We start from the raw sequence: 72,089 nt of genomic DNA on the forward strand, positions 1-72,089 counted from the left end.
TAGGAATATTGACTGGGGAATAAAAAGTGAGGGGAGGTCCAAGCTGCATATATGGCATATCCCATTTGTGTGAAAATATATACATAAAAAACTTGCTAGAAGAAAACATACCAGCGTGTTGATGGTGGTTGTCCCTGGGTTGTGAGATTATGGGCAAATTTGAATTTCTTCTTTATATTACTCAGCTTGACTGCTCTTCTTTTTCACTAAACTTGCTTCCAAATGACTTTTTCTGTTTCCAAAATTGCATTCATTCTCAAAGACAGAGATTTGCTTTTAACAATATTTTTAAAATGTACAGCAGGCCTTGAAGGAAATTACAAAAAAAGATTTTCAGCACAGTTTTGAGCACTGGCAATTCTTGGCATAATTGGATGAGGAGACTGATTTGGAGGAACAGCATTCATTTTGTTATATAATTTCTGGCAGCATCAGACATGATGCTTTGATAATTATGTCCATAAATTGAAAGAAAAGATAGCTTTTTCTACTGTTCAATTTTTTTTTTAACTCCAGATCAATGTACCATGTGAATGTAGTAATTCAACCAGTCATCTGGAAAATTCCCGTATATGAAAAGTAAATATGTACCTTAAAAACCCCAGTTCACTGAGTTCTTTAATATAAAGCACGTCTTTCTGCTAACATAAATAAAAAGAGGAACTACGCTGTGTTTGAAACTAAATTGTGAAAAAAAAATGTGATTCTGAAGAATTGTCTCCGCTCTCAAAGACAGAATATGAAAATCAAAGATTACTGGCTCTCATACATAAAAGTATGTTTTATTAAGAAAAATGAGACATTTAGAACTGTAACACTGGAGTGAATATGAACTTTTCACAGGTTTTACTTCGTAGATATTTTAACTAGGTAACTTGTCTGCCTCACTTGTATTTTTATTAACATATTTTGGATGGGAAAGGGAAATTTTTACTTTCAATATCTTGTGGAATTGATAATTGAATATTATCTTTATCAGCAGAAGACAAAACATATGAAATTGAATGTTAATAACTCAAAAATATTTATCTGATTGACAAAAACTCAATCACATTTGCCTTCCCAATGAACATTTCATAAATATTTGAAGGCCTCTTGTGGCCACTGTGTGCAAAGCCTTTTCCTGGCCCCTGTATATGCAATAACAGTGTGCTTCTAAGTAAATATTGGAAGCCCTGTTCTGATAAGAATAGGGGATAGTGGTACAGAATATATGTAATGAAGAGTTTTATTGCCTATACTATATTCATATGGTCCCTGTTCTCAACGACTTCATGGTCTTATTGATAAGGTTTCAAATATGCAATTTTTAAATATCACATCAGGCTGAGTTCTAGAAAGTGTTATACTGAATATGAACAGGTACCAAAATATAGGACACAAAGAAGAAGGGTTCGGAGTAGTCAAGCTGTAGAGGGTCTGAAATAGCCAGGGAAGTTTTCATGAAAGAGGTGGTCTTGAAAGTTATAGCATGCAAGGATCAGGTAGTAATCTGGCTATAGTTTGGATTAGACCTTACAGTTTAGATACGGTTGTATAACAAATAACCCCCCAAATCTCGGTGACTTGCATCAGAGACATTTATTTTCCTTGCTCACAGATCTACAGGGCAGCTGAGATTCAGCTGATCTTGGTTGGACTCAGCTGGGCATGACTCCACTTTGGCCTTCCTGTGTCTCTTCCAGGGACTGGCACTTCCTGGGGCATGGTCCTCTCATGATTATGGCAGAAATGCAAGAGGCCAACTCAAATCAGGCAAGCACATTTAAAGCCTCTGCCGCATTATTTTCCTTAACATTCTGCTGTCCAAAGCAAGTCATGTGACCAAGCCAAATATCAATGGGGTGAAGAAATACTCTGCACTGATTCTTATGAGAGATACTGCAAGGCACATGGCAAAGGTCATGGATATATAATCCTATACAATAGGGAAAGAGCGAAGAATGGGAAACCATAATTCAACCTGCCACAGTCACATATTTGAAAAAAACACTGGAAAAAATGCAAACAGCACAGATAAGACCCCCCCAGTGAAGAACACAGGTATAGATCATTGTGCTTAGTTGACTTGAAATGAAATGACTGATAGACACATTATCTTTAAGATTTTGGAGGTTTGTAATAAGACTAATGCTGACTAGTTCATCTTCCTGGATAAAAAATATAATAGACCAAAGGTAAATAAGAACTTGAGTTGGAAGAAAATTTTCTCTATTTGATAGCTAAAATGCTGGCAGAAATGATTGGAAGAGGTGGAGTATCCATTTCTGGCTCTTCAGGGAGAAAGCTGTGTCTCGTCTCACAGAGGTGCCCGAACAAGGTGAACCCTTCAAGCCTTTTTCGCTTCTATGTTCCTGTGATGTCAGTGTTACTTCCCCTCCCAAAACCCCCAGCAGTGCCCGAGTGTCAAATGCCGCATGACAAGACCCATGACGGTCTTTGCGAGTTCTTCTTTTGGTTTCTCTGGCAGGAAGTGATGGAGGAGGAGTGAAAGCCTGGAGGTCTGCTTTGGGGTCATGGTCCTGGGATGGCTAATTGATGCCAAGATACCACCCCAGGAAGCCTGGTGGCCAACCCCTGGCAGCATCCCTGTGCTGAAGAGCGCTGTGTGGGCAATAACAGATGCCTGATTTGTGTGGACAGGGCTTCAAACAAAAACCAGGGTCTACTTTCAAAGTTTTCATAGAGATCTTGGGCTCCTCAGAAGTAATCTAGGTGGAACTAAATGTTTTTGAACCTCAGTGCACAGCGGGAATGGTACCAGCGGCCTCCCAGGGCTGCAGTGCAGATTAAATGAAAAATACATGTAAAGATCCCAGCACCGTGTCCAGCACATACTAAGTATTAAATAATCGGCAGCTTTTTAAAAATACCACACCAAAAGCATCCCATTAGTTGGAAACAATCAGATGAGATTTTTTTCTTAGTAAAATTCAGTTTGGTGCTACTTAGGCACTGCTCATCTCAGGCAGAATCTCAGACCAGTGGCAGGTCTGAGGCACTGGTAAAACATTTCTGAGAGGCTCCCAGCAAGGGGAGTCTGGTTAAGAAACTCTTACAAAGAAATGTTTATTGAAAGGCAACATTATCTGGCCTTAGGCCCCGCTGCAGAGGTGTAGAGGTAATTTGCACAAGCCTCCCTGACCCGCATTGGTTTCCAGCTGCCAGACACACACTTGACCGACTGGCCTGTAATTTGCTCCAGGGTGAAGGCAGTGTCTTACCCACCATTGTGGGCCCCCTCGTGTTAAGCATAACGGATCGTAAACTCTAGGTACTCAGTAAATGAATGTCTACTGAATGATTGAATGTATCCAGAATCACCCCATATCCTCAGTACATCCACATCAGCTCAGGGCTTCACTGATTTTCAAATCACGGGCTAAAAATGAACAAAGTTTATGATTATACCTTAGGGTATAGGAGGCATTCTATCTTCTAAGAGCTTCACATTAGCTGAGTTTGAGAACCAGGACCCTGTGTTGAATTAGCTCCATAATGAACCACACTGGCTGGCCCTCTGCCAGGGGCCTCTGGTTGACATTTGATTAAGCTTTGACAGACCCCTCCCCAAATTTACTGAGAACTTCTATTTCCTCTGCCAAAGCATAAAACTAGATTCAGGGGAACTTCCCCAGAAGAGGCCAAACCTGCCTCTCATGGGTTCCACATGAGAACCCACCAGAATGTCACCAGCCTTTGTAAAGTTCCGCCTGGTTTCCTGTTCCCCAGCCAGCTGTACCTGTTCACACCACCAGGAGACTAGGCCCTGCTCTGGACTTAGGCCATCAACGTCACTACTTCCTCTGCAGGTACCCAGAGGCTGGACTTCTTGCCTCTGAGCTTGCTTTCCTCTGCCCTTGACCCTGTTCCTACACCGACACCCCCCAAGCTCACCACTAGCCCACATGCCAATCCCATTATCTGGGAGGATATCCTAGATTTTGTATCTCAACCAACAGCACTTGAACTCGAGTCCTAATTCCCCTTCCCTCTCTTTCATCTATGAACTTTATGTAGCCATTTGCATTTACAATTGTGCTTGTGGACTCAGACCCCTGCCAGCACCAAGCAGGTCACATCAGGAGTGGAGCTGGTGGGCGGCATGGGAAGTGGGTGAGAGCGACGTGGGCCTCTCTGCTAATCCTTTTCTTCCTGGCTTTGGAGGACACACAGTGCAGAGCAGTAGATCTCGGCCACGAGACAAAGAGCAGTGTGAGATGCTGAGTGGCCACTGGCATCCACCCCCAGTTCAGCTTCAATGGGAGGTGGAGTGGGTGATGGGAACCGTAGGGCACATTAGCCTCTCATGACTGGACAAAGGGGCACGTATGTCACAGTTCTGGTCAGCATTCTCAAGAGAACACTTTATTTTCAAGAGAAAGCAAAAATCTGGATTTTGATGTGAAATATCCCAATTTTCAACACCGGCTGGCTTATTTTTAAAACTCTGGCTGATGAACACCGCCTGTGGGCTGCTGGTGGGAGGACTGGCTCACCCAGGCCCCTCACGAGAGGCAGCTCCTTGATTCCTTGGGGTGTCATTCTTATCCGCCCTTCCCGTGCTGAAGGCCTACGGGTGAGTGGAAGAGCCAGGGTCTGAACCCGCATCTTTCAACTGCAAGTCCACGGTGAGTGATTTCCCAGCTGCTGACTGTCCTCCACACGCATCCCGACGTGCTGTGCCTGGGACACAGAGCCTTCATCCAGCCCTCATCAACACTGCGTCCGCCAGATCCCAGAGGTCTGTCTGGGCTGACGGGTCTTAACGCTCTGCCACGAAGCTCATCCCAGCACAGCAGGAGCCTTGGGCCCTCCACGGTGGCCCTGGAGCATCTCCTGTGTCCCCTCAGGGGTGGGGTGGGTCTGCCTGGGCGGTCAGAGGCAGCTTGGGGCAACTTAGGCCATTGGAGCGGGATGCCCAGCTCTCCTCCTCCAGTGTCCCTGCTACCTTGGACGTACTCTTCTGTCCTCTTTCTCCCTCAGGTGAGCCTGGGGGGAAGGCCACCTACCACACTGATTCTAACCTGAACTTGGACCCAGACGGTCTGAGTATTAGCGCCGCCTCTGCTCTCATCTCCCAACGTGATCTTGGACTCCGTCTTCAGCTCATCAGGCCTTAGAGTCCACATCTGCAAAATGAGAGGCTTCTACTAGTGTATCTGTAGAGACCCTGAATGCACGTGACAGAAAACCCACCTCAAGCCGGCAAAGGCAAAGGCTTGAAATGATTGTTGATGTCCTTAAGTGAAAACAGTAGGGTTTGGAACACCATTTCTGTAAATGGGTCTCTTAGGTCTCTCAGTTCTGCTCTCCTCCGTTTTGGCTTCCTTTCAAGGTGGCTGCTGGTCACTCCAGGTCTTCAACTTCCTGGACTCAAGCGCAGTGAAAAAGAGGAAGGTGACCTCTCTCTGAACAGGAGCAACTGAAGGCTTATGGCGGGTCACTGGCTCAGTTTGCGTTGGGTGCCCGACCCTGGGCCAGTCCCTATGGCCAGAGAAATACAATATGCAGAACTGTGGTGCATACCCACCCCCCTGAAACACTCATGGGCTGGGCAATCTGGGAGGAAGTCAGGGTATGGCCAGAGGGGCAAAGGGGTCCTGGGTATTCAACTTCATTATTGATTTCATTTTATTTTTTGATATGTAGAACAGCAAAATGCTACCAAAAGTCAGAACAATACAGAAAGGAAGGCTCAGAAAAGCATCCCTCCATGCTATAGCTCACCCCATCCCCCCATGCACCTTGTAGGAAACCAACTACATTACTTTTTGGATTGTTCCTCCTGTGCTTCGTTTTGTAAAGAGAAGCAGATATATGCAAATCTTATTATTTCCCTTATGTCTTATATAAAACATAGCAGATGATATATGCTCTTTTGTACTTAGTCTTTTCACTTCGCGGTATCTCCTGGAAATCATTCTATTTCCACTCACAGAGCTCTTCCTCGTATTTTTAAATATCTCATTACCTCGTTGTTTGTGTGTACCATATTTTATTCAACCAATCTCCTGTGCTTGGGCTTTTAGGGAGTTTCCAATATTTTGAAATTATAAGTAATGCTACAATAAATAATCTTGGGTATCTATATTTTCTTTTTATTGAAGTATAGTTGATTTACAATATATACATATAAATATATGTATATATATATATTCTTTTTCAGATTCTTTTCCATTATAGGTTATTATAAGACATTGAATATAGTTCCCTGTTTTATACAGTAGGTTCTGGGTATCTGTATTTTTATATTGCTACAGGTATATATTTGGAGTAAATTTCCAGAAGAGGAATCGCTGGGTGGAAGGGTAAATGCATGCATAGGTTTGTTAGGTATTGCCAAGTTCCCCTCCATAGAGGTGGTCCCATATCACATTCCCACCAGCAGTGTTCCTGAGTGTCCGTTTCTTTAGTCTCACCAACAGAGGGTATTGTTAAACTTTTTGATTTTTTTTTTTTTTTGCCAACATCATGGGTAAGAATGTTATTCAATGTGGGTTTAATTTGCATATTTTATTATGAGTGAAGTTGATCATATTTTCATATGTTTGAATTTTATATTTCTTTTAATGGATTGTCTGCTCATGTCTTTTGCTCACTTTTCTGTTGGATTTTTGGTCTTTCTTAATTTTTAAAATATTAGATATTGGTTCTTCATGATCTATGCTACAAATATTTTTCTGTCAGTTTTCATTTGTGTTTTGACTATGCTAAAGCTTTTTTTGTAGTCAAATTTATCAGTTTCTCCTTTGTAGCATGTAGATTTTTAGTCATATTAAAAAATATATTTTCCTACCCCGGTTATAGAAAAGTTCATCCATGTTTTCTTTTAGTACTTGTGCAATTTCATTTGGCATCTATATCTTTGATTCATTTGGCAATTATTCTTATATATTGTGCAAGAAATAGAGCTAAATTTATTTTTTAAATGACTATCCAGTTAGCCCAAAACGAGTCAGCCCCAGTGGTTTTGGGATATCTCCTTATCATAACCTAGTTTTCTTCAAGTATTTGGGCCTATTTCTTTTTTTTTTTTTTTTTTTTTTTTTTTTGCTGTACGCGGGCCTCTCACTGCTGTGGCCTCTCCCGTTGCGGAGCACAGGCTCCGGACACACAGGCTCCGCGGCCATGGCTCGCGGGCCCAGCCGCTCCGCGGCACGTGGGATCCTCCGGGATCGGGGCACGAACCCGTGTCCCCTGCATCGGCAGGCGGACTCCCAACCACTGCGCCACCAGGGAAGCCCTGGGCCTATTTCTTGACTTCTCATTTTATTCCATTGATCTGTCTGTCTTTTTAGGTGTTGATACCACACTGTTTGGATTATAGAGGCTTTGTAGTGTGTATTAATACCTTATAGGACCATTCCTCTTTCACAGAAGATTGTTTTCAAAAGACAGGAGTTATTATAGAATATTTGTAGACTGAGGGAAATGACCAAGTAGTGAGATGGGTCAGGAGAGAGAGGGTAAAATTGTGATGTCCTTGAATAAGCACAAGTGGAGAATTCTGGAGGGAGCCAGTGAATATAGATTCAGAAGTTGGTAGACTTGTTGGTGAGAAGAATTCTCTTCTGACTTTGTTTTCCAGTGAAATAAGAACCAAGGTCATCAGCTGAGACCGGGGAAAGGGGAGAAGAAGGGGAATCACTCAGACGGTGCTGAGGGCCCACTTGAGGTTTGTGGTAATAAATAGAAAGCAAGACCCATCTACATAGTTATGTGTTTTCCTCTAGCCTCACACAATGGTTTGAGCTTGGGAGCTGAGTAGGCAAGGAGTTGAGTTTAAACAGAGTTGGGATTTAGCCAAACAAGCATGACAAATGGAAACAGGGATTAAGTAGTGAAGGCAGCATGGATGCAAGTGAGCAGAATGATGGGCTAAGGATCCAAGTTGAGTAAGGAGGGAAATAAGGACAGTGGGCGAGGGGGGTGGATGTGAAGAAGATAGTGACGATGGGTTAAAGATCCTGAAAGCGTTTAAGAAATGTTGGAGTCTTTGGAAGGGGAGATGATGCTCCTGGGGGTGGGTGGATAAAATGGGATAGAAGAAAGATGTCAACAAAGATATAAAAAGACTGAAGGGCCAGAATGTGGGCAGGTTGTCTTTGTGGTTGAGATGGTAGTGACAGAGAAACAGTGAGCCTCATCCTAAAATCTTCATGAGTAAAGGGCAGTGGCTAGGAGGTAGGAGGTGCCTGCAGATGAGAGTGGGGAGCGGGTGGGTTCTCAGTTAATCATTCCTCAAGGACTCACAGAATTTCAGCACAGGAAGTTCAGGTCCCCACCACCCCTAGGAGTCCCCTAATGCTCCTTTTCAGTCTGTTCCCCTGGCAACCTTCCACGGTTGGATTAAGCTGTGAAGGCTAAATCTAAGAGGCTTTACTAAGAGATTTCTCTTTAAGTTTGTAGAGCCTGGCATTCCTTAAAACTCAAAGACAACTTGAGAGCCTTGAGAGAGATCGTAGAGCCCAGAGAGATCGTAGGGACACTTTTTGCAGGGCTGGCTCGAGTGGCACCATAGGAAAGATCCTGGGATTCCTCTGCAGTGCAGGCCAGGTGAATGGAGAGGCTACTTGTTGTCATGCAGGAACACAAGGGGGTGAGCTTAAACCCTCAAAGGGTCAGTTACTCTGGACAGCCCACCCTGGCTACAAAACCAAAGCCATAGCTCTTTCTAAAAGAGCTCCTAAGTGTTGAAAACTATCCTCCTACTTCAAGCATCCTGTTCCATCCAGACTTTCTGAGAATCCCCAAACATCTGAAGTTAGATCCTGGAAAATGATGTGTCCCAGCCAGGTGAACTGGACCTGGGTCACCTTCAGAAGACCAAAGCTGTAATGAGCCCTGGTTGACTGGGTGACCCCAGTGTGGCTTTGGCCATGCACTTGAGGCTGACTGTGCCTGAGGCCTGTTGACAGGAAGGGTGCTAGGTTTTCATGAGGGAAACATAGACAATGTGAGAAGTTAACCCTTGTGGGGGCAGGAATAATTAATGGACTTAGGATGGGTCCATGTGTGAGGTGACAAATGGGACATGTGGAATGTCAGATCTGGGTCTTTGTTGAGAATGAAAGATTATGGTCCAGGACCAGTTAAGATGTTAGAAATAAGATTCAGATGTAGGTTATTTTCAGTCATGCATAGTAATTTGTAAGTTGGCGTAAATGTAGAAGAAAAGTGCATACTGGACTTGGAGCCCACTGGCTTGTGCTCACGAGGACTGGAGAGAACAGGTGAGAAAAACCCCATCTCTGTTTCCTAGCTGTGTCTCGGGAGGTCCTGTGTGGAGGAGGGGCCAGGTCCTATTAGCTCTTACTCTCAGGCTGTAATTTGCCAATGGGATTGGGTTCCAAGATTGACAGATGGGGCCTGAATTGGGGTAGGAGAGGGGGAGGGGGGGAGGGTGGGGAAGTTCCAGACACCTCCACCCTCACCCATTCCTGTGGCTTCCTTTGCTCAGAAAGAAATGGTGCTTGGGGGTTCCCAGCCCTGAACTCCCATCCAAAAGAGGCACCTCAATCCTGTAGAAACACACAGACATGCACACATATACCCACGGCCACTCAGGCATATCCTCAAATCCACAAACCCCAAGTTGTAATTTTTCTCACTCAGTTGCCAGCAGCAGCTGTGGATCCTCTATCCGCTCCGTGACCTGAAGTGAGAGAGAAGAGCCTCATCACCCAGAGAACGTGAACCCCAAATGCCGAAGTTTGTTAAGACACGCAGATCAGTGGAGATGCTCTTTGACAAATAAAGGCCCTCCAAATCCCACAGCTCGCACAGCTTTTAGAGGGTTATGTTTCTGTCTACAACACCCAGCTCCAGGCTCATGACTCAGGAAGCTCAGGGAACAAGTCTGAAGGCCCCGGATGGGAATCTGTGCTCAGCTTGGGGGTCTTGGTCTTGCCTGACTCCCGCCCAGCTGCCCGGAGTCCTCAGGTCAAGAGTCTGGCTTTGTTTCCCAGCCTGACTTTCCTGTCTAAAACCCGGGCAAACATTGTCACATGCCCTGATGCTGATCATCTACCTTCCTGACCCACCAACCCTGAACACACACACACACACACACACACACACACACACACACACACACACACACACACTGGTCCTCTTCCAATGTGGACCAACTTACTATACTGCCATTGAGATGTTGGCTTCTGCTCCCCAAACATCTCACCTCTCTTTTTCCTGGTTGGCAAACTTCCTTTTACAGGTATTCTTTTTGGACTCAAGTCCCCACACAAGCCTGCCTTTGGAATAGTAGACAGTTGACTGTGCTCTCATGTTTAACCCTTTTGGTAAGGTCTATTCTGTTAGCTGGGAGATATGTGAAAGTTAGCCTTTAACTCAGTGATGTCATGGTATTTTGCTGTCGTGTAAGCTACTGTGTATGTGTTTTTAAGGAAGTTCCTTCAGCTTGTTTGCCTCTCTGTTATGTAAGTGACCACATGCAAATTTGAATCCTCTCTTCCCTTTCGGCTTGATGCTTACTTGTGTGGCCTAGAGGGTATTTGTGGAATAAGTTTTGTAGGGTACCAAAGTGCGGGATCACTGGGCTCTTCCTTGCGGAACAACAGAGTGGGCACAGATTCTGAAGCCCCAGCCAGGGACTGTGGAACAGAGCATTCAAAATCTGCAAAGTCCAAGACACATGATTAATTAACACTGGTCTCTTGGGTCAGGCCTATCTGGGCATCAGTTCCCTGAGGTAGAGAAATAGAAATTTGAATATCACCCATCAGAATTATCATAAGGATTAAGCAGTGTGATGTGCGTGTGTGGTGAGTACCCCTCAGTAAATGTTACTTTCTTTTCTCTTTCTGGTCCTAGTGGAATGTGCTTTCCATGGCACTGTTGATATCGGTTCTAGAAAATGAAACCCTTAAAGAAGCTCAGATGCTTTTGTGCATGAAGCACCATTGCCGCGCTTACCATTAGAGACGGACACTCTGCCACCTCGGCTCTTCCTCCGGCAGCTGCTCACAGATCTGTTCGGGTGGCGGAGACTTTTCCTGGCCTTTCTCAAAACCATCATTTGTGCAGCATCCCCAGGGCTACGAACAGCAAGGAAATGAGGGAAAGCGAGCAACATCTGGTGTTAAACAAATACCATCATCTTACAAATGACTCATCTCTGGGATAATGATTCTTGCGTATGTATAGCAGAGGGATGTCAACCCCAGGACCCGATACTAGAGAATAAACACCTGAAAGGCAGACCTAGGACTTCCTGACAGCTCTACTGTGTCTCCAGCTGAATTCCATTTTGGAAAAAAGAGAAGGTGCTCATGTTCATAGCTTTTAGTCACACCAGACAGAAAGCTCACCTCCTGTTCTCTGTTCTGAAGAGCAGAATCCTGCAAACATACAGCATAATAGTAGGTCAGTGTTTGGGGTGGTGCCCGGCGGAGGGTGAGCTTGTGAGCATCTCCTGTCTTTCTCCCTCGCCCAAGGCCAAGACCATGTCTGTTTGTGCTGTTGCTGGTGCATTTGGGAGTTCCTGAGACGTGCTCAAGCATCATCCAGAGAGTTATACACGTAAATCGCTAAGACAGATGTTTTACACCTTGCTTGGTTATTATGGGTGTTATACCCCAAAGAAGAAAAATGTTAATGAATCATTTTGTGACACTTAAATGACTCCTTAATAAGCTGTGATGGGAATGGCCTGCTGCCAAGTGGTGACGGAGAACTTTGTCCTTCGCATCCACTTGTTCAATCTTCTCTCCTCTTAGCATGATTTTTTTCTCTCAACTGAAATCCATCATCTAGCTTCATGTGAGGCAACCAGTCACCTGGCGCTGACCCAGGCCATCAGGGATCCTCTCTGTAAGGTCCCAGACAAGACTGCTACCACCAAATGTTGTATCCTATGACATAAATGACAGCCATGGATGTGTTTGTTTTGTCCTGCATAGTGTTTTGAACAAAAATCAATGGTTTGCAACATTTAAGAGATTTCCTATAAATAGCTAAATTCTCAGCTTCTCTGGAAAAAAATCCCAGAAAGATTTGACAATGCTGGGTTAACATTTTCACATTAGCAACTGTTGGCTGGAGCTGAGTAGTGGCTGCTCCTTTTAGGTGGGCTGTTGCCATTCAGTTTGCCATGGACCCCACTACTCCCTATTGCCTCCATTCTCACATAGGTCAAATTTAGTGTCAGGCAACTGGCTCTTTTTATGCATTCATGTTACCTTCATGGCCCTGTAGGTACCTATTTGCAGTCTCTGCTTTAGACCTTCCAAGCCTCCAGTGATGCCAACCATGTAATCAGAAGATTGGAACTTTCAGCCCCATCTACCTTCCCCACTCCCCCAATTTCCAGGAAGGGGAGAGGGGCTGGAAATCGAGTTCAGTCACCAATGGCCAATGATTTAATTAATCATGCTTATGTGATGAAGCTTCCATAAACAAACAAAAAAAGGAACCCTGAATAGCCAAAGCAATTCTGAGAAAGAAGAACAAAGCTAGAGGCATCACCCTCCATGGTTTCAAACTGTATTAAAAACTATGGTAATCAAAATAGTAAGGGATTGGCATAAAAACAGATACATAATTAGCAGAACTGAGAGCTCAGAAATGCACCATCAATTATGACAAAGGAGTCAAAAATATAGTGAAGAAAGGACAGTCTCCTTAATAAATGGTGTTGGGAAAACTGGATAGCCACATGCAAAAGAATGAAAATGCACCCCTATCTTACACCATACACAAAAATCAATTCAAAATGGATTAAAGACTTGAATGTCAGAACTGAGACCATAAAAACCCTGGAAGAAAGCATACATGCTAAGCTCTTTGGCATTGGTCTCTCTCATGATTTTTTTGTATTTGACACCAAAAGCAGAGGTGACAAAAGCAAAAATAAACAAGTGGGACTACATAAAACTAAAAAGCATCTGCACAGAGAAGGAAACTGTCAAAAAATGAAAAGGCAACTTACTGAATGGGAGAAAATATTTGCAGATCATATATCTGGTAAGGGGTAAATACCCAAAATACATAAAGAACTCTTACGACTCAATAGCAAAATAAAAAGTTAGATTAAAAAATGGGCAGAGGATCTGAATAAATATTTTTCCAAAGAAGACATACAGATGGCCAACTGGTGCATGAAAAGGTGCTCAGTGTCACTAATCATCAGGAAAATGTGAATCAAAACCACAATGAGACATCGCCTCACACCTGTTAAAATGGCTATTATCAAAAAGGCAAGACATAACAAAAGTTGGCAAGGATGTGGAGAAAAGGGAGCCCTTGTGCACTGTTGGTGGGAATGTAAATTGGTGCAGCCACTATGGAAAACAGTGTGGAGTTTCCTCAAAACAAAACAAAACAAAACCTAGAACTACCATATGATTCAACAATTTCACTTCTGGCTATTCATCCAGAGAAAAGGAAAACACTAACTTGAAAAGATATGTGCACCCCCATATTTATTGTGACATTATTTACAATAGCCAAGACATGGAATCAACCTAAGTGACCATCAATGTATGAATGGATTTTAAAAAGTTATATATATATATATATATATATATATATATATATATATATATATATATATATATATATACTGGAATATTATTCAACCATAAAAAAGAAGGAAATCTTGTTAATTATGACAACATGTTTGGACCCTGTTGGTATTATTCTAAGTGAAATAAGTCAGATAGGGAAAGACAAACACCGTATGAGCTCACTCATATGTGGCATCTAAAAAACAAACAAAAAACTCGTGGTTACGGAGAACAGGTTAGTGGTTGCCAGAGGAAGGGAGTGAGGGGTAAACAAAATGGGTAGAGGTGGTCAAAAGGTACCTATTTCCAATTATAATGTAAATAAGTCATGGGGCTATAATGTACAGCATGGGGACTATAGTTAATTACACCGTATTGCATATTTGAAAGTTATTAAGAGATTAGATCTCATAAGGACTCATCACAAGAAAAAAAATTTTGTAACTGTATATGGTGATAGATGTTAACTAGACTCTTTATGGTGATCATTTTGCAGCATATACATTATATAACATTTATACTGCAATTTTTAAAAAAGATACAACCCTAAATTCTAGTGGAGAAAACAAAATATAAAAAGCAAACTAATATGTGAGATAATGTCAGATCATGAGAAGTACTATGGAGAAAAATAAAACGGGGTAAAGGAGGTGGCAGAGGTTGACTCTTTTATATAAAGCAGTTAAAAGAGACTGTTCTGGAAAGGTGATGTCTGAACAGACTTGAATGAAATGAGGGAGGAAGCCGGGCCGTGACTCAGGGCAAGAAGGTTCTAGAAGGACGGAGAGCAAGTCCAAAGACACAGGAAGGTGCATGTGACCAGGTCACTCCAGCGTAGATGTTACTGTAACACAAGGAATTCATTGGATGGCAGGTCTTCTTCACATGGCCTTGGAGGAGTCTGGTGCCTGGAGGAACCCAGTGTGGGAGAAGGCTTTCCTCCAAAGCACCTCAAATCACGTCTGAGGCCAATTTGTCTGTGTTTTGTTTTTCTGCAACTTGTGCCTGTTGTGAACCGTGTCTCTAAATGCTTCTAGTTTCTCAGAGGAAAAAAGCAAGCCAGCCAGAAAAGTACGGAAGCAAGAGGTCTTTCTATTTATTTTGTTCATTAAGTGAACAAATGAGCACATCACTGGAAAGTACAGGGTGACTAAGAAGTAGTCCAAAGGGAAAAACCGAACGGGGGAATTTTATTAAAAAACATAATTTACATATCCACACTTTGGGTTTCCCTCTCAGCCTCTCTTTTGTTCTCAAAGCCCCTGGGAGAAGCTGGAGTGGTGGAGGGGGTATTTGAAGGTCCCATCAGCTTGAGGGCAGGGCTGTGGGAGTGAGGCCCCCCATGACCCCGTGGCCAGCTGATAAGAGCTCTCCACACAGGGCTGTTTGTGGACCAGGAGGTGCTTGGCCACAAACCTTGACTCTTGACAGGGCTCAACTGGGATAGATTCGTTGGAAGGATTAGTTCAAGAGCATTCTTTTCGTTCAAAAACCCTTCTCTTGAAAGGAAGCTCAGAAGGCACCCTTGGGACAAAGGGGAAACCCACCCTTTTCTTTTTATAGGACTTCCTCATCCAGCGGGTCAGTCAACACAAGAGGCGAGAGTCTGGGTAAGAGAGAAGGGTGCCCAGAGCAGTAACCATGGATTTTGCCCCCGTCTACTAGCAGCAGTCACCAGATGAGCTATTCCTAGTCAATCACAAACAACTTTTGCATATTTGTGATGTGCTCAGCATCTGATAAGTGTCTGACGACTTCAAACACCAAAACTGTGTTCACTGTCTCCTCCTGTAGGACTTTCCCTCAAAGGGCATGCTTTACGCTCATTTCCTTTCTCTCCTGATCCAATCTCCACCTTCCCTGATTCCTGTCCTCACTGTCCGTTCCCTCTTTGTAGAACCACCCTCAAGCTCTGTACTCCACACCCCTCACCCCCAGCCTCAGACCTTCAGAGAGAAATTGTGTAGAACTGAGAGAAAAAGCAAGGTCCACTTGAAAAAAGAGTGTCCGCCCATGTAAACTTCTTCAGAACAATCTTTGCACAACGTACCTGCTGCTTAGTAAATGTTTAATAGTGAACATTTACTATTTACTATTTTACTATTATAAAATAGTATAAAATAAAAAATAGTATATATAGTATATATATAGTATAAAATAGTATAAATTTACTATTATATAGTATATATAGTATATATATAGTGTATATATATAGTATAAAATAGTATAATTTACTAGTATATATATAGTATAAAAATAGTATAAATTTACTATTTAACTATTATAAAACTTCCTCCTTTCCATGCCCATCCCCCAGAGCCTCTGCCCTGGGAGGGGGGAGGTGAGGAGAACTAAGATAACGTCATTCTTCAGCTTTCTCCTCTCCTGGCTTCCAAACTCTGCCCAGGTTCTCCAATGTCCGAATTCCAAATGTGAGGATCTGCTCTACTGGCAAGACCTCTGAGAGAAATAGAATAACAAGCCACAGTCCTGGTGTAAGTAGTCGTGTGAAGGGACGGTTTGAGGGTCAGCAGAAGTGGCGAGGGCACTGGCTATTTTTGTTTTTTTGCCCAAGGTGAATGCATGCCTGCCATTGGCAGTGTGAGTGTTTTCTAATGATTTAGGGTTTTTCTTAAAGTAACGGAGCAGAAACACGAGAAGGTGACAGCTACTGGTTTCAGAAAGATCATATGCACTTCTTCGTGTTCATTTTACTTTTCTCTCTCCAGTGAAAGTGAAGATCAAGCCATCTGTAAACTCCATTCTCCTGTTCAAGGAAGACCCCCAAGGTAGGGCTTGGAGCTGTTCCTTCCCACAATCACTGCCACTTCCAGTATACTCTGAGATCCTCTAATTTTTTATTGTAATGTGGCCTGTATAACCCGAGAATGCTTCATAAGGAGTGGACTTCTCAGAAATATATTCATACCTCAGTATGATGGACTTTTTAGAAAGTGAGGAGGAATACATTAAGGGTGAAAAATAACGTGGGAATTCTGGCGGTTAAGCGGGAGTTGCTGTGAAGTCACATTTTTAGGCTGTTAAATAACAGAGTGGGGAGTGCTATTTTCAGCAACATGGTTTTCTGTGTAATACAAAAAAAAAAACACCCACCTTTTGTAAATTTCTAGAAGTAATGAATAAATTCTAACCAATATCTAGCTGTACCTGCAAGAGAGTAAGGGCAATCTGGAGGGTAAAAAATGAAGAAAGAGCTATGAGCCTGCACGAGCTGACGCTGGGACTTCTTGGTAGGGGCAGGGGTGGGGTGGGAGAGCAGAGGGGGTGCAGGTGGGGAAAAGCAGTTGTTTGGGCTTCAGAATTGGATGGGGAATCAAGGGGCTTAGGTTTTAATAACCAGCAGGCATAGAAGAGGAAGCCTGGGCCCCAGGAGAGGAGAAAGTGGGAACTGAAGCCCACCCCACCCCAATGTAAGGATGAACTACAAACAATTGCCTACTCACCCAGTGAGATGACAAAGAAGCTTTTTTTAAAAAAAAACAAAAGCCTACCCTTAATTTATTAATTTATAATCATAGAGGTGCCCTCACAAAGATATGGTATTTAAATTTAAATCACCAGAGTGGTCTAGGATACATCCCACTAAGAGATTAATATAAAATGCTGTCCCAGGCTGCTAATACCTTTGGGGCACCTGGCTGAAACAAACATAAAATCTCTCTAGGAGGCTACACCCTCCTCCCAGGCCCTCTAGGATCCCCCTATGTGAAGCCCCGATTAAAGATTAACTTACAATGAAAAATTACAAAATACATGAAAAAAATCCATAAAAAACAAGAGTTAACAAACAAAGAAAAATCAATAGTAAAATTCCAAGAACTTCAGATAATATAATCATTGGGTAGATTATAAAAGAAACACGTTTAGGGCTTCCCTGGTGGCGCAGTGGTTGAGAGTCCGCCTGCCGATGCAGGGGACACGGGTTCGTGCCCCGATCCCGGAAGATCCCACATGCCGCGGAGCGGCTGGGCCCGCGAGCCATGGCCGCGGAGCCTGTGTGTCCGGAGCCTGTGCTCCGCAACGGGAGAGGCCACAGCAGTGAGAGGCCCGCGTACAGCAAAAAAAAAAAAAAATAATAAATAAAAGAAACACGTTTAAAATGATAAAAAGTCATCAAAGGATTAATGAAGAACACAATAAAAGAATAGGACACTTCTGGTGCAGCCACTATGGAGAACAGTATGGAGGTTCCTTCAAAAACTAAAAATAGAACTACCATATGACCTAGCAATCCCACTTCTGGGCATATATCCAGAAAAGATGAAAACTCGAATTTGAAAAGATACATGCACCCCAGTGTTCACTGCAGCACTATTTACAATAGCCAAGCCATGGAAGCAACCTATGTGTCCATCAACAGATGAACGGATAAAGAAGATGTGGTATATATATATATATATATATATACACACACACACACACACAATGGAGTATTACTCAGCTATAAAAAAAAGAATGAAAAAATGCCATTTGCAGCATCATGGAGGGACCTAGAGATTATCATACTAAGGGAAGTAAGTCAGAGAAAGACAAATATTATATGATATTGCTTATATGTGGAATCTAAAAAAATGATACAAATGAACTTATCTACAAAACAGAAAGAGACTCACAGACATAGAAAACAAACTTATGGTTACCAAAGGGGAAAGGGGTGGGGAGGGATAAATTAGGAGTTTGGGATTAACAGATACACACTACTATATATAAAAGAGATAAAAGACAAGGACTTACAAAAAAAAAAAAAGTATAAGACACCTTCAAAGAAAACCAGACTGAGTTAAATAAGAAATCCAATATAACTTCAGAAATCTTTTAAAAATTATAATTTAGGGCTTCCCTGGTGGCGCAGTGGTTGAGAGTCCGCCTGCCGATGCAGGGGACACGGGTTCGTGCCCCGGTCCGGGAGGATCCCGCATGCCGCGGAGCGGCTGGGCCCGTGAGCCGTGGCCGCTGGGCCTGCGCATCCCGAGCCTGTGCTCCGCAACGGGAGAGCCGCAGCAGTGAGAGGCCCGCATACCACAAAAAGAAAAAAAAATTATAATTTAAAACTTGATATGTTAAACTGAAGATACATATCACTGAATAAATAATAGTGACTGGAAAGACAGGTCTGAGGACTACTTGGAAGCCAGCACAGAGAAATGAAGGGAGACAACACTTGGAAGAAGGGCTTACTGACATGGAGTGTGGATGGGAGGGTCCAACACACATCTATTAGGTGTTCCAGAAGGAAACAGCAGAGAGAATGAAGGTCAGGCAATATTCCAAGACAATAAAAGAGATTTTCCAGAACTAATGAAAGCTACGAACCTCAGCAGGTTAAATAATACGAAATTCTCTACTAGACACAGCACAGTATAACTGAAACAACACCAAGAAGAAATGCAAGATCTTAGAAGCACTTATAGATAAAAGACAGGTTGTCTACAAAAGAACGAGTATCAGTTTGTCCAGAACTTTGCAACGGCAAAAACAGAATAATATAGTCAAAGTGCTAAGATAAAACAGCCATCTATTTATAACTAAATTATTATTTAAGAATATGGGCAAAATAAACATTTTCAGGCAAATAAAAATTAGGAGCATTTACTACTAACAGATCTTTGCTGAAAGAATTACTCAAGAATATACTTCAGAAGAAACTGACCCTATAAAGAAGCAGTGAGATGTCTGATATTAGATAGATTTGAACAGATACTTAATACATAAAAAAGACTAATTGGGGAGTAGAAACGCAGGGTGGGGTGAAGGTATAGGTCGCAATAGTATGTAAGATGGGCAGGGGATGTGCAGAGGTCAGGCATTCAGGCATTTTGGGGAGAAGGCTGGCAACATTGATTTTTTAGACTTTATTAGATCGACTATGCTTATTAAAAGTTATGTAGAGGTAATCACTTAAGATGAGAAATTCTGTGTATAACTTTTCAACCAGTAGAGAACACTATTGAATATAAAAGTGTGGTCAATATAAGACAGAAATAAGAGAGAAAATAAAGAAGCAAGAAAAGTCCAATTAAGTATGAAACAAGATAACTGAAATAAATTCAAATATAGCAGAATCAGGAGAAAAGTAAAATTAAACCCTCAAAAGTCAGTTGTATTGGATTAGAAAAATCTAACTGCATGCTTTAAAAAGACACAGAACTTAAGGACAAAGAAATGTTGAATGTAAAAGTATAGAAAGTTACTAGCAAAATATTAACCCAAAGAAAGTAATGTGGTTATAATAAGAGTAGACAAGACTGTCTTTGAAGCAAAAAAGAAATATTCGGGGGAAAATGGTCACTAAATAAAGATAAAAAGGAACAATTCACTGGGAAGAGATAATTATAACTTGCAGGCACCTAAAACATAGCATCAAGTTATATGAGGCAACAAATTGATAACATTTCAGATACATGGGCAATTTCATAGTCACAGGGGGATTTTGGGACACATCTGTTCCAGTAACTGACAGTTTAAGGTGACAAAAAGTTAGTAGGGCTATAGACTTAAGTAACACAATGAGCAAGGTTGATCAGACACCCCTGTGGCAAACGGACATTCTTTCCAAGAACACATGACACATTTACTAAAAAAAACCACATATTAGGTCACAAAGCATTTCTTGATAAGCAGCAAAGAACCACACAGACCACATTCTTGACCATACTCAACTGCTAGACCAATTCAAACCAAGCCACATATTTGGAATTTTGGAGGAAAAAACCAATTCAAACCAAACCACGTATTTGGAATTTTGGAGGAAAAAAACCCTTTAAATAATTCACAACTATAAAAGTGTCTTAATGGAGAGTCTAAGAACAAATTGTTAACATTATAAGAAAGTTCGGCAAGATTGCTGGCTATACAAAAGTAAATTTTTATTCACTGGAAACAAGCAACTAGAAAAACTTAGTTTAGAAAACTATACATGTGAAAATAGCAACCCCAGATAGAAAGGTACCTAGGAATACATCTACCAAAAGGTGTAGAAAACTTTTATGTATGAAATTTAAAAAATTCCTGAAGACCTAAATAAATGGAAAGATACTCAATATCGATGGATTTGTAGAATCGATTTCTAAAGATGTTAATTTTCTGCAATTTATGAATTGAATGTCTTCTTATTAAAATTCAAGCTAGTTTTTTTTTGAGGTTCACAAGTTGATTCAAATGTGTATAAGGCAGAGCAAAGAACCAAGAACGCCAGGCCAATTTAGAAGAGGTAGGTCAACATATGAGGGCTCACTCACTTCATCACCAGAGTAAGACTTAACTCTAGTGTAACTAAGCAATAAGAAAGCGATATTAGCACAGGAAAAGACAGAGTAGAGTCCAGAAACAGGCCCCCCCACACATGGAAATTTGTATAGAACAGAGATGCTATTTCAAATCAGTGGGGAAATAAGAACTTTAAGCAAGCAGCATTGGAACAACTGCTTATCCACATGGAAGAAATAAGTTAGATCCCTATATCAAACCATATTTAAATGGATTAAAGACCTACATATGAGAAAGCATGACTTTAAAAGTTTTGGAAGAAAATGAAAGAGAATGTTTTTATGATCTCAGGGTAGGAAAAGATTTCTTAACCACAACACCAGAAGCACAAACCATGAATGAAAAAAATCAATAAATTTAGCTACATTAAAATATTTTTTAAAATCCTTTTGTACATTAAAGGGATCATAAAGTGAAAAATACAAAACTGAGACTTGGAGAAGCTCTTTGGCACGCAATGTACCAAGAAAGGATTTGGCCCAGAAGTTATAAACAGCTCCAGTGGAAAAGGCCAAATGATATGAGGACACCCAATGGCCTCAAAACATAAGAAATGATTTTCCACCCTCCTAGTGATCAATGTCATGTAAATTAAAGGGGAACTAACATTTCATATTCATTACATTGGCAAACATGAAAAAGAATCTGATGATGCCAAGCCCTGCCGAGGAGAGTGTAAATGGGCACACATATTTTGGAGAACAAGATGTCAATATTTAATAAAGCGGTGGGATTGCTGGGTCAGAAGATCTGAGCATCCCCAGCTCTGTGCAACATTGTTTATAACACTGAAAAATTGAAAGAAAGCTTAAATGCAGGTATGGGATCTGGCAAGGGACAGATGTTTAATTAAGAATGTATCGCATACAAATATGTTTATTTTCTGTACCTGTTTTTGTATCTTTAAAAATTTCTTAATAAAAACATCACTTTTAGTGGGGGTTATGGGAAAGCGCACTGGCACAGAGCTAGTGTGACTGTCAATTGGTACAGCCACCTCCCAGGGCAAATGAAAATGTCATGTGATGCAATTCTTTTTAACCCCTTGAATGGACAAAGGTGGAAAAGTTCCATGACAGCTAGCGTTGCCAAGAGTGTTGGGAGAGAGGCGTGTTCATGCACTGCAGGTGGGAATGTAGTTTGAGGACAGCTCTGTGGAGGTAATTTTGCCAACAGTTAATAAAATCATAAATTCCCTTTGACCTGGTACAATGTCCTCTAGGTATTTATTCTAAGAAAATACGCCATATTAGAGCAAAGGTTTATCTACACAGAAGTTCATCATAATAATGACAGCGTTGTTTGTAATTTAATAATAGTAAAAGAAATAACTGATGCTAACATTATCTAGACTACTAACCCTAGACTAAACATGTCCAACACTAATAGGTTCTAATTTATGGTACAACTGTAGGCTGGAATATTATGTAGCCATCAAAATGATGCTCTTGAATCTTTTCAATGGTGTGGAAGCTCTTGCAAAATATTAAGCAAATATGAAGTAGATTACAAAACAGCACGTGCCGTATCTATGCACTGAAGCAAAGACACCAGAATGTTACCAGAGGTTACTTCGGGATGGTTAGAGGCAATTTTTATTTTCTTCTGGATTTAAAAAATTCTTTCTCATACATTTTCTGTGTGTGTGTGTGTGTGTGTGTGTGTGTGTGTGTGTGTGTGTTACCTTCGTTTTAATAGGAGGGGTTCTTCTTTGTTGAAATAATTTAAACAGGCTGGATGATATGGACGGACAACGCTAGAAGGCCGGGGGCCAAGTATGACGGATTTGCCGGGTTCCTTGGGAAACCTAGTCTGATGATCACAGAACCTGGAGAAGGGCGAGTCCTTGGGTTCACTGTGATGTCACCACTGGCAGCTGGGCGATCGGGAGAGCTGCTCCACCTCTCGGAACCTTGTTTCGCTTCCGTGCAAAAGACCTAACAGCCTCGGCTGGCCTGGCTCCCGGCTCTGTTTGGAGGGTCAGCGGGAAGGTGTCCGGCGTGCGCGCGCGGTTTGCCAAGCCGCGGGCGCGGTGCTTTCCTCAGGGATTGCTGTCGCCGCGGCTGGGGCGGCGGCAGCACCAGCTGCAGCAGCAGCAGCAGCAGCAGCGACGCGGGCTTGGGGCGCGGGGGCGGGGCCGAGCGCGGGGGCGGGGCCGGGGCAGCGGGGGCGGGGCCGGGCCCCCCCTCGCGGCTGGCGGAGGCGGGGGAGGCACGCCGCCGCTTCCGCCGCCCGCGGGGATCCCCCGGGACTGCCGCCCGGGGCAGTCCCGGTGCGTGCGGGTACAAGAGGTAGTTCCAGGGCCCCACGCCGGCAGTCCCCAGCGATGTCGCGCGGCCTCCAGCTCCTGCTTCTGAGCTGCGGTAGGGCCCGCGGACGCCCGGCGCCCCCCGCCCGCCTCCCCGGGACACCCCCTTTTCTCGCTTGCTCACGCCGCTCTTTCTCCCTCTTGCAGCCTGCAGCCTGGTGCCCGCGGCGCGGGAGGTGAAGGTGGCCTGTTCGGAGGATGTGGACTTGCCCTGCACTGCCCCCTGGGACCCGCAGGTCCCCTATGCGGTCTTCTGGGCCAAGGTAAGCGCGGCGAGACCGGCGAGTTAGGGTTGGGTGGTTTAATTGCAGACCGGGCAACCACCTTCCTTGAGCTGGCGACCCTCTATGGCTCGGGTTCGGGGGCATCTCCCATAGCTGAACTCGGTACCCGGTCTTCCCACACCCCTCTCCCATCCCGGCTCCAAGCCCAGCCGCATCCAGGCACAGGCCGACTTAGATTTAGTTCCACCGGGGACCTCAATCTTCTTGCCTCTAAAGGTGGCCCTGAGATGAATGATCCAAATAAGACGTTGTGGAGGGCAGAGAACCTCTGATTTGGATTAATTCCAGAGGCCACCTGTGGTTATGGACAGCAGGCCAGGGAGAAAGCAGCTAGTGCAGATTTGGCATTGGACGGGAGGAAGGTCTCCAGATTTCTGATTTCTGGTGTTTTGTGACTGTGGTGCTCATACATTTGGGGAGGCGGGGAGGGGGCACCTTGAGAGGAAGGACTGCCAGAAAGAAGCGATAGGCTTGTTTCTTAGGTGGTAGTTATCTGTCATCCCCGTTCTGGGGTACCCGTGGCCTCCTCCCTCTGGCCGTCCTGAGAGGTCCAGCAAGGAGGGCGTCTGTGATGGTGCCCAGAGGCGTCCCCGCATGTAAGAACAGTGTCACTGTCCCTACTGTAAGAGAATTGAGTCAGACTGAGGCTTTTTTAAGGTTTCCTCTGAACTGGAACCTTTGCAGGTTCTAAGATTGTGGTTCTGGTGGCACTGGAAGCCCAAGCAGCCACTGTTTGCTGTCACTGGTTTTTTTTTGTTTTTTTTTTTGCTCCCGGTGCTCCCCGCCTTTAATGAGGTTATTGCCACAGTGGCACCTCTGGCTGAAGCACAATGACTGTGATATCCCAGCCTTACTCTGCGGAGCTCACTGATTTGTCATCTTACCTTGCAGAAAATCTCTGTGTGTTTGTAGCTTTCCACAAAATCCTGGGTTTTCTTCTGCCCACCATAAAAGATGCTGTAAGAACCTGCACAAGTATCTAGCCATTTAACAAGGCAGCACAGGACTGTTAACCTCTTTGTATGTGTGTCTGTGTGTGTGTGTGTGTCTGCTAACCAGATTGTCAGTTCCCTGGGGACAGTGCTGCGCCACTGCTTTTGTGTATCCTGCATGGCACCCAGTGTTTGCCCTGCTAATTTTGAAGGTGCTCAGTGAATTCAGGCTGACCCTTTATGATTATGCACAGTGGAAACGGTGCTGGGGCCTCGGGGCACTGTATTGTGTATGACAGTAGGTTTGTTATTATTCCTACTTCATTTCCGCCTTATTCACTGTGGGATCAGAGAACACAGCAATTCCAAAATTGTTCCCCTGTAAAAACAATAGTATGTAAATAAAAATATTGTAAAACCAATATTATTTGAGTACTCACCATCTGCCAAGCTCTGAGGTAAATATCTATGTACATCAGCTGTTCCAATCCTTCCAATGGACTTAAGAGATCAATACTGTTACTGTTCCTGCTTTACAGATGAGGAAACTGAGCCTTAGGGAGTGAAATAATCTGTTCACTGTTACACAGCGGGCTAATCGCTGGAGGTGGGATTTGAACCAAGCAGTCTGGCTCCACAGCCTGGGTTCTTAGAGGTCTATCTTGTTATTTCTGTTTTCTCTGTTAATTACTTAAATAAAATGAAAGTGTCTTTGGGCTAGCCAGGCAGGGAGTTGGTTATCTAAAAGGAGGGGAAAAACATGAAACCACTATCCCTTTCAGAGAGCAATTAAAAAGGGAAAACAATATTAATATCCCCAGGGGAGTAATTACAAAGTACTCATGAAACAAGTAGATGAAATTTCAGACTGTAAAGTTCAAACAGTTGTCAAGTTAAATCTTGCACGAGGTCATTTGGAATGATGCAGTAAACCAGAGTGATTAACCTTTGACTTTTCCTTGGATGTCAGCTGATGATGTAACTCTATAATGTATGTGCTTATTTGTTGAACACAGTTCTTGCAAGCTTTAAAGACCCTGAAGGTCTCTTAAAGCTCTGTTAAGAGAAAAAGACAATAGTCTCTTGGCATTCTCTTTTTTTCTGTTGGTCCGTGGAATAGGGTCACTGAAAACTCATACCCTAGTTATTTTTTTTTAAGGAGGAAACTGTGATTGAGTCATGGTGGATAGGAGAGCTATGCTATGCCAGTAAACTAATCAGATACCTTGAAAGTGATATGCTTTATTTTTCAAGTACTTTTGAACAGATCTCAGCGTATTCTGTAGATGTTTGTTATTTTCCAGCCCAGTAATTATACTTTTGCATCGATTGTGCTTGTACAACAAAAATGGTTAGAGTGTTCTGGAAATAAGGCCAGGGGTGAAATGCTGAAATCCTGCATTTTACAGAAGATTATCTTGTCATTTCCTCCCACGACTTTCTTGTAAAATGTTTCAGTGATGCGGAGAGGTAGCTATGAAGTGAGGAATTTAAGCCTGGTGACCACAGCCAGCCTAGCTGGATCATCAGTAGGTTGGTTTGTAAAACCACTTTGCACAGTTGTAGGCTGCATGCTGATCAAGTAAGCAGAAAGTCCCTTGGAGTGTGGGGTTTCACCGCCCGCCAGATTGAATTGCATTCTTGCAATTCTGCGTATCACAATTACGGTTATAACGACTCACAATTTAAAAATCCATTTACCACTCAGTTCTCCGGCACCACAGAGCATCCTGCCACTGTCCAGTTGGCACTGATTACTTATGATTAACAAAAGGACCCACGTAAACCATGTGTTTCTTATCATGAGCCTTTTACCAAAAGGCTCGGAGCAGACGGCGTCCATTTAGTGTTTGCATCATTAGGGTGAGTTGGGAAGGAACAGTGTCCGTTTTATTCTCTCTGTTTCAAAGGTACAATGACAGGGGACTGGGCGGGGGGTGTAATATAGACATGCCCAGGGGTCAGAGGTGAAGCCAAGAGTGGGCAGAGATAGCCCAGTTCCTGTTAGCCTAACTCTTCTTTCCTGTGGACTGATGTCTTCCCAACAGGGATCCAAGAACGAGGCCTCCTCTCATCCCTTCCCGTATTGTACCTTTGAAGGCAGAGTGCATGATTGGGAAGAAATAGAAAAGTTAATGCGGTATATCCATTCAGTTTAGCTCTTAGGATTGTGAATAGACTGTGGTTGTTGAGGGAGGTATTTTGAGCTCTCCTGAGGCAAAGAGACGTTGGTGCATCACTCTCCTACCGAAGTAGAAGAACATGGCTGTGACCTTGGGTTAGATTCTAGCACAAGAGGGCCATAGCCCAGTCCCACGTCTGCCAGGAGTAAGGACATCCCTTAAAGAGCTACGTCTGTGCTGCCTGCGGAGCGGGTTCACGCTCCCTCTAATGGGGCTGCACTAGGTCTGGAACGGGAGGATGACACTGGATGAACGGAGTGTCCGGCCTGGTTCAAGTTCGCCACTGCTCGTAACGAGTGGTTACTTACGAGGGCAACGTCGCACCGTCTCGTGTTGTGCTGGGAGCCCCAGCACCCTAGGCTGAGGCATAATGAAAGAGGATATATAGTGTCATCTCTGAGTGACACCACGGGGGTGAGGACAGAGATGCGTCACAAGACCAGTGCCCTTTTTAGATGATTTCCAGAGGAAGGGAGAAAGGGGAAGTGAGACCATGATTTCAGAGAGTAGATCAGACTTGAACTTTACAATATTTAGGAGACATGCAGCTGTGGCAGGTCATGGGCTCTCCTGGGGACTAAAGGAGAGCAGATTCATGGGCTCGCATGAAGCTACTTAGAAAGTTCCAGGACAGTCGCTACACGGATATTGCTTGTCCTTGATTTGTTATGAGCTGTCCTCCATCTACGTTGCTGATCTCCTATTCAGTGGAGTCCTGTTTTTTGTCTCCAGCATCTTGTGTGATAAGGAGCCCCAAAGCGAGGAAGTGCTAAGGAGGAGCCTTCGGAGGGGCCAGGGTTGATGAATGGCCCGGGCAGATGGCATCTGTACAGCCACCAACCCTGATGGACCCACGAAGGAGACAGTGCATGCCGCTCACCGCACTCACCTGATTCTAGAGTGACGTGTGTTTTAAGATAGATTTGAGATGTTTTAGGAGCAAAAGGAAACATTTCTACATTAAATACAGAAGCGCCGAAACATTGAAATGTGAAAACGATGCCTGTGTGAGCATCAAAGAAAAATCATACCATCCCCGTTGGCACCTACACTACTCGACCTGATTGAATAACCTTTAGGTCAGACTATGAAAGGCAAAAAGTGAATTTCCAGATGTCTCCCATATTTACATTTTCCTCAGTTCGTAAATATTTCTATGTCCCAAATGTGTGCCAAGCCCTGCGCCTGGCAGTAGCCATCCTAAGACCGGGGTGGACCTTTTGCCAGAGGACTGTCAAAGGCATGGACACAGGAATCCACACGCATTTTGGGGGACTGAGGGGAAACTAACGATCTGGAAGGGAGAATCATACCACAGAGGACTGAGAGGTAATGCCAGCAAGCAGGCTGGGAACAGACTGTGAACACCCCCGAATGCTGAATTATAAGGGCTTGAACTTGGTCCTTCCGGCAGCAAGGAGCCTTTGAAAGTTTTTAAGCAAAGGGATAACATCGTGAAAACTATGTCAGAGGAAAAGCATATTTCTTGTGGTGGAAGACAGACTGTAATTCATCCCAGAAGATGAATCTCAGAGGGAAGCTTTAGTCTTTCACTGCAGTGAAACTGCCATCAGGTTAACTCAGGCTGCAGCACATCCCTGGGGGTTACCTCCCCTTCTCTCTTGGTCACCAGTCCTGTTGTCTACATGGTCCTAGGGAGGAGAGGGCCAGGCTCTAGAAGAAGTCCCAACCAGAGGAGGAGGATGGAGCACTGAGATTTTGGACAATGATGAGACACAGCAAAGTTGCTAAGAATCTTTCAGCTTGGAAGAGCGTAGGGAGGAAACAGGCAGCTGAGAGTTAAAGAGAAAAAACTGCAAACACTTGTTTTCCATAAATAAAACGGGGAACCCGAGTCCCATGAGGACTGATTATGTTAGTTCTGTACTTGGTTATGTCACTACACAAAGAAGAGGAAGTTAGAAGAAGGTCTTAGTGACATCAGGGAAGGTTTTATGAAGGGCAGGACTAAGAAGAGATACATTACCTAAAAAGAGGCTTCCTCCATCTGAAACTGTTTCCATAAGTCCTTCCTGGCTACTCTTGGGATAACCTCAAATTTTCTACCAACAGTGCTTGCTCCAACCAGAGCTGAACTAAAGTACTTCCCTAAGACTCTTTACACCTGAAGCATGTTTTTAATTTTTGTTTTTGCCCTGGGGTATACTTGGGTAAAATTTCTGTGTGTGTCATGTAGCTCTGGTATAGAAGTAAGAGCCCAAGGCTTGTGAATATCACTTGATATTTTTGTGGAGCACCAGCTAGTCTCTACCGCACGTTCTTGTCCCAATTGTCCAAGAGAAGATAGATTCCAGAAGAACTGGTAGTTGTCTAGGATTATTGGTCCAGATGGGGAAAACCTATGGGAATAGATAGATGCTCATTGCCATAGGCAATTCATGTTCACCTAGGACCTGACTCACTGGGTCAGTTCTGGAGAACAAAGGACCTGAGTCCAGTCAGACCCTGGTGTCTCTTTCACCGAGCAGTGGGAGGCATGTGAGCCTGAGTGACAAAGCAGGACTGGCCTTGAGGTTGGAGCCACGTGGAGATAGCCCCGCATGTGCCACATTTATTTCTGGGGTGGGGCAAGGTGCTGCTATCAATTAGGAGTCTTTCTGTTGTGAAGGCTTGTAATCCAATCAAAACTAGCTTAAAGAAAAGGGAATATATTGGCTCATGTGGTTGAAATAAATAATTTTTAAAAATCAAAATATGGTTCCTACTTCAGTTATGCCTGATGTTGTGGGTTAAATAGTGTCCCACAAAAAAGTTATGTCTCGGTCCTAATCCCTGGTATTTGTGGGTGCAACCTTATTTGGAAATAGGACCTTTGCAGATGTAACCAGTTAAAGTGAGGTCATACTTGATTAGGGTGGCCCTGAATCCAGTGACGGGTGTCCTTATAAGAAAACAGAAACACAGAGACAGATGCACAGGGAGAACACCACGTGAAGGTGAAGGCAGAGAGTGAAGTGATGTGTCTACAGGCCAAGGAATGCCAGCCTCCAGCAACACCAGAAGCCAGGAGCGAGGCGTGAAACAGATTCTCCCCTAGAGCGAGCACGGCCCTGCCAGCACCTTGATATTGGACCTTTGGCCTCCAGAACTGTAAGAGAATACATTTCTGTGGTCTTAAGCCGCTCAGTTTGCGGAAGGCTAAATTTGGAGGTTCGTGAATATCCTCAGGGCTCGGTGACGTTCTATCTCTCAACTTTTCCTTCCTTTGTGTTGGTTTTATTATCAGCCTCCACGTGGCAGTGAGATAGTAGCCGGTAACTGCAGACTTGTCTGTCCTCCCGAGATCCAGTGCAAAGCAAAAGACTGTGTCTCTTGCATCTCAACAATGTCAGATTATACTTAAGTGGCTTTGATTGGGTCATGGATCCATCAGAACCATTCCCTCTGGTCACGGAGGTCAGGCCAGAGTCCAATGTGCCTTTTCTAGAACCAGATGGAGTGTCCTCCGAAGGACGTGAACTCATAGCCCGTAAGGATGCCCCTCCCGGTCCAGCAGGACCCACAAGAAACTAATGGAAGAAGGACGATTGGCATGAACAGTGAGTGGCCTAACGTTGCCTTCAAAGCCCAACTCCAAAGGGTATTTTCCACATTATGATGGTGCCTTAGAAATTCAGAATGTTGTGGCCATTTTGGAGACCTTGTGGGCAGAAAAACTTTCTCCCTAGAGCAGAGATTGGGACTTCTAGAACAGCTTTGCCAGAGGAGATTGGAAGTATCAGCTGGAAGAAATGACTGAATGGGTGGGCAGAGTAGAAAGCTACTGGATACAACAACAATTCCTGTTACCAACATTACGGATTATGAAGCACTATTATGTGTTTTCTCACTTGATTCTTAAAATAACCCCATGAGGGAAGTAAGGTAGTTACAGACGAGGAAATCCAAGTCAGAGGTAAAGTGACCCAGCTACCTGATGCTTGACTTCAGGTCTTCTGATGCCAGAGCTAGTGCCCTTGTGTCTTCCTCATTGTTTCTAAAATTCACTCATTCATTAAATAAATACTTTTTGAATATTTCCTATGTGCAGGGAACTGTTTAGAACTTAGCTGTGAAAAAAAAAAAAGAGTGGTAACATTTTTAGCGCTTTCTGTGTGATTGACACTATGCTACAGTACCCACCTACCTCATCACAGGTATATTCACACCAACTTTGGGAGGTGTAGTTACCCTCCCCCATCTCAGGGGAGCAAACGAAGCCTGAGAGCTCCGGGCCCTTCGCCAAGAGCAGAGCTAGCCATGGTGGGGCTGGGGTTTGTTTCCACGTCTGTCCAACACCAAGGCCTGTGCTCTTAATTATGTTGCCTCTGCCATACTCATAACTCTGTTAACAGCCATAAATCCAACTCTGTCTGTTAGACCCAGTAAATTTCAAAGTGGAAAATCATTTTTCCAATAAAACTACAGTTAGAAAAATACGATGTTAATGCTCATACATTCTACCCCCATTATGACATCAACCTCTGAGCCAAACTATTTTGCATGTTATAAAGAACTGTTTTTATGATGAATGGGTATTATATTGGCACTTTAATTGAGCTGGAAACCAAGGTACATGAATGTTAGTGCATGGGAAATGCAATAAAAAAAAGCTGTTCGATGTGATTGGACTATATCAGATTAATTTAATACCACCTTTAAATACTAACATCCATTCCTTTAAATATGTTTAATTGTTGGATTAAATATTTATATGCATATATATATACACACATTTTTCTCCTCAAAAAAATCTCTTCCCTTTTCTTTTACTTTCCTATCACATTCTTAACAGATCTCATGCATGATAAATTTGGATTTCAAGGCTGTGGAATCAAAATTCTTTGCAATAGGAATGGAGCTGTTGTCCTCCTATATCCAAAGATGGTAATCTAGGAAGTTAGCATATATTTAGATAAAATTATGTAAACTTCTAAAAAAATCCCTTTTCACAATAGGGATTTGACTGAAATATTGGTTCAATTTCAGCCATATTTAGATATTTATTTGATTTCTTTCTAGTTCAAATTTATCCACCATTAAAAAAAACAATTCACATGCGTTTAAAATTACTACTTGTATTTGCTTGGTTTAGTATTCGGCAAATTAAAGAGAATTTATTTTAATTTAGGGCTTGTGGTTTCCTTAAGGTCAGGTCTCCATCTTAGAGAAGGAATATGGTATTTAAATTATTTAGTCAAATTGGAGGCCTTGAGACAAAAGTCCGTAGGCTTTCTGAAAATGAGATGTCGTCTATTTTGCCTTTTCTAATTCAATCAGAAAGATAAAATGTGTCAGCATAAGAGTTAACGCAGGGAATGTGGATTTTAAAAACATAATTTGGATGAGTGTTTTGAGGAATTAATTTGCCCACAGCGTGCTGTGGTGTAGCCCTCTGCAATGTGAGAGTCGCAAAGTGTGCGTTAAAGAGTTCCTGTCAGTTACACTCGGCTGTGAATGAATCTGAGGGTTCCTTTTGTTATAAATGACTATTTCCTAAAACGCTTTTGCAGAGACGCAATGAAACGCTTTTAGAATGTTGAGAGTCGTTCTTGCCCGTGGTTGATTCTGAGCCAGCTCAAATGTTTATAAGGATTCATGAAACCAAACGAAGTTGAGGATGGCCCATTTGCTGTTATTCCATGTTCCTCCCCCTGAAATTCCTTCGGTTCTTGAACAGTGCTGCTCGGGCCACGGCTCACTCACCCGATGCTGCAGGGTGATGGCTGCTTGGCCACGGTGCTGAAGACGATGATTTGAACTTTTGCATAAAGTCTCTTGGTACTGCTAGCGCTCCACTCGCATCTTGAGCATGGGACGTTAACATGGAAACTACAGCTATTTTTGCGGCTGTGGGCAGAAGGAAGGGGGAATAGGCTATGTACATACCTGCAGCTTGAAGCTAGAAGGAAGGTTCTGAACTATTTCCATGGGCACTGTGGGAAGTTACAGAAGGTTCCTTTTGTTACAGGTAGTTATCAGTCCCGGAGAGCTGTTTATCACTTTGGCAAGAGGTCCCAGGTTAAGCCAGGACTTCTCTCAGTTCTCTGGGTCTTTCAGGAAGACCCAGGAAGGGGCCGTTGGAAGATGACCCCGTGAGAGTTGAGATATTTTGCCACGATCCCACTGACGGCTGTGGTGGTTCAGTAAATCAGACTTCTGCAGGCTGCTTTGGGGTTCTTCGTTTCGACTTTCCCCTACCTCTTACTTTCATTCTCATGATTTCACCCTGCCTTGGCTTTGCCATTGTAAAATAACCTCTCTGGAGGTTTTGTCAGAGACCCGTGGGAATCTGACCATCACATAAACTACTTTTTGTTGTTACTGCTGATTTGTAAAATGAATTCTCTCCTGCAAATAGGCAGAAAGCCACTGCCAGTCAGCTCTGATCACCGCCGTGTACTTGCTTCAGCAGTTCCCAGCAGCCAGCGTGAAAAAGGGGCCATCTTTATGTAAATAAAGCACAATAGTTTATATTTCCACCAGCTCCAGAGGGGTTCTCAGTTTTTTGTTTTTGTGTTATTTATTTATTTTTTTTGATCTTGACTTTCAGATAGGTCTTTTTGAGTTGAGGGAGGGGTCACTGGATAGGAGAGAAGACCGCCCTAAGGAGAAAATCTGAGGTAGAAAATCTCAAAATGATTGTTGCAGCCAAGTTTCCATCTTTTCGGATGCAGGGATTTCTACAAAACTCAATTCCAGGGAAATCTATTGGAAAGAAATCTGAGTTGAACACATTTGGAGGTTAATTTAGAAAAGAGAAGCAGATTGAGTGGGGACTGCAGAGATAAGCGGAGTTAATTAGTTCAAACTGGCCTTGGGGGGTGAGGTGGGGGAGGGAGTTTTGGAAGCGGTTGGCCCGGGATGGTCCTGGGCACCTGACCCATCAAAAGCTCTGGTCAGAGGGAGCACTTCTGCCAGGCAGCAGAGGAGGGGAGAGGTGCAGGCACATGATAAGGCTGCAATTTTTGGTTTAATCAGACTTGAAAAGGGGAAAACTGGTCTAACTCAGACGTGTTCTAAAATCAGTTGGATGCCTAAGATTCCTTGACCACACCTCCTTTTTTTGTTTCCTTGTTTTCTCGCTCTGTTTTTGAACACCTAAATGCCCCAGTCTTGATTATTTTGGAAGGAACCTTTCAGCACAAGGACTGTCAGGAGATGGGATTTACGTTCGTAGACCTCGCCTGAGAAAAGCTATTAGTCTCAGCCCAGTGCTAGGAGTGAATGAAGCAGGGTTTCTTGCAGCAGCGATAAATCAGCCACCAGATGTCTCTGCAGGCCACTCCACAGGAATGCCAATAGGAGCCCGAGCCGTGGAAGCTGGAATCTGAGCTTTCCGTGCACCTCAAGGTGCATTCCCTGACTTAAGAAATGAAGCAGAAACCAAGGAGGGTGTGTGTGTGTGTGTGCATGTATGTCTTCTGTCCTGGGCTGCCTCCGCCTCACTGGGTGTTCCCCCCATTCCTTGGTTATTTATTTCCCTGTGCCGATTGCCTTTTGAAAAGTAGGAGAGGAGTTGCAGGGTGCCCCCAGTACAGGAGATTAAACAGCGGCAGGTGCAGGCAAAGACAGCAGCAGTGTCTGACTGCGGTGTCTTTTCCTAAGGGGGCCCTCTGGTGCGGCCACTATGCTGGGGACAGGGAAGGAATGCCACTGAATCCCAGGCTCCCTGTTGTTCCCCAGCCACCCAGCAAAGGGCTCAGGGCTGCCCTTGCACACTGGAAACGGTGATTGGCTTTACTGTTTATGTAAATGAGTTTTAGAAGCTTTAAAACATTTCAGTGGAGGATCAACGAGCAAGTTAACTAGACAAATTAAAAATATATCTGGGGAAAAAAGGAATTGATGGTGAACGTGATGTGTGCTTAATCGTGGAAGTAGGAAATGATGGAAAGACCCCACCAGTTTAATTGCAAGGACTGTTCAGGGAAAGAAAACCAGCCAGGTTAGTTTGGCTAAATTTGGCATCTACCCCAGTTGGGCTGGTCCATCCTGGGTACAGTGATTTAAGCCGTAATTGCCCTTCCATGTATATCTTGATATTACTACCAACCGACCTGACACATAAAATCTCCACGTGGCGCTGTTGTCAGCTGTCTTCCTGCCTTAGCAGAGGCGTGAGCGTGGTACGTCCTGCAGCGTCACAGATGACCCCACAGGTACACAGTCTCTGAAGAACAGGGTGTCCTCATGAGAGGCAGTGCTCATCTGCATCTCTGTGTTTTCTGTTGAGTTGTTTGGCAATGACCTTAACAGATTTAGAAACGTTTCCAAATAAAAGGCTGGGCTACAAAAATAAGAATCAGTCAGTGGGTGAGTTGGTATCTGAAGAAAACAAGAGAACATTGAATGGAGAACAACCAGCAAGAGAGTGTGATTCAGTGTGATTCACACGCTTCATCACATAATCATCAGTGACACGTGGTTATCATCAACAGGAACGCTCTCTCCTTCGTGTAGGGATACAGAGCATCATAAAAGGCAGTCCTGATCTTACTCTAAAAAAGATGGAGCCCTAAAGAATTCTCCTAGATTCTCTCCTCCTCCCCCAGACATCACACACACACACAGTATCTTGTTTTAAAACAATTAGCTGAGGATGGATTTTATGAAAACAAGAGGTAGAACCTTGATGTGGAGGCCCCGTGCTTGTAGGTTCTGGCAGTAGAGCATGATGTGGTTTGATTCTTGTTTTTTAAATTTATTCTATTGAAGTATAGTTGGTTTACAATGTTGTGTTAATTTCTACTGTACAACAAAAGTGATTCAGTTATACATATATATATATATTCTTTTTCATATTTTTTCCATTCTGGTTTATCACAGGATATTAAATATAGTTCCCTGCTCTATATAGTAGGACCTTGTTGTTTATCCATCCTATATATACTAGATTGCATCTGCTCATCACGAACTCCCAGTCCATCCCTCACCCACCCACCTCCCCCTTGGGAACCACAAGTCTGTTATCTATGTCTCTGAGTCTGTATATGATTCTTTCGTAACAGCTCACAAATGGCAGTGCAGAGACGATGGAGGTGCCCCAGGAAGACCTGCAGTACTATCAACAGAGGGCCTCTTCCGAGGCCCCCAGGGAAAGGCTGTATTCCCTGAGGATCCAAAACACTACCAGCTGCAACTCGGGGACCTACAGGTGCACTCTGGTGGATCCAGAAGGGCAGAGAAACCTAAGTGGCACCACGATCTTGAAAGTGACAGGTGAGGTGATCTGCGGCACCTGTTTTCTTCTTACAGTATGCAGGGCACTTTCTATGGGTCCTAAACTTGATCCCCTCAATCCAAGTTTACCCTGGAATTCAGAAGCTTTGGATAATATCTGTGGCTGAAAGCTAAATTCTACTGCAAGGATGTCATAACTTTCTCTACTTTATTTTTACTTTCTTTTTAATAAGGGCAGATCTACCCCAGTCTGACTGGGGTGGGTGCCAAATGTAGTCAGACAACTAAATCAAACAACTCTTACTCATGTAAGAGTCCTTCGGAGCCAATAGGAAGTTTCCAAGTCTAATTTTTGGAAGCCAGAGAAACTGGGTAGTCTCCCGAATATATCAGATAACTGTGTAATATTCTGCTCACTGGGGGCTTTCTAACCTGGCCAAGGGAGCTGCTTCCTGTTTCCACCTTTTTCACATGACAACAGTATTTCTCTCCCACTTTACAGCAATTGAATGTCCCAATACCTCAACTCAAGCCAAAGAAAAAGGGTACAGCAAGAAAATAGCGTTCCCGTGACAGAAGGCACATTTTTGCTCTATGCAGTAAGGCCAGGAATCAAGTATAAAGACAAGGATTATCTCCTTGGACTTTTTTCCATAACTTTTCTTTATGGAGCTTAAAATACGCCTTGCATTTGACTTTGGCCCAACTCTTGTTAGTGGCTGAGGCTTGAAATGACAAACATGTTGTTACAGAGGCCCTGACTTTGTACAATGGCTACTTTCTCCTTCCACGGAGAAGCGGAAAGGAATCTGACTCAAGATAATATTCCCGCACTCACAAGAATGCAATCACTGCTTAGGGGTCAGCATTTGGATTTGGTTCACTGTCTCTCTCTCTCTCTCTCTCTCTCTCTCTCTCACACACACACACACACACACACACACACACACCCACCAGCGTTTGGATTTGGTTCACTGTAAAACACACACACACACACACACACACACACACACACACACACACACACACACACACACACACACACACACACACACACACACACACACACACACACACACACACACACACACCCTATACCCTTCTCAATCTCTAGCCCTTTACACTGCTTCGTTTGTCTTCATGGCATTTACTGTACCTGCCGTGGTACGCTCCCTCAGTGAGAATTATTCACATGAATGAGAAATGCGAGCAGCCTGGCAGGAAGCAGAGAAGGCAGGCGCGTCCTGCGGGGAGCAGAGAGGAAAGGAATAGAGAAAAGCTGGCTTGCTTTCCCGTCCTCCGCGAAGGCAGTGCTGCCTACAAGTTGAGTGGTCAGACTAGAGCCACTGGATCTGGTTCAAATATTAGCTCAGCGGCTCATTAGCATCTTACCTTGGGGAAACCTCTGAGCCTCGGTTTTCTCATCTCTAAAATGGGGATAATATAATATTGCTATTATCTACAAAACAGGCTTGTGGTGAAGGTTGAATGAGATACTGCGCTGCCTGGGCTGGGGGTACTGCATGCTCGATAAATGTTAGAACCATCCGTGGCTCTCAGCCCTTCTCTTCTGGGGTCACAGACCTCTGTGAGAATCCATCCCCAGACCATTGCACAAAGTCTTGAATCCAGTTTCAGGGGTCGACAGCTGTCCGGAGGCCCGTCCGTGGCCCTGAGGGCGGAAGCCCCTCCTGTCACCCTCACTCCGTCTTCTCCTGCCCCAGTCCTCAAGCCAGCTCCCTGAGCAACCTTGCTGCACATTGGGTGTCGTGCTTGAGCGGGGAGAAGCTGTCCCCGCCTTGTCCCCTCCTGGGCTGAAGGCCTCCCTCCTCCTTCACTTGCCCCCTTCCCGGGGCTGAGGCCACAGCCTTTAGCAGCCCCCAGGGAGCTGTTCTGTAGCCCCCACCTTGGCTGTCAGCCTTGGTGGAGGGGCTTTAACAGGCCTACAGAGACACATCGACTTGTTCTGTAATAACAGGGCAGTTGTGCCACCTGCCTTAATCCCTCAGCCTCTCTGAGCCTCGGCTCCTTCTTCTGTAAACTGGGGTACTCAGACCTGCCCCTGAAGGTTCAGCGAGATGCTGGACATCAGCCCCTTTGCATGGAGCCAGGCACAGGGTGAGTGTGAGCGCCAGCTGTGGTCACCACCGTCATTACCGATGTCCTTCCCACGGTACAGATGTGAGGGTAAGCAAGGGAGACCAGTAGGACTTTAAAAAGCCAGAACACAACATTCTTAGCTTTTTCATCCTGGTAGAAGAGCCCCGTTCAACGGCTTCATATTTTACGTATTTCTTTTTAAAGGATGCTCTAAGGGACGCAAAGAAGAGACTTTTAAGAAATACAGAGCTGAGGTTGTCCTGCTGTTAGCTCTGGTCACTTTCTACGTGACACTCATCATTTTCACTTGCGTAAGTATCTTTCTTAAACATCTCTCATTATTAAAAGATCACTTGGGTTACCAATCGAATGCGTTTTGTAGACAGTGTGAGTCATTTCATAATGGCAAGAGACCTAGTCACAGAACCCTGGCCTTACAGAGGCCCCCAGACTGTGAGAATCTCTCTGGGAAGCTCCCAGCTTGTTTTCCATCTGGTGGCTCCACACAGAGCCTTGTGAAGAGAAAATAAAGTAAGATAGTGGTGGAAGTTTGTGAAATGCCACAGGAGCCTCCTAAAGCACCAGCAGGCCTTGTAGATACGGTGGAAGAAAGTTGGACCCTGCCCATCCACCATCCGGGCGAGGTGCTGTTCTTCCTGTAGGCAGGTGAGCAAGCCCGGCCACCCTGGTGATGGATCCATCTCCTTGGTTGGCCCTTGAACTCTTTTCTCTTAGAGATTCCCTCTTATCATTTTGGTACTTCCACCCCCCCCCCTTTTTTTTTTTTTTGGTACCTCTGGTTGCTATTTTAGATATCACTTTTTAAGAATTAATCCTGAGAAGCCAGAGGTACACAGGGTGTGGCCTGGGATAGAGGACTGCTGGCCAGTACTTGGGCGTCCTTGACATGCCCTTGACCTATTGGTTGCAGACTCCAGCCTAGACTCCTCCCTGCCCCCCGAGCCTCTTTGTGTGTGGCTGGTCACCTGGGTTGACAGTGGTCGTAGGGGAGCAGGGCCAGCTCTGGGCCTGACCCACTAGGAACTGATCTGTCCCATATGTCTCAGCATATCAGGAGGTACTGGCTATTTAGGGACCAGGACATCGGTCACCCAGGAGCTATTCCAGCACTGGTTCTTGTCACTCACTGGCCCCTTCTGTTCACTTGCTTGACTCTGGCTGAACACTCATCTCTCTGGTTGCTATTTTAAACATCAGTCCATCAGAAGACTCCACTGAGTGCCTACTGTGTATAAGGCATTATGCTAGGCACTGGAGGGCATGTAAAAAGGCATAAGAACTATATCCTTCCCCCAGGGAACTTACAGCTTGGTCTTTAAAGTTATTTGCATATAAGAAGCTAATTAGCAGTACCGGGCGGTTAATTTTAAAAATGAGTGATTCTAGTTTTTTGTTGGCAAATGCCTGTTTCTTTGGGCACTGATTTTCCATGCAGGAAATCCTAGTGTTAGGGTCTGGAAATGGCCCCAGTCTGTAACTCCTGGTTGAGGTTTGGAGATACCAGCGAAATAGCACAAGCCCACTGTAGAGTGAGTGACGTAGCCCACATCACGAGGGCTCCCACATGAGCTGTCCAGTCAGCTCCTAGTGAATGGAGTTTAAATCCAGGTGACAGCTGAAGCATTTTTCCAATTATTCACTTCTCAACGTATCTCTTTGATTTTATTTTTCAGAAGTTTGCACGACAGCAGAGTATTTTTCCAGACTTTCTTAAACCTGCCACAGAACATGCTTTTCTCCCAGTTACCTCCCCAAATAAGCATTTGGAGCCAGTGACTCTTCACAAGACAGAACTGGTGTGAGCAAGGTTTCTGCAGATTGTTTTTCCAAGGTTGAAGGCTCCGTGGTGTGCGTCCACGTCACACTGAACAGGAGAAGCCTGAGCCCCACACTGAAGACACCATCCTTCCTGTGAAGCCCTTCACTTGACTGAACCATCCAAAAGTGGATCCCACCCCACGTTTTGTGAGCAGGGCCTTGAAAATTGTGACATGACCACAAAGCACGGGGCCGCCTACAGGGTGCTTTTCCAGTGCTGCTTCTTTATGACCTTCTTAGCGTTTTATTCAGCTATCTGGTCAACCTCTTGGACAGGGTTTTTTTTTTTTTTTTTTTTTTTTTCAGTCTTAGAAAAGCTATGGTGAGATGCAGTTGGAAAAGGACCTTGGGATACGTGAATGCCTGGAGTTGGCCCTGTGTAGACCCTTGAGGGCAGCTATCCTCTTCCACATCTGGAAAACATCTCTGAATTTGCTGTGTTTTCTTGTCTAAGCCCAGATGTTTTATGTCTGGGAGAAAGTGACAGGCTAAGCTGAGAGACAGAGGGAAATATTTAGCAAATAGTTTCCCGGCATGAAGGCCCTGCTATTACCAAGGAGCATGATGTGTACGCGGAAATAACAGGTCAATGAACTGTCCCCAGCAGGGCCTTTTTATCTGGGAAAGGCATCCATAAAGAAGCAGTAGAGAAGAATGTCACAATTATTTTTATATCTGTGTATACTTGTCAAAGAAGGATTTGTGCTGCTTCTCCTCTTGAAATCTGTATCTTCAGTTAGATATCGTTAACTGACAAGCACCCTGTATATGGAGGGTGAGAAGAAGTCGGAAACTGTGACAATAGGAGGGAGAGCTACTTAGGGACCTGATGAAAATGCTGGACCAATTGTGCAAACTGGACGCTGGCCCCAGTTGTCCCACAACTTAGCTGTCTGATCTTGGACAAGATCCTTATGGTTTCTACTTTCTCAGTTGTAAACCGAAAGGTTGATGTATGAGTTGATTGAAAAAAACGTATGTGAAAATCCTTTGAAAGAGTATAAAGCACTATCCAAATTCCAAACTCCTTTGGGTCGTCTTCCTTATTATTGCAGTGGTGTTCTGGGCATGAGAAAATGCTTTTCATTTTTTATGTTTTCCATCGTTCCAAACAAAGAAGGCTACAAAGGACACTTTCCCATAGTCTTCTGTATGAATTCCTTTGGGGAAGTGAGGCCAGTCCAGTGGTCTGTTCTGTTCTTGAAGCACCGGCCAAAAGTACTCCAAGATACGGACACTCAGGGGCCACCAGGCCACGGGGAGACGGGAGTTCTCAAATGTCCCATTGACGTTCTGGCAGTTGTTGGGTTTCTCTTATCAGACTTGGCCCTTTCCCTACTTATTTTCCGAAGAGAATATTGCCCATGCTGATGTTAGGGAGTAAAAGGGACGCCAAGTTTAGTGTTTTTGCCTCTTTGTCATAGCCGTCATGGTATTAAATGTATGCATGTGAAGAGGGAGTGTTTTTCTCTTTTATATTTAAGACTACTCGTAAGACTTTGCGATGAGCGCTGGTACGTCTGTACACTAGTTTGAGAACCAGACCCAAGGTGAAATTCTAGAATTGAAGGCATGGCTGAGTCCTTCCTCTGAGTGTGTGTGGGGGGGGGCATTTATGGCAGGTAGACGTCTGTGAAATGGCATCTCCTTCTTCCCAAAGATGCTCCCGAATCCATCCTCGAGTTGCCTTGCCACCAGGCAGTACGTGATCAGCTTGACCACACGCATGACCATAGGTGGGAGGGATGGAAAGGAGGAGGGTTTTTACTTCAGGAGGATGTGTAAAGTCAGGGGCTCTGTACCTGGGATTCACGGGGTTTCACTCAAAATTCTCAAGGAGTTCCATTACCTCCCCTCCCCCAATGGTAAGAACAATCTAGTGCAAGTGGTTGGTGGTTGTAATAGTTATAAAAGCATTATAGGTGAATCCACTTTGGAAAATGACTCTTTGTGAAGATGAGTGCCCATAATATGTCTGTAAAAGCTATAGATTCCCTTTCAGTGGAATCAACTCCATCCTCAAACGCTTTACCAAAAATGCTGGTGAGACCGTTGGCATGGTAACGAAGAACTCAAGAGTCTTTAGCTGGTTTGACGCCCAGCTTCACCACTTAGAAGTTTTACCACCTTGGGCAGGGGATTCACCTCTCTAAGCCACAGCTGGCGGTACTTTAGAATAAGAATAAAAATAGTATCTGCTTATTGGCTTGTGTGAGGATTAAATGAGATAATATATCTAAGAGCCTAGCCCAGGATCTGGCAAATAGTAACATTAGAACAAGATGAACCTGAGAACAAAAAAGGAGAAAAAGGCAGCAGAGAAAGTGGCAAGGACAGTGAATATGTGACAAAGTGCGTTTGTTAAAAACAGAACTGACCTGGTGGGAGAGTCATGTTGCGTTCAGAGGATTAATACAAGATGAAACTAAGTGCTTCATGGTCATTAGAATTATAGTACCTGAGAGGCCAGGGAGGGGGGTGCCCTTCATCAGTTTGGATTGATTTAAGCTAAAAAAAAAAAGATGGAAATTTGAGATCAGGTAGACTCAACATTCATACTTAGTCTTTGGTATAAGAAAAGGGGTGTGTGTGTGTGTGTGTGTGTGTGTGTGTGTGTGTGTAAGAGAAACAGGTGAGAGAGAGAAGGGTCAGGGTGGGAAGGGTAGAATTTATCAAAGACAGTGAGCTGCTTTTCCACTGCCATCATTGAAGCCTCTCAAGGTATTTCAGCGGAGGTAGATGATCATCGACCATATCTATGTCTCTGTTGCCAGGGAGAGCTTTGTTTTCAGAGCTCTGCTTTGTCTATGGAATTAGATATACGGTTATAATAATTTCACCTTGGGATGTCCCAAGACATAAACACGGACATGAATATTAGCTCCACGTTCTCCCAAAAGAAGGCTTGTGAGTTTTGTTTTCATAGTAATTCTCAGCAGATTTCATCATAGAAAATACTGAGCCGCACTCACAGAACCCAACAGAGCCTGATAGTTTGCTGGGGTTGCAGGAGAACAGATCGCACGGCAGCCTGCGGACATGGAGAGTCCTTGAGACTCATGTTCAACCCCACAGCACAGTAAGTTTGGGAGTCTCAGAAAAATTCAGTCTGGTTCCCAGACTCTCTCCTCACTGGCAACTTTATTTGGCTGCATTACCTGGTAAATCGTTTAATACTCCATCTTTCCTATGTAAAATACCCAAAGGCCTAAAAACCTTAGGAGCTATTTGCTTAATTCAACAACAATTGGCTCTCATAGCTTTTCAACTGATTGTTTCAGACCCAGATTTGATCTAACTGGTTGGGAAGATACAATTAATTAGTTCTTTGATCAGAGACTATTATTGCTATTTATCATCTTCTCAAGACCAGATGGGTTTCTTTTCTAATTTTCAATGTTACATTGCATAAGAAATTAAAATTCTACCAACTGCCTTTTTGTAATCTCTGTGTGTGGGTTGAATGGATGAAATTAAGCATAAGGTTATTTGCTGAGCATTCACTCTGGCACTCTGTGTAATACTCAAAAAAAGCAAGGTACAGTCCTTCCTTTCAAGGAGCTTATAATCTAGTGGAAGGAGAAATGAGCTCAGAGCCATATGCACAGCTACTTGTTTTACTTAACATTAGGGAATTATTCAAAGATAGTGGGAACACAGAAAAAGGACTGGTAGTGTTCCCATTCATCTAGGAGCACCTTAGAAGGATATATAGAACTAATTCCATTTGAACTTGGACTTGAGAGATAAGCAGGATTTTGAATGGTAGTAATGGTCAGGGGTGGTGGGAACGGCAGAGACACGATCTCTAAGGTAAAAAGGTAGAGAGCACACTTGAACAGAGGATTGTATGAGAGTGTCTGTAGGCATAGGGCACCCGCAGCCCAGACCAAGCAGGAAGGAGGTGATGATGGAAGATGGACAAGGTACTGTAGAGACTTTGCACAGCGGGGCAGTGTGGAAGGATTCTGAGTTGCGGAGCCATAGAATTAGATCCATTTCTAGGACAATAACCAGGAAAATAAAGTGAAGGATGAAATGAAAGAGCTGGAGGAGACAGGAAGCAGGAAGGCCATCCAAGAGGCTGATGGAAGCCCAAAGAAGCAGAGCGTCAATGGAAGAGAAAAGGAGGGATGGAAGCAAGCTGGTTCCGACACGTTGTCTTCTCAGTTTTCAGTCTTGGGTTTTCTTATGATCCTAGCTGATCTCTCTCTCCCCTTATCTCCATATCTATCTATCTAGCTGATTTTTTTTTTTTTACTTAGTTCTCCTTTCCTCTCTTTAAATAATGGAATGGAAAGAAAGAAACAGCCCCTTCCATCTTGACCTCTACATAACTTACAGAACATAACCATCTTAGACCACAGAAAAGGTTCCCATGTGTCACAGCTGTGGCAATAGCTAAGAGGGCTCTGAATAATTGTAAGAGGACAGTCATAGACGTTACATGATTAAACCTGGTTTTAGACATCCTTACTCCCAGTCCTGCCTCAACTGCCCTGTCCCCGCAGAATATTCCTTGTTTTCCCTGTAGATAATTTGATATCACATTTGATCAGCGATTGGCTGACTGCGGAAACATCTGTGCTCTTTTGGTTTAGTTTTCCTGTGTTTACAGTGATACAGCAAACGTTTGCAACTTTTTTGTTTGGTTTTGTTTTGTTTTGTTTTGTTTTCAATATATTAAAAAGCAACATAGTACAAATGTTGTAGTTAATATGAAAAAGGATCCAACTTTTTCAAGGAATGAATTTTTATAAACAAGTTCTACAATGAAAGGGAAACGGCATATTGATACATAAAAGTTTTGTTAAACAAGATTTAAAAAAAATTTTTTTTAGAAGATGTTGGGGGTAGGAGTTTATTATTAATTTATTTATTTTGGCTGTGTTGGGTCTTCGTTTCTGTGCGAGGGCTTTCTCTAGTTGTGGCAAGCGGGGGCCACTCTTCATCGCAATGCGCGGGCCTCTCACTATCGCGGCCTCTCTTGTTGCGGAGCACAGGCTCCAGGTGCGCAGGCTCAGTAGTTGTGGCTCACGGGCCTAGTTGCTCCGCGGCATGTGGGATCTTCCCAGACCAGGGCTTGAACTCGTGTCCCTTGCATCGGCAGGTGGATTCTTAACCACTGCGCCAGCAGGGAAGCCCCAAGACTTTAAAATTTTTAAATCAAAGTGTTTTAGACTAAATTATTTCAAATATTCAAACAAAAACAAAAAAACCCCTGTACAATCTCCATAATAAAATGTGTCCTTGCACTTTGAAAATGTTAAGATTTTAGAAATTTGAGTGATGGAGGCAGCATTTAAAGGTTTCGTGAACATTTTTTTCCCAAACAGAGAATACTTTAAGTAAAACATTTTACCATTTTATCTATGCATTTACATTTTTGTTCTTCCAGAAAAAGATTTACATTAACACTGTAATTTTACTGTAAAAAAAAATACATTTAGAGATATTTAACTTCCTAAGTGACTTCAGTCATACATCAAACATGATTTAATGAGCAAATTCTAAAATTTTATAATGAAATAGCATGTGCAGATGTATACTTGTATGCTCACTTACAGTAAAACTCAAGATCATGTCACAGAACTTACACTTAAGTTCTCTAAGAAGTTAAATAATAAGATTAATCCCCAAACTTGACCAAAAGGTTTTCTCAAATGTTAGTAAATTGAATTACTGAATTTACATTTTCTCATTTATTAACAAAATACTGAGTCATTTCAGACTATCAACTTGAATGTTTTCCATTATATACACCAAAAGTCTGACTCCCTAACAAGAAATTTCTTGCAATACAAAAAGATAACAGATAATTAAAATATTTGCTTCATAATACAACTAATCCATAAAATACATCCCTTCCTCAATTGTCTAAAATGATTAGGAATTGTGGCACTTTCTTTAGCATAAAACCCTTTCCTCTTCTTAAAACTCTGAGATGAAAGGTTATTTATGTAATAAAACTAGAACCACAATTCTTCTCATTTCTGTATTGGACTGCAATTAGGCTTTTAAAATTTTATAGAGAAATGTGGCAACTTGTAAAGCTGCTCTATAGAGTTTTTTTAAGAAAACATTCCCAGAAATAACTTAACAAAAGGGCCTAGAATGACCCTATGAAAACATCCTTTTAACACTTCTTAGTGTCGAGATGAGCACCATTTTCCATCGCTACCACTGTCTCTTCTGTTATCATAGTCATGGCTCCAGCCATCGTGATTTCTCTCTTCATAGAAGAAATCATCTCTGCTTCCTCTGTAATGATGGTTGGACCCATGATCAGTGTAATGCTGTTCACGGCTATGTCTATCCACTACCTAAGGATGAGAATTCTGCCTGACTTTTCGCTGTGATAATGGTGTATCTTGGCCCCACTGGGAGGTTGAAGACTGGTTAAAAGTAGGATTATGTGACTGAACTGATGGGGAAAATCCTGATTGATCCAGATGTGGAGAACCAAATTTCCCTCCATATGACATCTGTCTCAAAGCACTGTTCATCACTGCTTGTCTCTGAAAATTTTCTGAAGAAGAAAAAGATCTTTGAATTATCGGTGTTGATGGAGTCATGTTATCCACTGTCCTTTCGTACCTGCTAGGAGATGTGGAAGTAGAGCTTGAACTTCCAACATGATGCTGGGAATATGACAAACTGACCTCCTGTGAGGCATGGCTACTTCCTGATCTAAACTGAATTTTGATGGGCCTTCCAAAAAGTTTGATTCCGTTAAGCAGATTCATGGCCTAAGGAACAGATACTTCATGTTTGAAACTTACAAACGCAAACTGCTTTGGTTTACCATCCTTATCTTTTGGAATTTTCACTTTTATTACTGGCCCAGCCTGTCGGGTGTGGGGACGGACCGTCCCGCTTGTGCCAGGAAAGCGGGGATGGCCATTGGGCAGGGCCCTACCCAGGCCGGAAAACAAAAGGGAAAGCACGTTTGCATCTTTCATTGGTCCTATACTGTTATACTTTTGTCCAACTGATTACATGTTACCTAATTGCTCCTTAGTGATTTTTAAAAATACAATCTTCCAGCAGTTGACTAACAGACCCTGCTCACCAAGCGTTAAGATAAACCAAAAGATACCTTGAAGGGATCCTAATGGATTGTGTGTGGGTACCATGGGATGAGTATGAATACATTTTAGAGAAAAGGAAAATGGTGCCTTATGACATTGTTTGTTGCCCCAGAGCTTGATGAATTACACTCGAGCCCCATTCTCTCCTTCAGAGACAAGGCATTTCACTTGCAGACGTATCTTTTTTTCGATTCCACTTCTTTTTTTTTTTTTTTTTTTTTTTTTCCCTTTTTGCGTTATGTGGGCCTCTCACTGTTGTGGCCTCTCCCGTTGCGGAGCACAGGCTCCGGATGCGCAGGCCCAGCGGCCATGGCTCACGGGCCCAGCCGCTCCGCGGCATATGGGATCCTCCCAGACCGGGGCACGAACCCGTATCCCCTGCATCGGCAGGCGGACTCTCAACCACTGCGCCACCAGGGAGGCCCGATTCCACTTCTTTATTTCATTCTCCCCAAGGGATCTCAGGCAAGTGCACAGTTAGGCAACAAAGACTAGCAGGAAAACATCATCTAGGTGGGGTGTATTGGTTTCCATGGTTCCTGAGAAGTTAGAGTGAAGGAAGGAAGCGAAACTTGGGCACTGAAAGCAAATCTTCTATTCTTTCCTCCTTTCAATGCATAAACACGTACAGAATCCCTCTGGGCAAGGAAGACAGAGCTCACTTAGTGATTCATTTAGATTCTGCATGAGAAGGAGATATTGTTTTAGTCTTCATCATAAGAGGGCCCATTTCTTCAAATTGACCGTTTTTCCCTCTAACTCTTTTCCAAAGTAGCCTGTTTACAATCTACTCTTGTAGATTACAATACTCAGTAGAGACAAGTAGGGAGACATTCAGACCTTGAAAAGCTTCAAGACATCCCACAGAGTTGGAATGCTTTTCTCAAAGGGAAAAAAATTCTGCAAATGTGTATGTACTTGCCTCTGTGCCTGAAAGAGCCAGCTGGACAGACCATAAACAGCTCCCATTCAGGAACAACAAAAGCCCATGTCAGAAGTCAAGGGACAGGGGGCTGAGAACTAATAATAATTTTACACTTACACAGCAGTTTTCATCTGAAGACCTCAGAGTGCTTTACAAACATTAATTAAATTGCCCCACAGCCCTGCGAGAGGGCTGTGTATCACTGTTTCCAATTTGCAGGGGGTGGAGGGAGGAGAAACGTGTGCCTGGAGTGAAGTTGGAACCAGGCCATGCTACAGTGCAAGTGGATTGTGGACTCAGAAAAAGCAGTGGGATGTTTCCTCTGTGAATTTAAGGCTATGGTCACGTCTCACGGTACCTGCTGGACCAAGAAGGAGATGGTCTGGCAACAGGGCTGTCCAGGGCGACCCCTCAGCAAGACCCACCTCCTGCATAAGGCAGCCACTTGCACTGGGCTTGAGGGGCTCCGGCATGATCTCCCCGACAAACTCATTGCCATTATTACAGACGCATCCCTTCAGTGGGACTCATGAGGGCAAGTCAGGCCCACCTGAGGTGCTGGCTCTGATTGCTTGGAGGTGTAGTCAGGACAGCTGCTTGGAGAAGGATCGTGATGGGTACTCAGCAGAAAATCCTATGATTGATTATTATCTGCCTTGCATTTGGGAAAAAGTAGGTGTGGGTTGAATTGTGTCCCCTGAAAAGATATCTTTTTTTTAACAAAACTAATTTTGTTGAATTATAGTTGATTTACAATGTGGTGTTAATTTCTACTGTACAGCAAAAGTGATTCAGTTATATATATATGTTCTTTTTCATATTCTTTTCCATTATGGTTTATCACAGGATATTGAATATAGTTCCCTGTGCTACACAGTAGGACCTTGTTGTTTATCCATCCTATATATGATAGTTTGCATCTGCTCATCCCAAACTCCCAGTCCATCCCTCCCCCCCACCTCCGCCCTTGGCAACCACAAGTCTGTTCTCTATGTCTGTGAGTCTGTTTCTGTTTTGTAAATAAGTTCCTTTGTGTCATATTTTAGATTCCACGTATAAGTGATATCATACGCTGTTTGTCTTTCTCTTTCTGACTCACTTCACTTAGTATGATCATCTCTAGGTCCATCCCTGTCGCTGCAAATGGCATTCTTTCATTCTCCCTGAAAAGATGTCCTGAAGTTCTAACCCCGGTACCCATGCATGTGACTTCATTTGGAAATCGGGTCTTTGTAGATGTAACAAGTTAAGATGAGGTCATACTGGATTAGAGTGGGCCCTGACTCTGAAGGCTGTGTCTCTGAGACAAGGGCAATCTGGACGCAGCCACAGAAAAGCGTGGCGCATGAGGATAGAGGTGGTGATTAGCGTGATGTGCCTACAAGCCAAATGACCAGGGTTGCTGGTGACCACCAAAGCTAGAAGAGGCAAGGAAGGAGTCCTTCCTAGAGCCTTGGCAGGGAGTACAGCCCTGCTGACACCTTGACTTCGAACTTTTGGCCTCTAGAATTATGAGAGAATAAATTTTGTTGTTTTAAGCCACCCGGTTTGAGATGCTTTGTTACAATAGCCTTAGGAAATTAATACAATAGTCTAAATATTGGAAGTTGCAAATGCAGGATCATTAAAATGGTCGTTTATTTAAAGACACGTCCCACCATTGTAATAAGCGAAGGAAAGCTTTCTGGAGAGATTGGGCTGTGACGATGGAGATGAGGATAGGGTGAGCACATCGTAATGATGGTGACAGTGACATCACTGTAGTCCTCTGACCTGGCACCTGCTGATGGTGCTCAGCCACTTAGATGTTTTGGCGTGTCAGTCCTGTTGGAACATGTTGGATTATACTTGTGAAAATTCATTTAACGCATCCCATTTCTTCATCCCTATAATGACATAGAAAGAAAAACAAGGAAGGCATCCAGAAGTCCAATCAAGGATAGCAAAAAGCAAAAATAACCTACAAATAAGAAAATGGAAAAATAAAATCCAAACACTGGGAAAATTAATCTGTCATGGGTGAAGTTGCAAGAGATCATCTGTTGTATTCGTCTTTAGTCTTGCCCTTTGCAGGCTCCCTTTAAAAAATACAAACAGTCCTGGGATGGGCAACACATATAAAACAATACAATCATGTCAGGCTTTGGAGTCAGACAGATGTGAATGGAAATCCAGGCTCTGTCATTTACTATCTCTACGGTATTAGGGAAGTCACGTGACCTCTCAGTGCCTTAATTTATGCATCTGCTAAGTGGGTGTAATGATATTCTCATACGTTTGTTGTCAGAATTAAATGAGTTAGTATCTGTTTCAAAGCCTTCTCTATAGTATGTACAGTATTATCAGTAGCATTTGCTTCTGCTCAATAAATAGCTTTTCTTCCCGTGGAGAGTGGATAAGGTGGGAAAGGCAAGCTGGAGAGAGGGCAGAGGGAGAGGCTGGGGGAGATGACCCAGTTGAAAGATCCTGCATAACGGAGTCTTCCATTGGACTGCGGTTTGAGGAGAAGTGCTTCCTTCTCCCTGTGGCCTCAGGGTGGCTCTGCCCCCAAGATTCTCCTCTCCTCCTTGGCTAGGGTCCCCCAGAGCTGGGGGAGTGACAGAGTGCCCACAGTACACTGCCGTGGGCAATGGAGCTGCTTCCTTGTCTGCCTTGGCTCTCTGAGCAGAGCCCACATCCAGGGAACTGGAGCTGGGGAACCCCTGCAGGCGGCTCCAGCTATCAGTGGAGTCCTTTCCTCAGGCTGGGAGCCAAGTACTTCCAAGAAAGGAAGCAGACGTTTTTCCTATCGGACTGGGCAGAGAAGTCAACAACCTCACCTTCTTTGATAGCGATCTTTGAGCCCCAGTTAAATGGGTCAACTCCTATTTACCCAAAAAAGAAACAATCTTGCCAAACGGTTCATCATCATCTTTTTTTTTTTTTTTTAACAAATGTGAACACGTTTTGAGTGTAACTTCTTATTTCCCCAGGCTCCACCCAACCAAAGGCATGAGTGACAGCCTTGATCAAAATATAAATATTTTAACGTTGAGTTCCCCCACCACATATGGCTGGTAATAAACACAGACCCAGACCCTGTGGGTCCTGAGTGGCCCACCGTTGCGCTTGGCCACCATCATGTTTTCCTCTTGGAATGGCCATGCTGCTCTCACTCTGCCACCTGGTGGACTGGTTCTGCAACTGCATTTACCATACCTGTGGCTTAGGTCTCAGGAGACTGTTGCTTTGTTGCTGTTCCTGCAGCTGTTGGGCCCATGAACATGGGAAAGGCCTCTCTCGTCAATAAAACCTCTCTAAATAAGAAGTTAGCTAATTGCAATTTCTTTCAGTTCCTAGAATTGGGGCACTTTCTACCTCCCAATGCTGCATTCAGAAATATCTTGCCCCCCTACCATTAGCCAAAACCCCTAGCCGGGCCCAGGCACTTGTCAAAGACTCTCTCCTTTGACCAAACTTTAATCAACCTCCTGGGAGCCCTCGACTGGACTAGGCATGACCTTGGGCTTCCTTCTCCGTCCTTGTAGAAACCAGTTTGAGCAAGAATCCTATAAAGTCAGTTCAGTGAAAACTCCCCACCTTTGGTGTCTGACTACCCTTGATATCACGCTGATATCAGCAAGAATTCTGTCGAGTCAGTCTCACAAGAATTCCGGTACCCGGGCTTCCCTGGTGGCGCAGTGGTTGGGGGTCCGCCTGCTGATGCAGGGGGCGCGGGTTCGTGCCCCGGTCTGGGAGGATCCCACATGCCGCGGAGCGGCTGGGCCCGTGAGCCATGGCCACTGAGCCTGCGTGTCTGGAGCCTGTGCAAAAAAAAAAGAATTCCCGTAGCCACGATGTCTCTCCTTAGAGTTTTGCATCCACTGACCCCCACTCTGCTCCTTCACTACAAATCCCCACTGTCCTTGCTAGAGTCAGAGTTAAGCCTGGTCTCTGTCCCCTACCACAACCCCCCACTGTAGTAGCCTTACCGTCGCTAGCAAGTGTCAGAAATCATTTTTTCTTTGACACATTTCAGCTGTCACTGCAGGAGGCATCCCTGTCCGCCTGGGCATCCCAGGCTGGAGCAGACTTTTTTTTCCTCTCTGAGACTCTTAATCCCAGAAAGGTCCTGACCCATGAGATTTAAAGTCTCCCAATAATCTCTCCCAGGAGGACTACTGAGGTTGGCAGTCGTATATCTTAGATTTGGGAGGGCATTCATAATTTCAAATCACCTTTCTCACAGCCAACAAATAAGTCCTGAATTTTTGGTTTAAATAAAATTTTTCTGTGTTTTCTGCTTTGGCTCTAGGTCTCCCTCCTGATCACCCCAGCTGGCGTCAGCGTTACATGCCTCGGGCTCATATTGTCCCTTTCAAATGTCCAGCTGTCTCCTTCAGCCTCAGAGCCTGCGTCTCTGTCTTGACCTTCCACGCGACTTAGCTCAGGATCACAGCCGACTGACTGGCTGTGGCCGACTAGGCTTGCTTTCTCAGGTCCTCGGGACTAGACAGGAGCCCCGGAGAAGAGGAGAGGAAGAGATGTGCCTTTGTTCTCTCTCTCCACCCTGCCTCCCTGCCTATAACATCAGGCCGTTGGGCAGGTGATGCGCTGATCTGGCTATTTTTTCCTCCTGAAAATCCAACCCCATTATCCCTGATACCAAATCCTTGGTAAAGAGAGGGCCAGGCTGAGCCTCGAACATGAAGACAGGAAGTGAAGGTAGCCCTGAGATTCTGGGCATAAGAAAGCACCAGTTAAGAGATGGAGAGAAAAGAGATCATATGTGGCGCTTCTCTGCTGGGAACAGGGACCGGACATGCGTGAGGGGCATGAGATCTGCGCCAGGCACTTTCCATCCATTAGCTTTTCCTACGTTATAGATTAGATAACTGAACCTCAGAGAGGTGAAATAGTGTGCCCAGATGCTGTAGCTCAGGAGTGGAGCCAGGATTCGGACTTGGGTCTGCAGAATTTTTTGACTTCTATGCTCCAGCACTTTCCACCAAACCCTATTCCTCCCATGGGGGGGAAATGTGTACGCTCCTGGGGACAGGGATGCAGTCCTCCCACGTCTTCTACAGGAGAAGCCTGGCTGCCTTCGGTCAACCACCCCTCTGTGCCCTGGATCTTGTTACCGTTCATGCCGTTTCTAATAACATATTCGTAATAATCTCCGAGGTGACAGAAATGGTTCCAGTCACCGACATCTGGAAGGGCTCAGGGCTGCCATGACCACGGGCACAGGCTCCAGACTCAGCCAGTACCTGCTGTGGACCTTGGATGCCTGGAATCAGAGGCCCAGGCTGGGCGAGGTACGAGCAAAATGGCAACCAGGCCTGGGAGGGTTCCCTGAGATGGAGCCATGAGCTATGGCCCTCTGGTAAGGCCGATGTGTGCAGCAAGCCCCTGGGAAGTAGATAACCCAGCCCGACAAGTGACCTTGACAGAATTACAGCAGTAATATTTTCAGTTGGTTGAGCTAGTCTTGGCCAATTTCTCTAGAGCATTAGGTGCAAACGTAAGTCTGCTTGTCCACATTGCACACGCCTGCGCTGGCCTCTCCCCCTCCGCCGTTTGAAGTATTTATCCTGTGGCTCGTACAAGCCACGTCTTTCTCTTCCCCAGTGAGACGGAGAGTCTCCAGGCTTCCTTGCCCGCTGCTGGGTATGCAGCGAAGCAGTGAGGACAAGAATCTTGTTCCAAGCCCATCAGGCCGGGCTAGCATTGGATGACCTCCTGCACCAGCCAGCCTGTCTTCTGGGGATTGAAATTGATTTTCCTCCTTTCTGGGTGTGAGCACAACCCGAGGTACAGCTCTGTTACCAACGCCCAACTCAGGTGTGCATTTACAGGTGAACAGTGATACTCTTAAAAAGATAAATGGGAAAAGTTCTTTAAGATGCCCTCTGTCACCTCTGCAGATGAACAGGATGTCTGCTTACATTTCCAAAGAGTAGCTTTTAATTTCTCCATGCCGTTGTGTGTGTGTGTGTGTGTGTGTGTGTGTGTGTGTGTGTGTGTGTGTACAGGGCTGGGGGTGAGAGGTTTCTGAAGCTGTGAGAGAAAATGTGTAAAACTCCAAATTCTTGTCCACATGGCCAGCCTGAGATCAAGGCATGCAAGGTGCTTGCCTCTGGTGCAAGATTTAAGGAGGTGACCAAAAAGTCAGTACTCAAAATGTGTTAATGTCATACATTTTAAAATATCAAAATTAATGCAAAAAATCCACTGTGAGCAACATATCAAAATTTTAAATTAACAAATAGTTGACATTACTGTTTTTTCCCTTTGTTTCAGATTCCAATATGACTTGATGTGGCACTTTAAAAACTTTTGATGTGGTGTTCATCATGGATTTTTTAACATTAATTTTAATTTTTTAACTATTGCATGAAGATATTACTTATTTTGATTACTGAGTTTTTCCTGGTGTCCCTTTAAGTTTTGCAAGCCAGGGGAATTGCCTCTCCCTAGTCTCAGCCCCCTTCAGACATGGCCCGAATCAGAGGCAGGGCTGTTTTTGAGAACAGCTGAAGATACTAGCTGGCGTTTATAGTCAGCCTCCAAATTGAAAATGAGGTGTTGAACTCTTCCTCTAGATGGTAACCGTCTGAGCCCAGAACGGCCTTTGGATTTTGTCATTGACTTGGTCACAGCTAAAGTCATCCTGAGTGCCAAGCAGGAGTGAAGGAGACCTGGCTCTCTTGGGGGTAGTATCAATTCTGTATACACCATGGAAGCTCCAAGAACTGTCCAGGCCACGGGAGGATACAACGAGGCTCTTGATGGATGCTCAAGGTTAATTTTTATGCTGATGATATTTGTAGAGGAACCTCAACCTCCTCTCCCAAGCTGCCTAGTTCATTGCTCAGCTGGGCACTCAGAGCCCTTCTCCCCGCCCCCCCCCCACACCCCCAACATCATCATCCCTGGTGTCCCCAGTAGCCATAGTCTGTGTGGGTATCACTTCAGTAGCTGCCTTTTAAAGATACGGCCCGGTGCTTCTGGAAAAGCTAGCTATTTCATAATTGTAAAATTGACCTCTATTCCACAGCTCTACTACACACTGGTGTATTTCCTGGCAAATCCATCTAACCCAAAATTAAATGACATTTCCTGGCAAGAGATGGACCAGTGGTTGAAAATATAGCAATAGCTCCGCTCAACTTGCAATATTGCTTTACATTCAATATCTCAGGTCTTTCCTGGGTCTGTTAACTGACAAGTTTAAGGGACAAACATTGTGGGCTTGGAGTCTTGCCATTTGGAATAAGAGGCCAGCGAGAGGCTGCCTGACTCTGGTTTTCAGTTTTACTTTTTCCAGTGTATTCTTTCCCATCTCAAACCTGCCCTCCTCCTCCTGTATGCTTTCTTTCAGGAGTCGACATCAGTGCCTATACCCAAGCACACAGGCCCAATTTTACCTCCTTAACCATTTAGATCCCATCCTGCTGCCAGAAGGATCCTGTTAGAATGTTGATGTGATCATGTCATTTTATTGTTTAGAACCCTCTGCAACAACTCCTTCTAGCCTAGAAGGTAAGGTTCAAGGTTCCTCTTTTGGCTCCGCCCACCTCACTGGGCTCATGGCTCACTGTTCTTCCCACCCAAACAGTTGCAACCCTGGCTCAACCCCTGGGCCTTTGCACACACCCTTCCCTCTTGTCACACTCCAGCTTCCTGTCTTAGGGTAACTGTATGGCTGCCAACCTTCTCGGAATGAGAGGCCAGGTGGCGGTGGGGTCTTAGGGTCCTGCATGTGGACTTTCACTTATAGCCCTGATGTCAGTAGGGTACCTCCCCCCTGTCCTCCCACATACCTGATGGTCTTGATTCTAGAGCCTCTCATGTACATTTCACTCCCACATAAGACCCCTGTGCCTCCTAGTAGTTGGGGATGGGGACCCATTGCCTGGCTGGAGCAGCTAATGAAGTAGCCTGGGAGATCTTGCCTCTTTCACAACTGGAAACAATCAGTCCTCTTGTTTTTCACTTTCCTGCCTTCCTCCCATCTTCAAGGACACTCAGAGCCTCCACTGCCTGCATCTTTCTAGGGTTCTAGAGAGCAGATCGTTATTTATCGCTGATATCCCTTTTCGGAGGCACTTAAGATATGGCTTTCTCAGATTGGCTAACATCCTTGGTCTGACTTCATTTTACTTATCTGTAAAATGATAAAAAATGTTATCTCACTTTCAATTCCATTAAAGGAGTTGAATGAGCTAATCTCTCAGGTGACTTCTAAGACAGGACTATCTTAGGATTCGTCAAGGTGTTTAGATTTGTGGGCATGTTGGATTTCTCTTTCTTTTCTAGTTGACTGTGGTTGGAGGGAAATCAGACACATCGGCTCCAGAAGAATCTGGCAAATTAACATACATTTGTTTTTAAGTTAAAGCTTGTGCAGTACCTTTTTTTTTTTTTAATGATTCCCCATCTTAGTAGAGTTTTTGATTACTTGACAGACAATGATACTGTGGATAGTACGTTGGATAAGAGAGTTTGTGAAAGGAAGCCACCAGGGTTTCATGCTGAGGAGGAGCCGAAGGGCCTAGAGAGGCGTGAGTGACATCACCCCAGGCTGAGGGGGTAACCTGTGTCCCCTCTGTAACTTGGCGGGTGACGGTGTAAGGTTCAGGAATAGATGTTATTGGACCCATTAAATAGAGCCCTTAAAAAAGACCGAGTTTTCATTATGCTTTCCAAGAGTGGGCCGTGATTTTGATTTAAGTACCCACAAGCCACAGAAGTCTGAGATGCATTACGACTCAATGTATGTAACTGTTGCAGGATGTGCAGGGGATGGCCCTGGATTGCTGCCCTGGGGGTCACGTGCGGTCACTGCTGGCAACAGCCTGTCACCCGGGCACTGCTTTCCTGGCAAGCACGGACCAGGGTGTAGGGCTGCGATGATTTTGGAAGGGAAAAGGAACAGATGTGCCCCTCCGCTGACTCCTCGGCCTGCCTTGGGATGCATTTGCACGTTGCATGGGGGCTCTGATACCCCAAGGCGTACGGTTGCCTTTGGTTAATTGTTATGACCATGTGTAGGAAGAATTCTGGGTGCAATTGCCAAGTCTTTCATTAGGGCCAGAAATGGAAAAATCTTTCAAACAGAAAATGAAGTTTGGTTTGGCATTCTGATGGATCGTTAGCTAGCCTGAAAATGTACACTTGGCTTTGCTGGTAGGCTGGAGCAAAGGAATAGTAACTTTGCAGGGTTTAGACATGCTGCCCGTGGAGACCAGCGTCCTGTCCCAGGGGCCCCACAGAGCCCTGGGTCTGGCTCTGCTTCAGACCAGACGCTCCTGCCTCATCTCCTTACCGTTGGGGGGAGGGTGGGCACTCCGCAGAGTCTCATTTACCTGGCATGGGCATTTGGCTGTCACACTTGGTCTTTTCCATCTTGGTGCTCCCTGCGGCTGCGCTGTCTCCAAAATGACTTGGCCTCACTTCTGCCTCTGCGCCCCCTGCACGGTCTACACCGGGAAGTTCAGAGTGGACGCTGCTGTCATTTCTTCTAATGTCTGAGTGCCTTCTTGACAAGCTGGTGACCCTGGAGGATTTTGTCTGGTTTTGTTTTGTTTTTTGGTTACATGGCTCCCACATGCACAGTTTACCCAACTTCTGACGTGACTAGATTTCATCCCATGTGGAAAGAAATGTAGCAATCTTTGGACATTCACAGCTGGGTTTGGAAGCTAGTTGATATCACTGATGACGTGTGGATTACACAGATTTATGTGACAAGCTTGTCTGGCCAGCCATACCATCGAGGCCACAAACCCGGGTCCTTTCCAAACTGTAACCAAAACTTATCTGTATCTCAGAGTGTCATAGACTCGAATGAGGGCTGATGCCAGAATGAGTTACAAGTTGACTCTATGTGAGGGGGGAAGCGGGGTGGGAGCGGGGAAGGGCAGAGGGTGAGACATGGGGGCCTGGTGGCTAGAGGAGGCGCGGGCTGACAGCTTGAGCGATGAAAAGGGGGAATTCTAAGGAAACTAAATAGACTATTCAAAAATTATTCTCTGGGACTTGATGTTGGCATAGCTCATAGGGGAAGTGGAAAAGGACAGGGGCTGGATGTGCCTTTAGGGTCCTTCTGTGGAGTCTGAACACTGACAGTGCTCGTCCCTTCCTTTAAGACTTGACTTTGAGCCTCAGTTCCTGCTGTTGTTGACACCATGAAGACTAAATGGTCAACCGTCATGGATGCGCACTGGAACTTTTTTTTTTTTTTTTCCGGTACGCAGGCCTCTCCCGTTGCGGAGCACAGGCTCTGGACACGCAGGCTCAGCGGCCATGGCTCACAGGCCCAGCCGCTCCACGGCATGTGGGATCCTCCCGGACCGGGGCACGAACCCGTGTCCCCTGCATCGGCAGGCAGACTCTCAACCACTGCGCCACCAGGGAAGCCCCACACTGGAACTTTTAAGAGTCTGTTTCAAAGTATGGAGTAGGGTGGAACTGTCCAGAGGTCACTGAGTTCCCCACGGTAACTGGAGGTCAGATGTTAGAACTGGGCCAGTGCAGGAGGAAGGGGGTCATTTGCCTGTGGACCAGTGTGAATAGAGCCTGGGTGAGTAATATAAGAGAAAATACTTTAGGAGGAAATCCAAATCAAAGCCAAGCAGGCCATCCTCAGGGGCAGAGTATGTTGTATTTTCTGTACCTTTCAAACTGTGGCCTCAGAAACCCATAGACAGTACACCACCAAGAGTAAGCCTTAATTAAACTACGGACTTTGGGTACTTATGATGTGTCGGTGGAGGTTCGTGGGTTGTAACACACGGACCACTCTGGTGGGCGACATTGGTAACAGGGGCTGTGTACATGCAGGTTTATGGGAAATATCTGTACCTGCCCTCAATTTTGCTGAGAGCCTAAAAGTGTTCTAAAGAGGTAAAGTCTTAATATAAATTTAAAGTAAAAATATGTCCTAGCAAGCAGACCCTAGATGCTGGTCCCATCTGACCAATAAAGAACAGACCACCACCACACTTGGACCTGGGCATTTAAACCTTTATTAATACAAAGTCTTTCTTTCTTTCTTTCTTTCTTTCTTTTTTCTTTTAAAAGAATCAATTTAGGGCCTCCCTGGTGGCGCAAGTGGTTGAGAGTCCGCCTGCCGATGCAGGGGATACGGGTTCGTGCCCCGGTCTGGGAGGATCCCATATGCCGCGGAGCGGCTGGGCCCGTGAGCCATGGCTGCTGAGCCTGCGCGTCCGGAGCCTGTGCTCCGCAACAGGGGAGGCCACAACAGTGAGAGGCCCGCATACCGCAAAAAACAAAAAACAAACAAAAAAAAAAGAATCAATTTATACGGTGGCTCAGATTGGTTTGAGGTTATTTGAAGCTGTATGTGAACATGTAGTAAGGCCCCGTCTTCCATATGTTGTAGTTGTGTGTTTGATTTTAATAATTCTAAATATAATATTTTATATTCAGTCCTACCATATCGAATTGTCTTTGATTTGGCCTAGTTTTCCAGCTTGCCAAGATCTTTTTGAGACTGAGGTCTGTTTTCCAATATGTTATATGTTAGCCTCAGCTTTCTGGAATTTGATATTCATGTTTGCTATGTTTTTATTGACAAAAAGTGTTGAAAGATAAGGTGAGGAACAATTTCTGTAGAATTCTGTTAGTGATCCCTTTCCAGCTTAATATGTTAATCCATTAATCCAATCTTTCTGGGTAATTTTAATCAGTTGGTTATTGATCACCTAAGTCAATATGCCAGATACAGAGTCCATTCCCCTTTAATGGCTAGTGGTCATGCTGCCCGGACCATGCCCTTAGCATCCTTCCTGTCTAGACCACATCCCTTCTAAGGAAAACTCCTTTACTTAACCTCCTACCTAGGCAGCCTTGCTTTCTTCCTGTAGTCATTGCCCCTTGCTGGTTCATCCTGACTCAAGAGCAGCAATCCTGTCACCTTTGGCCTCATGCAAAAAGCTGGACCAATCATATTCTCTAATTGTAAAATCTGAACTAAGGAAAATGAAAGGAATTTTATACTTTCAATAAATCTAGCAGTGAAGAAAAATAGCCTGAGGTTGAGTTGGGGCTGAGGAAAGCCAAAACTTGCCTCTCTCTGGAGAGCGAGGTGCTGACAAGGTTTGGAAGCTTCTTTTGTATCTTAGGTCATTCTGAGAACTTTAGGAAACCTATGGACTCTCTCCCCTGAGAAATACATAAATTAACATATATACAGCATTTTGCTTACAGTTTCAAGATGCTTATAGACCTTTTCAACCTTGGACTACTTAATCCTAGGGAAAAAAAGGTAACAAATCTGGTAGGTATTGAGGCACTGAAGAGGATGTGCAATAAAAAAATAGGGGTGGGGGGCTTCCCTGGTGGCGCAGTGGTTGAGAGTCCGCTGGCCGATGCAGGGGATGCAGGTTCGTGCCCCGGTCCGGGAAGATCCCACATGCCGCGGAGCGGCTGGGCCCGTGAGCCATGGCCGCTGAGCCTGCGTGTCCAGAGCCTGTGCTCCGCAATGGGAGAGGTCACAACAGTGAGAGGCCTGCGTATTGCAAAAAAAAAAAAAAAATAGGGGTAGAGAGAGACAGAGACCCCCCAGAACTGCCTCGTTTCCTGAGGTCTCCAGATCTGCTTTCCAGTCCACCTGACCTTTCCAATAAACTCCAATTTTCTTGAGATTAATTGAGTCTCTGTTTCTGCAACTAAAAGTGCTTTACTTAAACAATCAGGTCATCAACCACCCAGTCACGCAAGCTATAAACCCTAGAGTCGCATCTCTAACTCCAGACATCCCTTTCCAAGGGCTTCATGCTTCACCTTTCTTACTGTGCTGATAACCCAGGCCCCATCCAGCCCACCTCTCTCACTTGTTTCCTAATGTTTTCTATGCCTCCAGCCCAGATTGCTCCCCCAAACTGTATACTCAGGTATCCAATCACCTACTGGACATCATTACTTGGTTGTCCCATAGATATTGCAAATGCAATAGGTTCAAAACCCAAGTCATAGTTTTCCTACCACTGAAAAGGAACAGAAAACAAAAATAAAAACAAGGCATACAAAATTCCTCTTTTTTCTATTTTTGGTCAATGACATCCTTTTGAAGAAGCCTAAGAAACATCTCTGATGCCTTTCTCTCTCCTGGCCTCAGTCGCGTCAATCACTATATCTTGCTGATTGTGTCCTCTGAAGAGTTCTCATACCTGTGTGTTTCTGTCATCCTACCACCATGATACCCATTCTGCCATCCTCATCCATCACCTGGAGGAGGTTTGTTGTAAAATAAAACTCTAATCTGTCTCCCTGTTTCTAACCTTGACCACTCCAACCTGTCCTCCAGCTTCAGCCACGAGATCTAAGATACAATTCTAAGACACTCCCACCTAAAGCTCTTCAATGGTTCTGCATAATCTCCGAGATGAATTTCACATGCCCTACAGGACCGAGGAGCCTCCACGCTGTCTCCTGCTTCTTGTCCTTCTAGCCTCATCTCTTACGCCTCTCTGCACCTCACTTCGTGCTCCAGCCAGCTGACCTCCATACACTTCCAGCCCAGACCATCCCATTTCCTGTCCCCAGACTCTGCTGGGGATGCCCTTCTCTAGCGGAAGATTTTTCATAGGCTCCTCTTTGGCTAAATTCCTTCTGGAGGTCTGAAAAAATATATATACAAATGACACCAAATTATGAACACTTTCATAAGGAAATTGAGAAGAATTGTACATCATACACTCTATGGCCAAACGTCATTAAATTCCACTTAAAGATCTCTAACACACTGAACACAACCAGTGCTTACTATCTAAGGCCCCCAGTGTTCCTGCTTTGATGGTTCCTTCGTGGCTCCTTTCTGCCACCTGCAGCCTCTCCAGCCACGCTCACTTCAGCTTTCTCTCCTCTTATATTTGTACTCATTCACCCTAGTTCCTTTTTTCAAAATGGAGACCAATATGGTTCTCATTTAGACTTTCCAAGGAGCGTCCTTCAGCTTAGCACTCCATCAGCAGATGCAGTATTGTTCTAGGAACTGGCCTTCATTGGAAAGCAGGGTGTCTGAAATATGTGAATGTTAACTAATATGTGAATTTTAAAGGACATATAAATTTCTGAATAACATTTTTTTTCTGGTTACAAAAGTAATTTCTGCTCATTGAGGAAATATTAGAAATAACAAAGGAATATAAAGCAGGCCATAACAACTATCACACAGCTAACTGCAAAGATGTAACATACATTTTTCTCTCTCTTTCTCCCGGGTTTGGCTAGGACCCCCACCAGAAACCAGAAAGAATCTCTCCTAGGACCTCTTGCAAGGCTGAAATCAAGCCTATGCTGCAAAAAAAAATTCTGAAGAAAGTTGACTTTTTCTTTTCTTTTAATGGAAACAAGCTGCTGTAACCTGGAAACCCATAGGTATTCACTATCTTTAAAAAAAATGATTGATTGAGTTAATATTTGAATAAGTAGTTCATTCACATGATTCAGAATTCTAGGATTATAAAGACTTAGTGTGGTTTTTAAATATGTCTGCAAATTCTTTTTTTTTTTTTTTTTTTTTTTTTTTTTTGCGGTATGCGGGCCTCTCACTGTTGTGGCCTCCCCCGTTGTGGAGCACAGGCTCCGGACGCGCAGGCTCCGGACGCGCAGGCTCAGCGGCCATGGCTCACGGGCCCAGCCGCTCCGCGGCATATGGGATCCTCCCAGACCGGGGCACGAACCCGTATCCCCTGCATCGGCAGGCGGACTCTCAACCACTTGCGCCACCAGGGAGGCCCATGTCTGCAAATTCTTACCACTTCTCCCATCAAAAGATAGAGTCAAATTCCTCTCCCCTTGAATATAAACTGGCCTTAGTGACTCAGCTCCTTGGGTATCCATCCAGAGATTTTTGTGTACTTGAAAAAATATATAAATATATATTCTTTCCCCTTGTTTTTATACATTGTCTCATACTTTGATTTTTTTTACCTATCAGTACATTTTGGAGATCTTTTATTCTTTTTTACTGTTGAATAATATTGCCTTGTCTGGGTCCCTTTTTTTTTTTTTTTTCTTTTTGCGGTATGTGGGCCTCTCACTGTTGTGGCCTCTCCCGTTGCGGAGCACAGGCTCCGGATGCACAGGCCCAGCGGCCATGGCTCACGGGCCCAGCCGCTCCGCGGCATATGGGATCCTCCCAGACCGGGGCACGAACCCGTATCCCCTGCATCGGCAGGCGGACTCTTAACCACTGCGCCACCAGGGAGGCCCCCTGGGTCCCTTTTTAATGGACATTTCAGTAGTTTCCTATCTTTTGCTCTTAACAATGTTGCAACAAATAATCTTGTACATGTATTACTTTGCATATATGTGGGTATAACTGTAGGATAAAGGCCTGGAAATGGAATTGCTGGGTCAAAATGTAGGCACAGTTGTAATTTTAATAGATATTGCCATGTTGACCTTCATAGCCCTCCAATTTATTCCCACTCCAGTGATAAATTTTTTCCCTTTATTTCAAACTTCACCAACCCAGTATGTTATTGGACTTTTGGATCTTTGCCAATCTGAGTGGCAAAAAAAATAGTATCTCAGGGCAGTTTTAATTTATATTTTTTAAATGAGTGATGTTGAACATATTTTGTATTTTTAAGAGCCTTTTTTATAGTTACTCTTCTATTCTTTATCTACTTTTCTATCCTTTGTCCATTTTAAAACATTTTTTTTCATTTGCCCATTTTTGAATGAGTTGATGACCTTTTAAGACATTAATTTGAACATACATATTGGGGAAGTTAAGCCTTTATCCGTAATAGATGAAGTCAATGTTTTCCTGATTTATTGTTTGTCTTATTGACTTTGTTTGTACTATTTATTGCATGGAGAACTTGTATTTTATTTTTCCATGGTAGAATTTATTGTCTTTTTTTATGGCTTCTGAATCTTATTTCACAGTTGGAAAAGTCTTTCCCATTCTAAAGTTACTAAATAATTTCCTTATGCTTTCTTCTACTACTTTAGGGTTTTAATCTTTTACATTTGGAATTTATCCAGGTGTAGGGTGTAAAGTATGGATCCAACTTTATTTTTTTCAAGATGGCTTCTGTGTTGATCCAACACCACTGATCAAATGATCCACTTTCTCCTCACTCATTTGAGATGACATCCATAGACGTGTTTCTGTTTATTTCTAGACTCCCTATTTTGTTCCATTGATTTGTCTGTCTATTCCGATGCAGTATTTTATTTTTCAGTTGCTGATGTTTTAGAATATGTTCTAATATCTAGTATACATATTCCTCATTCATTGCTCTTTTTATTTATAGGTTTCCAGATAAATCTTGTTTATTTGTCCATATGACATTTTGAATCACTGTGTCTGCATTTTTAGGAGTGTATATCTAAAGTGAATGGCTACCAATACCCTTAAAACTTTGATGATATGGCCACTTTTTCTTAAGGCTCTTATCTCTTTCACACTCAATCTTGACTTGTTCTCTTTTGGTCAGGGACACAATTCTAAGGGACACAACTTCCACTGTTTTCTGAAAAATGAAATTATTAGCAAGGTAAGTCAAAGAAGCCATGCATTTGGTGTACTCAGTCTTTAGCACATGTCTGGAGAGGTTAAATCCGTCATCACTTGTAGGGGCATCTTAGGAAATCATCAGTAACATCCTCCATCAGGCAAGGAAGCCTGTAGCATACGCCCAGAGCCTCCACTCACATGCTTGATCTTTTTCCTCCATGTGCGTGGATTTCTGTGCCCATTTATTCATCAACTGTTTTGGGAGAACACACTATGTGCCAGGCACCATTTTAGATAATGGTAACGCGATAGTGTACAAAACATATGACATGTTTATCATGCCTCCTTTTGAAGCCTTCTATGGAAAGAGGCTATTCCTGATATATTCAGTGGATTAAACTTTTTCCATTCATTCATTTCAATTTTTGCTTCTTCAGTAATACATCTGGAGTAAGTATTTTGTACCAGACACTGTGCTAGGAGCTGGGGGCGTTTCTTCCTCGTGTCATGTGTTTTCCATTCACGAGCTTCTTAACATTCTTTTTGATTCTATCTTCTTAGAGTTACTTTTCCTCCTGATGCTTTCTGCTGCCATTCTGGTCAGTACATGTAGAAACTCTTCATCCTTTCTAGTTGGCAAGAATTTAGGAGGCTGTTCCCCAAACCCTTTTCTCTCTAGCAAAAAAAAAGTTTGTGTTTATATCATACCCAATCCACAGGAAGACAGCCGTGAGTAAACCTTGCAAGTCCCTAAAAGAGCTCAGTCCTCAAGATATCCTACTCCTTGGGTGGGGGGCTGGGCTGAACCATAACTTCTAGTGGATTGCTTCTGGCCCCTTGCTCTGTGATCCGCTACAGTATTGGGATTGTTTGCCATATTTGTTCATCGGGTCATGTCTGATCTTGAGGAATTATTGGAACCCTCTGTTTAGAAGCCACTATGTATTTGTCTCACACCAAACACAGTTCCACGGCTAGGTTATTATGTATTTTTTTTTTTTTAGCGGTACACGGGCCTCTCACTGTTGTGGCCTCCCCCATTGCGGAGCACAGGCTCCGGACGTGCAGGCTCAGTGGCCATGGCTCACGGCCCAGCCGCTCCGCGGCATGTGGGATCTTCCCGGACTGCGGCACGAACCCGTGTCCCCTGCATCGGCAGGCGGACTCTCAACCACTGAGCCACCAGGGAAGCCCTATTATGTATTTTTTTGATATGCAAATTGTAAAAAGTCATTTTTATTTACTTAAAAAAAAATCCCTCACTCTGTTGATGGCAATATGGCCAAGTATTTCACTCAGTTCACAGTGCTTTTTCCTGAGGACGGTGACTCTAGGATTGCTGAATTTCTTTAACTGTCAGAATTGATTAAAAGCCTCCTTGTCAGAATAGCCTAACAATCATTGTTGGAGAAACTTTAATTTTTCTGATCACGTAGCTCTTGTCTACCTAGTCCTGGCTCTTGTTGCACAGGTTCACATCTTAGGTCCTGCAGAAGTTTGGGGGTTTGAGGATGAGTTGGACTGTTGGCTTTCATGGACAGCAGAGTTAATTTAATTCTACAGTGGGACTCCAGGAATTCTGCCCCTGTAGGTAGGAAGTGTCTCAGCATCCAGGCCCACAGAGACCCAACATCAACAAAAACCAATCTCGTGGTTCAGAAACATAAAACTGAGCAGCATAGGATACTAGCGTGCACCTTGTCTACTTTTTGGTTTTTTTAAAATCTGATCCATCCCCAAAGTGCAGCGCTTGTGAGGGAAGACACAGTTATGAAAGGCACTGGCCAAGGTTTGAACTGCTTCAATCAAACCTTTGGTGTGCTCATAAAATTGGACACTGCTCTGAGATAAAAGAATTCTGCTTTCTTCAAAGAGAATGCCCAGGCCTCCTGCTCTATTTGCAGGAGCAACTTTCTGCTCAAGACCCCAGATCTAGATTAGAAACGGTGCTGTTGCTTCTTGCCTGGAGTGTCTACACATGGAAAGAAGTGACTTCTCAAAGGCAAGTTTAAAACATCAACCCAGGGTCTCTGGAAGGAATCTGTCTCTCAAGGCCTCCATGGAGAAGAGTGGGTGAATTCATGAAGGAGGGGAAGGAGGATTCTGTGCTGGAGGCAAGAACTAGATGCAAAGACCGTTGTGTGAGGGAGGGAAGGAGAGAGGCCTGAAGCTTGGCAAAAGAAAGATGGAAAATTCTAGACAGAAGAGGATAGAGAAATGTTAGGAGCTGTGATCAATCAAGGAAATAGGGAGGCAAAAAACCAAAACCAAAACCAAAACCAGAACAAAAACACTACACAGTAAAACGGGGCAGAAGCTGCCTTTTCTGGGGTCCCTTGCAGTGTCAGTCTTTGCTATGGGTAATTATACTGTTGGCAGGGACAAGCTGATTCTAAGAAGTGCCACTATTGATTGATTGACTGATTACTTATATTTTCCTGAACATCTGGATTTTCAAAATTCTCTTTCAGTGGGGGCCTAAGTGCCCTGAGATGCAGAAAACAAGGTGGAGGCATTCTAGTTTCTGATTCATTTTAACGAACTTAAAAGTTTCTAACTCAAGGCCTTGAAAATGCCAGGTGCCTCTTCATTAACTGTATTCCAAATAAATTAACTAAGAAAGTGATGTCATTTCTGGTGATGATGAAAATGGAAACAGCCTTGCACTTCCTGCAGTAGTATAGCCTGGTTTAATGTTCTCTGTTGGTGTTTCTCACAGATATTAATTGACTTGGGCAGAATAGACTGTAGTATCTTAAAACAGTTTGTGGACTTGAAAATAATTGTCTTTGGATATATGCACATAAATGAACGTAATTTCAATGGTTGCTATTGGACCTGGGTCCCTATTGAGCCCCTGAATGAACAGTGGACACTCCCTTCCGGGACAACCTAACAGGAGAGTTGAGTTTGAGTTGAGTTTCTACAACTTCTAGGGAAAAGCATTTTTACTTGGGTTATGGACTGAATTGGGTCCCTCCTCAAATTCATGTGTTGAAGCCCTAACCCCCAGTATGGCTATGTTTGGAGATAGGGCCTTTAAGAGGATAATTAAAGGTAATTAAATGAGGTCATAAAAGTGGCTCCCTGATCCAATACGACTGGTGCCCTTATAAAAAGAGGAAAAGACCCCAGGGATGCTGTGCACAGAGAAAAGACCATGTGAGGACACAGCAAGAAAGTTGTTGTCTATAAGCCAAGGAGACAGACCTCAGGAGAAACCAACGCTGTCAGCACTTTGGACTTGGACTTTGAGCCTCCAGAACTGTGAGAAAATAAATTTCTTTTTTAAGGCACCTAGTCTGTGGTATTTTGTTATGGCAGCCCTAGCAAATTAATAAACTGGTAACCTCACCTTTATGGTTTTTCTGCTTTCACTGGAGCCACAAGGGCTTGAGCTCCATTTAGGTTATGGCATTAGAGCTTTAGCATATTAATAAACTGAAAAAAACGATGCAGGGAAGAAACCAGAGCTTGATCCCTGGCTAAAGTCCTGACACACAGTGGGTGCTTAATAAATGCTTCTAGAATAAATGGAGAATACCCCAGTAGGAATGGCTTTTCATAAAGTGTGACTCTGAAGTGTCTAAAGGAGTGACCACATGCCTTGACCCAAAGACTAATGACAAGACTCAGAGGGTCCAGCTGAAAAAACATCCATCAAGGGCAAGACTAAGAGGCCACAGCAAGGAAGGATCTGGAGTAGGGAGTGGACCCTGAGGAAGGAGCAGAATTGTCTCAGAGGTAATGACAAAAATTGGCAGAAAACTTCAGAGATTCTTTGCCATGAGTGGACGAGCTGGTTAGGGCCCAGAAAAGAAAGAAAGAAAGAAAGGAGCCCAAGGCCAAAGAATCCCGGTGGATGATCTACACAGGACTCCAGAGTTAAAAATCACTGTCATTGTGAAACTACAGACTTGATGTGAGGGGAGTTGGGTGTGACCTGGGGAAGCAAGGGTTACACCCACCTCAGTCACAGAGATGCTTCAACTTTGTCTGTACAAGACTCTACGAAAAATTGCCATTCTGTGTCCCTTCCCCATGGCCTCCTATTTTCCACACTCATCTTTGGCAGTGATTTTAATAGACAGTGAGAGGGTCAGCCAAAGGCTGCAAGGGAAACCTGGAGCCTGGATAATCTAGGGTGGGCAAAACACTGGTGAAGACACTGTTTTCTTTTTCTTTTTTTTTTTAAATTAATTAATTTATTTATTTTTGGCTGTGTTGGGTCTTCGTTTCTGTGCGAGGGCTTTCTCCAGTTGCGGCAAGCGAGGGCCACTCTTCATCGTGGTGTGCGGGCCTCTCACTATCACAGCCTCTCTTGTTGTGGAGCACAGGCTCCAGACACGCAGGCTCAGTAGTTGTGTCTCACGGGCCTAGTTGCTCCGCAGCATGTGGGATCTTCCCAGACCAGGGCTTGAACCCGTATCCTCCGCATTAGCAGGCAGATTCTCAACCACTGCGCCACCAGGGAAGCCCCCATGGCACACTGTTTTCTATGGCATCATAGCCATTCCACTCCTGGATCCCAGGGCAGAAAAAAGCCCTTAGCCTCGTAAGTAGGGGAAGTCTTTAGTTACCAGCGCTCTTTTCCTCACGCTTTCTCTGGCCTACCTTAATTTCATGTAAGATGCCAGCCCAGGATACACACTTCATCTTTATATAAAACACAACTTATCTTTATACTTTAAAGAGTTCTCCACAATGCATTTCTTCTCCTCCACTTTCTCTTCTTGCTCAAATTCCCTCTTTTCTCTTTTTCAGAACCCTTCTGATAGCCTTCGTCCTTAGGTCTGGACAGCCTTCAGGGACAGCCAGCCTCTGGCGCTCAGCTCCTTGGAGAAGCTCCCGAGTAGAAGGCCATCCACTTTCCTTCCCCACGCCAGGAGATATGCCAGCTCGCAAGGCATTTTCCTCCCACCGACCAACTTTGGCTGACTTTGCACAGAGATGTCGTGACCTTCACCTCATACGCTTCGAGGTTGGCTTTTGACGTTCTTTACATTTGACCCACTTTGTGTAGAAACTTTCCACACCCTTGGCATTGCTGTTTCATGGCTGAGAGCAATGTTTTGACATTCTGGAATATCTCAACACAGATGAGAATGTCTAATTCCAAAATTAGGAGGAAGGACAAAAGAACATAGTTTCCTAAACAGTGGATTTGTAAGAAATAAAAGCCTGTTAGCACAAGACCTACAGTCTCAAAATGGAGAAAGCAGAGAGCCTGAGAAGGCTTGCTAGAACCACAGAATTCACTGTAGTTTTGTAAGATCTGAAAGAATAACTTTAAAGAGAAAAATTGCCACACTAGAGGGAAAACTGTATGTAGATAGCAGTTTTAAAATATGCATTCAAGACTTCCCTGGTGGCGCAGTGGTTAAGAATCTGCCTGCCAGTGCAGGGGACACGGGTTCGAACCTGGGCCAGGAAAATCCCACATGCCGTGGAGCAACTAAGCCTATGCACCATAACTACTGAGCCCGCGCGCCTAGAGCCCATGCTCCGCCACAAGGGAAGCCACTGTAATGAGAAGCCCGTGCACCGCCACGAAGAGTAGCCCCCGCTCGCTGCATCTAGAGAAAGCCCGCGCACAGCAACAGAGACCCAACGCAGCCAAAAATAAATAAATAAATAAATTTATATTAAAAAAATATATATGCATTCATTCACACATGCAAGTGCAAAACCTCTTGTGTTCTTCTTCCCACAGTTGCTTTCTATTTCACTCTAACTCAACAGCTGTAAATGGCTTTGGTAAATCACACTAGTACATTTCCATTTACATGAGCAAATTTATGTCAACTGCATTGACAACTGTCAGCCTCGAAAGACCCCACTCTTCTCTTGCACAGAGAACACACATCTGTGTCACACCTACAGTTTCTCACACCTCCTGGTACCATTTGTCTATCTTGTTTCCATTTCGTTCTCCTCTGGACTCAGAAGTCTCCCTGCTTGTCAATCAGCTTTAGCGTCCATGAGGTATATTCTGACTCGGTACAGGCTGCCCTTATTACTCCCTTCTCTGGCACAGCTGCCTTTTTATACCAGTGAATGAGGTTTTCCTTGCAAAGCAGCTACATTTGTGTGTTGCAAAGATGGGAGATAAATTGGTTTTGAAGCTGCACCATTCTGCATCCCTTCAGGGTAATGTCCATTATTCCATAAACAGATATTTTTTCTATTGTAACATATGTGAGGGCTTATGATTCCCACCCACCAGGAATCATCACCTTAGGCTTATAGAGTTTCTAGAAAGACACGTGATGTGGATAATCCTCAAGTTCACAGTCTGTTCTGTAGACAGACTGAGCCACTCTACATTTGATCCAGCTAAGAACTCAACTGGGGCTTCTCTCACTATTTGTGGTGAAGGGCCAATGCTTTTTATTTCCAATATATCATGGACTGATACTCTTATAAAATACAAAATCAGGTACTCGGGTGCTGTGGCAATGTCAAATTGCAGATAAAAGTTTCTAAGTGCTTGATCTCACCTTCCATACTTATTGCAGATGAGTGACAGTTAGCTCATGGACCAGCCCAGACCTATGGACCACACTGTGGATAGACATTGAGTCTTGGCCTATTGGCCACACCATTCTAAGACTCATCTTGCAAAAACTACCATGTGATGATGCAGGATGTGCTCTTCTCTGTTTCCTAGGGCAGATGTTTCAGACCTACGAAGAGAGAAATTTTAAACTGCTTTTAAAAGAACAGGTGCTGAAAGCATCTGTCTGTGTTGGAACCCTGAGTCACTGTGATCAAAGCATGATGATGTGTGACATTCAGATGGGAAAGAGAAAACGAACTAACCAACAAAAGAGCAGACACATTCATTAAATGGCTACTCAAAATTGGAAGAGGGAATCATAACTAAAAATACAAATGAGTTAGTAAAAATGGAAAAATTCATTTTAAAAAAGTTTGTTCATTCACTCAATTCACTCTTCAGCAAACATCTGAGTACCTGCTATACGCCAGTCTGAGTGCTGTACATACAACAAATAAAACAGACAAAGGCGCTGCTCCCATGACGCTTGCAGAGAAAGCCCAAAGAAGGTAGACTAGAAGGTCAAAAAAATGGTAGATGAGGATTTTAAAAGCTGGATTTTTCTCCAGCAAAGTCTCCTATATGGCTCTCCAGCAGAATGAAACCCATGAAAAAATAAAAATATTGCTTGATGAAGGAGATCAAGAAGGTACATAGGGCTTCCCTGGTGGCGCAGTGGTTGAGAGTCCGCCTGCTGATGCAGGGGACACGGGTTCGTGCCCTGGTCCGGGAAGATCCCACATGCCACGGAGCGGCTGGGCCCATGAGCCATGACTGCTGAGCCTGTGCTCCGCAACGGGAGAGGCCACAATAGTGACAGGCCCGCGCACCGCAAAAACAAGCAAACAGAAAAAACTGACAGGTTGGTGATTGGCTATGGGGATCACACAATGAGCAAGATGGTGGCGTCAACTGCTGAGATGGGAAGTGGTGGGAGAAGAATCAAATTTGGGGGAATGATGAGGAGTACAGTTTTGGACACGTTTACTCTGAAATGAATGAAATTTCACTTCATTTCAGGGGACCCGGACTGTCTGTGGGTAAATCGTGGTGTGGTCAGATTAGCAAGGTTTCATTTCTTTGGTCCCTGTAACTGGGATAGGGAAATTGCTTTACCAAATAGCTTCTTTTGAAATGTACTCATTATACTAGAATTTTACCTATCTTACTTTTATTGTAGTAATTTGAGGTCTGGGAACTGTTTGGAGAGATTCAAAGAAGTATCATTCTTTTGCTGAAATGTGTAAATTCTATCAGTACTGATTACATTTTGTAAGGTGCAGAGAACCCACGTTGACTTAAAAATTTAAAAAAAAAAAACACACACAGTTATCCACCTAGCACCTCTTTACACATTTAGGCAGATAATACCATGAATGTTGGAGC

At 44.1% G+C, this 72,089-nt stretch overlaps 1 protein-coding gene and 1 pseudogene across 2 annotated transcripts; one reads left to right on the top strand and one right to left on the bottom strand.

Annotated features, from left to right (window-relative positions):
- The first annotated feature begins 23,142 nt into the window (after positions 1 to 23,142).
- On the top strand, positions 23,143 to 39,629 carry CD83 (CD83 molecule). 2 transcript variants are annotated; one of them, XM_060111131.1, is made up of 5 exons: positions 23,143 to 23,179; positions 23,272 to 23,387; positions 35,535 to 35,745; positions 38,011 to 38,117; positions 39,501 to 39,629. In XM_060111131.1, the coding sequence occupies exons 1-5, from the start codon at positions 23,143 to 23,145 to the stop codon at positions 39,627 to 39,629; spliced, it is 600 nt and encodes a 199-aa protein (XP_059967114.1). The 2 variants fall into 2 exon arrangements, with proteins under 2 accessions (XP_059967114.1, XP_059967115.1); XM_060111132.1 differs by having other exon boundaries at positions 39,504 to 39,629.
- Positions 39,630 to 45,791: 6,162 nt separating this feature from the next.
- LOC132497562 (RNA-binding protein 7-like) lies at positions 45,792 to 46,416 on the bottom strand (annotated as a pseudogene).
- Between the last annotated feature and the right edge of the window lie 25,673 nt (positions 46,417 to 72,089).

Source organism: Mesoplodon densirostris, chromosome 10 (assembly GCF_025265405.1).
Source record: "Mesoplodon densirostris isolate mMesDen1 chromosome 10, mMesDen1 primary haplotype, whole genome shotgun sequence".
Classification (NCBI taxonomy): domain Eukaryota; kingdom Metazoa; phylum Chordata; class Mammalia; order Artiodactyla; family Ziphiidae; genus Mesoplodon; species Mesoplodon densirostris.

Excerpts from the sequence above, each read along its gene's own strand:
- CD83 (XM_060111131.1), top strand. The coding sequence starts at position 23,143 with ATGTCGCGCGGCCTCCAGCTCCTGCTTCTGAGCTGCG. Across the intron at positions 23,180-23,271 it reads GCTCCTGCTTCTGAGCTGCG|CCTGCAGCCTGGTGCCCGCG; the intron begins GTAGGGCCCGCG and ends TCCCTCTTGCAG. Across the intron at positions 35,746-38,010 it reads CACGATCTTGAAAGTGACAG|GATGCTCTAAGGGACGCAAA; the intron begins GTGAGGTGATCT and ends TTCTTTTTAAAG.